The sequence below is a fragment of the Oncorhynchus nerka genome, linkage group LG5 (assembly GCF_034236695.1).
Source record: "Oncorhynchus nerka isolate Pitt River linkage group LG5, Oner_Uvic_2.0, whole genome shotgun sequence".
NCBI classification, from domain to species: Eukaryota; Metazoa; Chordata; class Actinopteri; order Salmoniformes; family Salmonidae; genus Oncorhynchus; species Oncorhynchus nerka.
Window position 1 is genome coordinate 40843492 of NC_088400.1, and position 70938 is coordinate 40914429.

The 70938-nt window shown below is 42.2% G+C and overlaps 5 protein-coding genes across 6 annotated transcripts; 2 read left to right on the forward strand and 3 right to left on the reverse strand.

The window, feature by feature from the left end:
• Nucleotides 1–470: 470 nt before the first annotated feature.
• Nucleotides 471–3770, forward strand: hopx (HOP homeobox). The gene is made up of 2 exons (XM_029659926.2): nucleotides 471–913; nucleotides 3473–3770. The coding sequence occupies exons 1-2, from the start codon at nucleotides 764–766 to the stop codon at nucleotides 3548–3550; spliced, it is 228 nt and encodes a 75-aa protein (XP_029515786.1). The 5' UTR covers nucleotides 471–763; the 3' UTR covers nucleotides 3551–3770.
• A 121-nt stretch (nucleotides 3771–3891) lies between these two features.
• LOC115129511 (sperm microtubule associated protein 2) lies at nucleotides 3892–10089 on the reverse strand. Its single transcript, XM_029659927.2, has 8 exons — nucleotides 10002–10089; nucleotides 9814–9844; nucleotides 9604–9660; nucleotides 9287–9421; nucleotides 8112–8234; nucleotides 7470–7611; nucleotides 7092–7226; nucleotides 3892–6859 (listed from the first exon to the last, which is right to left on the reverse strand). Exons 1-8 carry the CDS (start codon nucleotides 10039–10041, stop codon nucleotides 6749–6751), a joined length of 774 nt encoding a protein of 257 aa, XP_029515787.1. The 5' UTR covers nucleotides 10042–10089; the 3' UTR covers nucleotides 3892–6748.
• A 297-nt stretch (nucleotides 10090–10386) lies between these two features.
• arl9 (ADP-ribosylation factor-like 9) lies at nucleotides 10387–16137 on the reverse strand. Its single transcript, XM_029659928.2, has 4 exons — nucleotides 15634–16137; nucleotides 12204–12372; nucleotides 11830–12005; nucleotides 10387–11506 (listed from the first exon to the last, which is right to left on the reverse strand). Exons 1-4 carry the CDS (start codon nucleotides 15829–15831, stop codon nucleotides 11327–11329), a joined length of 723 nt encoding a protein of 240 aa, XP_029515788.1. The 5' UTR covers nucleotides 15832–16137; the 3' UTR covers nucleotides 10387–11326.
• A 2119-nt stretch (nucleotides 16138–18256) lies between these two features.
• Nucleotides 18257–28289, reverse strand: srp72 (signal recognition particle 72). Of its 2 annotated transcripts, XM_029659929.2 has the most exons (19): nucleotides 28153–28289; nucleotides 27307–27427; nucleotides 27028–27151; nucleotides 25039–25182; nucleotides 24807–24918; nucleotides 24660–24691; nucleotides 24413–24537; nucleotides 24231–24288; nucleotides 23947–24078; nucleotides 23695–23823; nucleotides 23067–23139; nucleotides 22759–22823; nucleotides 22556–22651; nucleotides 21795–21898; nucleotides 21611–21688; nucleotides 21272–21409; nucleotides 21138–21178; nucleotides 20847–21006; nucleotides 18257–19049 (listed from the first exon to the last, which is right to left on the reverse strand). In XM_029659929.2, exons 1-19 carry the CDS (start codon nucleotides 28262–28264, stop codon nucleotides 18857–18859), a joined length of 2037 nt encoding a protein of 678 aa, XP_029515789.2. In that variant the 5' UTR covers nucleotides 28265–28289; the 3' UTR covers nucleotides 18257–18856. The 2 variants fall into 2 exon arrangements, with proteins under 2 accessions (XP_029515789.2, XP_029515792.2); XM_029659932.2 differs by lacking the exons at nucleotides 27028–27151; nucleotides 27307–27427 and having other exon boundaries at nucleotides 28153–28287.
• A 344-nt stretch (nucleotides 28290–28633) lies between these two features.
• LOC115129514 (leptin receptor overlapping transcript-like 1) lies at nucleotides 28634–33970 on the forward strand. The gene is made up of 4 exons (XM_029659933.2): nucleotides 28634–28751; nucleotides 29549–29624; nucleotides 29741–29927; nucleotides 30262–33970. Exons 1-4 carry the CDS (start codon nucleotides 28736–28738, stop codon nucleotides 30376–30378), a joined length of 396 nt encoding a protein of 131 aa, XP_029515793.1. The 5' UTR covers nucleotides 28634–28735; the 3' UTR covers nucleotides 30379–33970.
• Nucleotides 33971–70938: the final 36968 nt, after the last annotated feature.

Sequence of the window (70938 nt, forward strand, 5' to 3'; positions counted from 1 at the left end):
GGGACCATCGGGTTCCTGGTCACCTCGCTGACCATGGCCCTTCTCCCCCGATTGCGAAGTTAGGCTGTGCGGCCAGCTCTAGGAAGGGTCTTGGTGGTTCCAAACTTCTTCCATTTAAGATTGATGGAGGCCACTGTGTTCTTTTGTTGTTTATGTATTTTTTGTCTCTTGGGCCCCCCACGGGCCTGGGCACAGTGGCTTCAGCCCCGGTAAGCCCATGCATTAAGCAGGCCCTTTAGATAGGTTACAGGTGCAGCTGGGGCAGCAGCTCCAGCGCACAGCATCATGTATTCCTGACAACATCAAGCATATGTTGCATATAATGAGGAGAGACAAGGCTTATCAGCAGTTGAGTTGAGAGAAATAAGCTAAAGGAAGCACTGTGGAAATATCTAAACTTCTGTATGTGTATTCATATATGAGTATGTCACTTTTAAACTTGTTCAAACTTTCATTGAATTTCACATAGAAGGGGAGTGTTCTGTTAAACGCTCTGAGAGAGCCACTGTTGACAGTAGTAGAGCTTTCACACGGTCGACATTCAGTCAGTGTGACATGCGTTTTTGTTGTTAGTTTTTCAGGGGCTGTAATTGCTAAGCGATTGCTGTTGGTCGTTATCTCCAGCATTATTTCCTAGTTGCCACTGGTATTTACTGGCAAACGGACGTCATTTGGATTGGAGCTTATACCACGAAGTGCTATAATTTTGAGCCTATATCATAAAAACGACTTCTGTGGCTGAGAGCTCTTTTGGAGAGGGAACATGGCTTCAAATGGAATGGAAAGTATGCAGTTAGCGGAGGACCAGATAAAAATTCTGGAGGAGAATTTCAACAGAGTCAGCAAGCATCCCGACGAGTCCACGCTCATGTTGATCGCAGCTGAAAGCGGACTAACCGAGGAAGAGACAGCGGTGAGTGTTCAATTATGTTCTCGATGTTGTTTCAACAATGAAAATGTTACGCTCTATGGAGAGATTCGTTTTGTATGATGAAAACAATGTTGCGAGGAAATAAACTTTGCTGAGGATGGGGTGAATTGGCTAGAAACGGCCTAAAATGATCCACACGCATTTATTGTCAAAACTCAAATGAGGTTAATGTGTAATGTGTCTGTCTTTTCAACGTGTAATATAATGTCAACAATCAAACGAATACCTTGTTTATCTTGAACATGAGCATAATTTAGAGAGTTACACATCTTTGGGAACCTATAGGCTATTGGCTACAATGTTGTTGTACATATAACTTAGTATTGATACATATCTGCGCTGGCGCAGGCTACCCCAGTGTACTTTTTTTCTCATTTTTCTCACGCACCATTGAACAAATACTATGTAGAAATGTCCAAAGAGAGGCAATTTGTATTTCACTGAATAGGCGTAATGGCGCGCAGATGAGATAATGGCGTTGTTTTGATGAGATATTATCGACCTCTATTAGGCTACGCAAATGTGTAGCCTAACTATATTTTGTGTTCAGTGGCAACGATGTCAAAAGAGAATAGCGTGATTCTGACAGTCTGACAGCGCGCGCGTCCAGTGACGGCTCTTTGGTTCGCATGCCATGTCACTGTCCCCAAAATAACGCGAGGACAGTTTTAAAGAGATCATTTACTCATTCCAGAAATTCAAAACATTCTAATAATACATCTGAACACCAATGACCCTTACATAACAACGTTGCCAGGTTGTCAGTTTTGGATACAGTCACAACATACATTTAATTGAGTCAACGTTTGTTGTTGAACATGACTCTTGACTATGCAATAACCAAGCCATTGAGTAACCATATAGTATGACATAAACATATGCAAAGTTTCGGGGTAGGGCCTATCCTTTGCTTGAAGGCTGGGTCAGTGATACTCCAAGGTGTTGAGAACATGGTGAAGTTATGCAGACCCCTCTATCTGATAGCATTCCACTTATGCAGAGGCTAGTTCTTCTAATTCCGTATTTAGGATGCTTGTTGCAATGCACTCTGTTGTTTGTTTCTCCGTCGACTATGCTAAAAGGACAATAATGTTCAGTTTCAGGGTTCACGATCAGTTTCAGGCTTCACATACATTCATTTGTTGTTGTTTTGGAGGAAGACGTGAGCTGGGATCATTTTTATACGCACGTTTCAGATACAGTGGTGTGTGTGACAGAGAAGAACGTAACCAAACCATTGCCTTGAGCAGATTTTGTCCGGCACATTATTTGCATGATCAAATGGAGGATCATCAACAACTACATGTACAGATTATCTCTCCTCTGCAAACCGGTTTGGCCTGCTCACTCCGCTGGTGACTGAGTATTTCCATTGTATTTCCATTGAGTGCACTAAGTTGGAAGAAGCCCAGCCAACTTGACTAGGCAAATGCGGTTCTGGGTGAGGTTGAGTACTTGGCCCTCTGACTTCATTGACAGCGGATGTTTCGAACCACCTACTGTTGTCTCATTCAGTTTGAACAAAGCACTGGGATGTTTGATAGGTCTTACAGTACACCTAAGGGAAAGGGCACACCCTGTTACCACTCCCTCTCGTGCATAAAGAGCATTTGCAACATGTTTCTACCTCTTTACAAGGTGTTTCATACAGTACCTCATTATTAGACCGTATGTGCTTTCTAAAGCCCACAGAGGCAATGGGGTCATGTGGAGTTTCTTGCAGTGATTTCTCTGTGTAATCCATCTGGGAGAACAAAAATGAAGCACAATTTAGCTATACAGTGTCAATTAATACTTCTAGCTATCTGTGAATAAACACCCATGACAGGTTTGATATAGGCTATTCTGACCACTTTAGGGCATGGACATTTCAAATGAGAATCATATGTAGGTTTTCATTTGGATACCAATTATTCTCAACTGGGGTATTGCTGGGGTATTGGCCCACAATAACAATTTTCACCATCCACAATTTTGCTTAATGATTTGACCATCCATGAAATTCTGTCATTGTTTGTAATTCCAAGTTGTCAAGAGAATCCACAGCAATGATGGCATCATTCAGATAGAGTGGGGAAATCACAGTTGAGAACGCATTTCACAGTCGATGGCACAGCCAAACCCTGTTTCCAGACACAACTAATTGTCCACAACGTTGTCTGCGTGTAGTTGACTTCTCCCCCAATTGCCGAGCTGGAAAAATACTGCTACAGAAATTCCCTCCTAAATATCAGAGTTTATTTGTTTCAGTTGAACATTTAGATGTAAGCAGCCCTGGGTGTTGCTTTAGGAACCTCATCGCCCTGCATAAGGAAAAACACCTAGGGGAAGAATGTCATTTCTCAGGAATATTCATGTCACAATGACTTAATTGAGTTTGTAACCCGCCATTACCTCACCCAGGTCAGTTCAGGTTTTAAACAAATTGACCAATAATAAATGGTATTTGGAACTAATCCCCGGTTGAACAATAGTAACAATGCCGTGGTGTGCCGTCATCTGTCTCTGACACTCCCTTTGGGCTCTTTTTGTTTGTTTCAGAAATGGTTTAGGCTACGCAACGCACAGTGGAGACAGGCCGAGGGCCTTCCAGCTCAGCTGGGATCAGTGAAAGACTGAGATTGGAATGGCGTAGGAAACCTCCCCCTCATCCCGTTGCTCCTCCTCCGACCCACCCACCACGCCCTTACTGACCAATCCCCACTTCCTTGAATCACTCTCTCTCTTTTGTATCTAAGCTATTTTCATTTACTGAATGTAAAGTGAGTCATTGTTTTTTTGCCAATATAACCGCCATGTTTACATATAATAATAATAAATAAACATATATTATATTATATGTTATGGTAGCCTGGTTTCATACTTCATGTCATCTGTATAAGGGGGCTGCTGAATGCAATGAGGAAGTAGGGTACAATGACGGGAAGAGTTGGCGGGGGGGGGGGGGGGGGGGGGACTTGGTTGTGAGGCTTTGTTTTGTGTGTCTCTCAGCAGGGAGCGGGATAACATTAAGCTTTCATGGGACTATAAAAGATGTGAGGCAGCACTCATTTTACGACAGATTCTACAGAATCGGCTAGCCATGTAACAGGGAAGATGGCAAATTTGGAGGGAAAGTCTTTAGACAAGTAAGCTGAGGTTAAGAGCAAACAACCACCAGCAGGTGATGCCACCTACTTGTCGGTTCAGTTGTCCCAGTTTCTAAATATCTGTCTAGGGGAAATAACGTGAAGTAAAGAGAGAAGGGAGTGATATCCTGCCAACAAACTAATGTTGGTAATGATGGACTGATTGTGGGAACCGCCTACAACAAAAATATATACTAACTCAGGTACTTCTGGTCCTAATAAAACTCTCTTCTCTGTTTTACAGTGTGTTATAAGAGATAGCTGTGTGGCCTGGCTACACATGCTGCACACACACGGTGGTATATACTGTTCTTCCTGTCCCGGTCTGTTTTGTTTCCCCTGTTCAGCTGACTGTGTAAAAAAAGAGTCACACCCAAAGAGGGAAAAACAAGTGTGTTTGTTGAGAGTTGAGCAGCTAACTCACCAATTGCTGAACATTCATCAAGCTCCAGCTGAACGCATATTGTCCCACTCTTAAACCATTGCATGCCATCTTATGACTTGTGTTGCAGCTGCAAAACAACTAAAAATAAGTAAACAAACCAATAAAGAAATGGATAATTGAAGATCAGAGGGAAAAAAAGTATACCCCACCTGTATTGATATGTGCTGATAGCTGGCAAAGTATATCAGGAAGATAATGCCTGGCAAAAGTATATCAGGAAGATAATGCCTGGCAAAAGTATATCAGGAAGATAATGCCTGGCAAAAGTATATCAGGAAGATAATGCCATACTGCTTGTTATGTCATTTCCGAACCACAATTCAGTGGAATGAAAGGCCGTTAGTGCTCTATAAGAGGCCAATGTGGTGTGTATGGAATTTGAATGGGCCCTGCATTGTCTGTTGCTAAGAGGACTTAGCAGGCTTGTGTGGAATCTGTCACCCCAAGACTGGTGAGCGTCAGAGCCTGGTCCAGCTGGCCCCAGGAACTGACTCCAGAAGTGTCCAAACTGCACTCTGTCCAAGACGCACTTTCCAGGACTCAAGAAGCTGCTAGACTAAGAGGATTCACATGTGCTTCGATGTATGAGCGACAACAGTTCTCACAAGGATGACATTTTCTTGTCGATTTTAACTTTATTTAAAATTCATCCAAAAGGGGCAAGTGAGGATGTCTTGGTTTGTTGTTATCCCTGCATTAGGAGGAAGTGCATGTGTGTGGGGGTTGAAGATGTAGGCCGACCACATATTTGAGATTTTATTTGATCAAAGGGTATTTGAGTGCAGCCTTGACTAGTCAAGGATAATATGAGAAGATCAATCAAGGCCGATAAGACACAAAATGGACCATGACATTTGTTTGCATACTTAACCATTGAGGCAGTGAAGAGTTGATAGGAAATAGATGTGTGCAGACAGCTCTTCATAGGGTTTAAGAGGCTAAATGTGAAAGTAGCTAGTTTCACCCAGTAGTTAAAAATGTGATCTTCATTCAGGTGTTTAAAGAGGGGATATATTTACACACACAGTTTATTACCAATTACTACATCCATAATGAACTGTCTATAAAGTAATTACGGACCGTTTAGAAGCCCTTTATAAAAAGTGTAGTTTAATATAGCGTTGCAGTTCTCTGCCAAATCCAGATCAGTCTCACTAATACTCTGCAAGCGTCAACATCTCATGTAACTGGCGGGATCCAGACAGTGAGACAGCCACCCCACTCAGAGCCTATCAGTGTCAGCTGGAGCTTGATGAACGTGTCAGAGCTGGCTGCCACACACAGACAGATAACCAGCAACATAGATCAGAGCTCCTCTGTAGGAACAGGTGCCCCATGGGAAGTGAGTCAACCAGCGGGAGGCACCAACGGTCATGACACTCCTCGCCCTCCTCCACCTTCCACTCTATCCCTCTTTATCCTGCAGTCCAAGGTCGCGATCATTGCTGGCTTATCCAAGATTAGGTCCCAGTTGGACGCTTGGATCTGATTTGAAGTCCAGCCTCCGAGGTCTGTTCACCTCTCCGCTCGGGCCCTACACTCATGGCGGCTCCACCAAACCTCCCGCACCGCTCTAAATCCACATAGCCCCATTGAAAGCTATTGTGTCCACTTTTAGGTAATGCTCACATGTGCCTGTAGTGTAACCGGGATTACGGTTTATTTCAAACAGAGGTCACGGTGCCTTTTGTAAATTAAACAGTGGTCATATAGACTGGGAGGCTGACATTTAAAGCTCCTGGGGCGAGAATATGGTTTTTGAATCAATCTATGAGATTTCACTATCTCCAGGAAAACACGCGAGGAATCTTTACAACAGGTGGTTTTGATATAAACAGAGAACCCAGAATGATTGAAATGTCGAAACACATGTGGATCCTTTTATCATACCGTTGCTCTCATTTCAAAAGATGAAAACACATTCTTCTGGAAAGAGAGCCTACTGGAGCAAAGCAACCGTTTGGTTTGGCTGTTTGCTAAAGACAAATGTAATGTATTGCTTCGATGTCGTCAAAAAGAGCTCCAAGCAACACATCTCAATGCAGATGATTGCAAAACCAGTGGGGGACAAAAGCGCCCGGTTTTCCCATCTCGGCTCTGGCGCCAAACAGATTTTTTTTAAAGCACAAGACGTTGTTTTATTAGAGACCCCCTGAGTACTCTGTACCCATTTATTTTGCTTTTCTCAGTGGCCATTTTCCTAGTACATTGTGCACCAACATGGACCTTGACGGAGAAGCAAGCTCATAAAGGTGGCAGGTCTCTCAGAGGGATGTAGTCCTTATTAAGTCCCTTAGGAGCTGATAGAGTTTGAAGTCGTGAAGTTGCTGTGGCCTGACGGGCTCTCCTTGACACCTGTTGAGAACGCATGTTTCAGTGAGTTCTCTCCAAGGATCTAAAAAACTTATTTGAAAGCATACTCTTTCTCACGTCGCATCTTTCTTCAAATTATAGAAAGAAAAAAAAAGTGCACATCACAACAACATTGAGACAATGTTACACATTGGTGCAGAGCATTATTCTAGGTCTATGAATTTAACTGTTTTCCAGCGTGTTGTGTGGGTGACAGTAAAGGCGATGAGCTCACTGGCCAAATGGAGTCCTCTGGATGTCCTCGCTCAAAGAACATTTTACTGTCCCTAAACTTGGGCAGCGAGAGCTGGTCCAGCCTGGGAGTGGTCTGGGCTGTTTTGGCAGCATAGGAAATGTATGTTTCCACTTTCTTCAAAAAAAGAAAAAGAAGTCAAAGATGAATCACTGACTTATGTATGGTTTCCCAATCAAACATGCAATTGTGAAAATGACCTGAAGCCTTGAAGGCAACCCCCCCCCTCCAGTTCTGAATAAGTTATCCAAATGTTATCCAAAAGGTACAGCAACAGTAAACCTTTGATATACACCTTTGGCAACACTTTCAATTACACTGAACTGAATGAATAACTTACCTTTCTTTCTAGGCACTTACCTCCCTGTTGCTTTTGAAGTTGAGGTGGTTCGCTTTGGGATTGGCTAGCTGTAGTAGCCGTGGAGTGGTCTCAGCAGTTCTCACTCTGGGGTCTATGTGCCAGATGGGGCAGCTGTACTCACAACACGACGTGTGAGGAGGACTGTGGAACCACAGAGATTCTAATAGTTCTATATGCAAGATCACCATAAAACAAACACAAACACCCCAACATAGCCCTCTGCCCTGAACTAAAACCTCTCATCTTTTCAGACCATTCCCAAGGGAGTGTACTCCACAGAGGCATGAATACAAAGAGGCATATTGTTTTTTATATTCGCCCCAGTGTGCAGGCCTGAGAGTCCTTTCTAGAAGGCTTGAGGCCAAATGTGCGCTGCTGCGCTTTAAGATTTATAAAAAGACTTCCGTGGCCGTCTCTGAATGTCCCAGGGGCCTGACCTTTGGACAATAACCCCTATTATCTCATCATTGTCTCCCCTCTCTCCCAGAGCCACAACTCGCAACTGAAATAACACATGTCAAAATATCGGCTTCTTAGGCCAAGGAGGATCTGGGCCAAGTGGCATGCTTGCGTATACTCTAGTATTTAACAATGTGGACTGGGCACATTTTGTTATAGTCACGTTTTCTTGGGGATTTTACCCCATTTCTTGGGAGCTTCGGGACCTGGTCTTGGGTGTTGACAGGCGGACAACGAGCTCGTACTGGGCTGTCTTGGAGGAAGAACGTAATGTCTTCCTGGAGGAGATCACCTCCTCGTCTTTCCTGCAGGAAAATACAAGCAATTACCGTCCATTTCTTTGGACTAAAAGAAGTCTCATCATACCAGACGGTAAGAAACTTAACCTCCTGTCTCAATGGACAATTGAAAGGATTAAATGCATCACTAATGATGCAACGTTTTAGAGGGGTGAATAGACAGATCGGACTGTGTTGAACCTGAACAATTTAATTTCACATTTATGCGAGATATAGATCATGACACATTGTGTGGGTGACATACCACCTCTGTTGCCTGCAGGCAGCACCCAGGCAGCTAAATTCACTTTTCCGTAATCTCATTAGACTTAATGGTTTAGTCATAAACTGAACATTTGAAGAATGCCAAATATCTGTCTCCTATTTCTAGTAGGTTGGTGAGGTTATGTGGTCAAACTACAACCACTTGGAACACTTGGGCATTGTTTCTCTGTCAAAACCACACAAAAAACGAACTGCAGCACATTAAAACATAAATTCAATGAGCACAGAAACAATGATGGCAGCTTGCCTGTGGCCAAACTGGCCATTCATTCTCACTTACTGGCAAATGCTGCCTTCTTCAATTCAACAAATAGCTTACAAGGCAGGGCTTCCTGAGAAGAATTTTGATTGAATGATTTGTCTCATGTTGCTTGCACGTTTAGCTTGGCAGCTGAATGATAACCTACTTTCTTTTTTTTGTATTATCTAATACAGGTCTGTCTAAATCTGACGAACAGACATTTCTCGATTTCGAATTGACATCTCTGTAGCAGTCACCTCCAATGAGGATGCAGGAAATTGGCAAGTAGCCTTAACATCCCTTTTCACTCTGGAGGACCATTTCCTGTGCTTGAGCTCAGAGCCAAATGTACTGTATATTACGCAAGCTTATGGAGCAGACCAATATAAGACTTAGCAAACATTTTCACTGTTTTGTGGTGACACTGCACAATAAAATGGTAATGTATCGAGTATACCTACTTACAGTGCTTTTTTAAAAAACTGTTGGCTCATACTTTTTTGAGAGTCATCAATAATGTTCAGCCTGGGTGTAATTAGCTTACATACATTACCTCAGGTGGTACTCCCATGCTGAGAAGTCTCTTTTGTGCTTAGCTAGGTATTGAATTCTCTCTGTTGGAACTGCACCCAGCGCTGAGTAAGACAGAGGCCATATTGACTCCTGATTGCCCCAGGTAAGCTTTGGACTAGATCAATGAGGAAATCAAATAAACATCTCCACTATGAATGCTAACATATAAACAAAAAAAGTACTTGCTTTAATGTTTTTTTCTTTCTTCCCACTGATAGACTTGTCATAGAAACATGTCAAATGTAATGAGCATATAATTATTTGCAAATACCAATACTCAAAAAGTAGCCTACTTACCAAGGTGTTGTGACCCACACCGTTTTGTTTTCTTTGTGTTGTGCAAGTTCCAGAATCCTACAAGAATGTTTCATTGCATTATTCCCTGTTAAAATGTATCTTGACAATACAAAGACAACCAACAACTGGACAGTAGTTGTAGTACCTTACTTTTTTTTCGCACATCAGTTTGATCTGAAAGCAAGGAATTCATAAAGAAAAGATGTGCACCTGTTTGATGGACATGATCTGGATTCAAGTCCTACAAAAGAGAGGATTGTTCAGAGAATAATACGCAATTGGATTTAGCCCCTTATGATAAAAATGGAAATTCTATTTTTTTTAAAAGACCAAAATTTAAGGATAACATTAAAACATCAACATAAACATTCGGACAACATGGTCCCCACCATACGTACCTTTTTTCCCAGATACCATATCTGCCTGATGGAAAGTCATTATAAATGTACCCAGTTGAATTCACCTGCTGGGTCACAATGGTCTGTGTTGTTGCTATGGCATTGGGAGTCCCTAGCAACTTATCACATGACAGGACTGGACTACTTGAGTGTGGCGGGTTGAAACCGGAGTGTACAAGCCCCTTTTGGGAGTGCGTCCATCTTCTTTCTTAAGAGTTCCGATACAGGATTTCAAATGAAAAGTGATATCGGAGGTCAACAATGACATAAATATTTACGGTTGGCTGTATTTTAACTCCAAAAATAAACATATAGATATTTATATTGGAGGAGTGAGAACTAAATGTCAGCATAAGCCTATAGAGAACAATTTGAGCCACGCAGGTATTTATAACCAGGTTTTTATTTACATCACCAGGTGAAACAAAACAGAAAAAAGAGTGGGGGAAAAATGAGGTATTTTATGCATAAGTGACAGAAACAGTTTGGAGGTCTGTTATAGTCATGCCATACAAATAATTGTTCCATTGGTTTTTGAAATTCTGTAGTGCACTTCATACCGGCTTATTACTCAAGATTATACCGGTAGTTTTACAAGTGATGAACATGAAAATGAGTAGCACATGTTGTGCTCACATGTAGATTTATTCCTTAGTGCATGTAAACGCTTCAACCTACTCCAAGGCAAAACATTGTTAGCCAAATGCCCAGACACAAGTGAAAAATGATACTTTGGAATTGTTCAGTTTGCTTTGTTTAATTAAATATCACATCGGTTTTAAGAAAATATAACTATGTAGCAAGGTCCCTTTAAGACAATATAGTCAATACATCACGATCCTATGCAATATAAACAAAAATAATCCTATGTACAACAAAAGGGTCTTCAACATACTACCTAACAGCCATTTGTCTAAAATGAACCTGCATTATGCTCTGCAAGTTGTACATAACTCTACGAGAATAATATTTGATAACAACAAAGCATTATCAATTCAATCCCTATAGGTAAGGATGTTGAGACCATCCTTGAATTATTGTGTCTGAAAGTGAAAAACTACAGAGGCAAGTAAATGATAAAACTCCGTGCTATTGTTCATTTGTGCTAATACAATTGCCAGTGAATGAGTTTGACCAAAAGAACCTTGTCAGCTTATGGCTTCTTTGGATGTGAATGAGGCCTTTCACTATCATGCAGTCTGTCAGTAGAGATTGTAGCTAGTGCTATCAAAACAAATGAAGGCAAGCCAGGACGGGGTGAAACTAAACTAACCTATCACCTCTCAGCCAGTGGGACATTCATAGCTGATGACTAGATGGTGAGTCTATCTACCATCCTGCACCATTTGAATGATCAGGTCCCGTGCGTCCTGCACAGCAGAATTCACCCCGGTGTCCCACTTCCTTACATGGGTGCCGATGAGGAAGAGCTTGCGCTGGTCCCCCACCTCCTCCAGGGACAGGGCTTCATGGAGTGTTGTGATACTGCAGGCCCCCTGGTTATCCTGGAGGTAAGGGGAATAACGGGAACAAACCCAAGGTGAGACACTGGAGCAGGTGCAGTATCTCACAAGGATGAAAAAGAGACGACGAGGAAAGGAAACGCCACAAGACTAATGAAATGCAACTCTTGGCTCGTTCTCACGTCTGTCCTGGGTTCCTCACGTCCTTCCTCATCTCATTCTTAAAATTCTTGAAAAAGATCCAAGGTTACTCCCCTCTGACACTCCCCTTCAACGCGTTTTGAGAAGGAGGCGAGGAGAGAAGACGTGAGGAATCAAGGAAAGACAATTGAGATGCAAGCCCTAAATCAGTATGTCAGTCTCACCTGCTTGTTGGCTAGTACCACTAAGGGAAGGTAGAGGTCGGTTTCGAGCAGCTCGTGGAGATGCTTCTTAGCCAAAGGGAACTGGGCGGCGTTGGAAGAGTCCACCACAAATACGAGCACCATAGCCTTGCACATGTACCTCTTCCAATAGGGCTGCAGATTCTCTGTGCCACCAACTGCAAAAGATGGCATGTTTTTAGTTAATTTCTTCACCATAAGGTATCAGAGCAGTAAGTCATTTTTTAACATTTATTAAACACAAGAAAATACTATGAATGCATATCGAGTGATGAACTCATGTTGGTCCTTCATATCATGGTCATCCAGATAATCAGTAACTGTACTCAATATTTTCATGTGCAAGTTGCATTTACTTTCTAGGAACTCAATCTGCAGGTCCTCTCTATTGATGGAGACGGCATTGAACCCCTGTGTTGGGGTCACATCCTGCTCCAGACTCCCCGAGGCAAAGCAGTGAAGCAAGCTGGTCTTCCCTGCCCCTTCGAGGCCAAGCACCAGGACTTGCTTTCCCGTGGCCTTTGTCTAAGATGGCACATAATAATAAAAGCACATCCAGATACACAAGTTAACACAACCCGGATAATAATATATTTAAACATTGCATATTAATACTTTTCTGTAATTGCTGATCCGGAATCATGTGTTATGTGAACATTTATAAAGCTTGGGCCATGGTACTGGTCATTGCAAATAGTGAACCATCGATTTAAGCCCACAATGAACTTTTATTGCTTCATCTTTACTTCAGCCTTAGTTTTCTATCACATAGAAGTCAAAGAGACTGAAGGGGGCGTAATTGAACTGTCACATTACAACAGCATGTGGTCAGTTCGAGCTAACCAATGCCTGAGTAAGAATAGACTAGTGCATGATAAAACAGTGCGGCAAGATTATAATGTCAAGTAAAGACTTGGACCTAGCTACAGTTTGTACACCAGATGTGTGATAATTATGTTTCCTTTACTGGGTGTTACAGGTTAGCTTATACAAAACGCCATTAATTATCCTGCTGGCTAGAACAGCACAGGAGAGTTGAGAATGGTTCAGTGTGTATGTATGTGTTGCGCTAGTTCACCGAGTTGTAAAGGTAAGCAGAGCAGAAACGGGATACTCTTTAGTTGACCGATGTGGCTGGCAAGGTAACTGCGGTTGAACTTTTAACAGGAAAAAAAACGAGTGTTTTTTTGCAGTGCTGAGCTAGTATTGTAACTGACATGTAACGTTTCATCCCCTCTCAACTGACGTGAATGTAATGTTTTTATTAGTCATTATGGCAATGTAATGTTATTGATCTGTCAGTTCCCGAGCTAATTCCCTACTTTTCACACTTACACAGTAATAAACCGCTATAAGGTTAAAGGATTCACTGTCATGGTGCACAGTAGAGGTCTGCGCAGGACCGATTTCTTCATTCCGCTCCCGCCCCCATCCGCAGCTTTTCATACCGGAATCCGCGTCAGCTGTTGGCTTTCTGTCTGACTCCCACCCGCTACCCCAAGAACTGGTCCCAAACCCAACTGCAGTCCCGCAATGTTATTTTAGGCGTATGTGACGCAGCTCACATGCCAGCCATGGTCCCATTAATGTTGCGCCCTATAGGGAATATCAAATGCAAAAATTACTTAAGAAATTGTTTAAATTCCTAGAGATTCTTATATTAGACTATCTGTATTACTGGGCTAGATCGGCCAATATGCTAGATGTAGTTTGAAGAGAGCAGAGTACGAAAGACTTCCACATTCTCTTGAGTTATTTTCATAGTTCCCTTTTAGGAGTGGGAAGATTTTCAGACTGAGAAATATGGGTGACCAATATTTAGGCCTATTTCGAGGCAACATAGTAAGCTATTTAGGAAGTACATTTCCTTGGAAAGATAACTGCCCGTGCTTCTCCGCCCATGTATAGGTTATAGCCTACTCTATTTAATTGAGACCACACCTGATCTCACAGGTATGTCTACTGAACTGGATGCAGCAAGAATGATGACAGCAACACGTACTACATTTTTCATAGGCCTATAGGATATAGCCTAGCTTTTAGGAGGACACTTTGCAGGCAGAGACAAATAAATGGTTAATAAATCATTATTGAAAATGAAAAGGTGCAACGCTCGCTCACCATTGTAGCCTAACTAATGTGCGAGTTGTGCCTTTTCTTTTCCAATGATGATTCCATTTTTTGATTGCACGTCGTCTCACATTGGTTGAGCACCCTCCTTTACTCCATTATCAAGCCTATTTATTTACAGACAATTTAGTAAACTACAGTCTAATCATATTTAAGTTAAATTAAAGTTAAACATCATATTTAAGTTAAACATATTTAAATTAACTGCCACGTAATTCCCCACGTATGCAGCTTACTCTATTTCAATGAGACCACACATACTAAGCGTACTTGAACTCTCATTATCAACTAGGAGAGGTAGGCCACTTAAGAATGGCAGGACCTTGAAGCAGCGAATTCTGTGTGTGTGAATAATGTGAAAAGTGTGATTTTAATACAATAGCTAGGCTAACGCATACAAAGCAGAAAGAGGACCGTTTCCAAATAATCGGATGGATACAAAAATGCTTTCATCCAAAAGTCATCCTGTCTGACCGCCCACAGAATGAAAAATGCAGACCGTGCCGCAATGATCTCTGTCGGGGCCCGCAGGTCCCGTGGGATGGCAGACCTTGAGTGCACAGTCAGTACACAACACTGCTCGCCATGTCTTAGTAGGATCAGATGGTGACAGGGGTCCCAGCAGGGTCACACAGCCAGGGTAGAACAGTCTACAGAGCTCAGGTGAATTCCGCAGTATATTAACAATATCAGTGAATGATACAAAGTTCCATCTTATATTGATGGGCATAGCTACAAAACAGCAGTTTAAGCTTAAAGCTAGAGTCTAGGATCTGGGAATAATGGTAATTTCCATTATTGGATCATTTATTCTATTCTTGGATAATATACTGTATAAATGTACACTAAGGTAATTATTTGTCATGCTTCATCTTTTATTGATTTATTTTTACCTTTATTTAACTAGGCAAGTCAGTTAATAGCACGGATCAGATGGTGACAGGGGTCTCAGCAGGGTCAAACAGCCAGGGAAGACCAGTTTGTGATGGAGCGGAGGTGAATTTTAAACCAATAGTCTAACAACCAATACAGACTTTTGATTGTTTTTATTAAAGACATCCCCAATATCAAATTTCAGCCAGACCGACCAGCCAGCCCAAGCAGCCTGCACACCCGACCCACACCAGTCTAATTCAACTCTCTCCCAACACAATTACCTTCCCAGTTCCCACCATTCATTTTTTTCAATTCCCAAGGAAAATGTTTGAAAATAAAATATAAAATATTGACCTAGTTCAGTCTTATCACTTAAACATATTTAATAATGACCTCTCACCTAGCTTGATAACTGTGGGCATTTTTTTTATTACTTTTTGTTCAAATAGAGAAAGCATATTCGATTATGTAAAAATGCAGGAAATTAGCTTTAGATGCCCCAAAAAGTTCCGCCAGGTTATGCCCCCCACACTTCTAAAACCAAAGTGGCGCCCTTGTATATAGATATATTGCCTATCTGTGGACCCTATTTGTTATAAACTGCACAGGATATTTGCCTCTAGTTTACAAGTCTCTAGTTTGAAAAGTCTAACTTGTTTAATATCTTCACAAGTACTTTTCTGTGGCGGTGAGGTAATTTCCAATAGCAACCACAAACATCCGTCAAGTAGGCGTGCCTCAAAATAGACATTTTGTAAGCATAATACGAACAAAAAGTACCTCTGTTACGATTGTTGGTGTTTGCTGTGCGGGTTCTGGTGCTTTTTGTGCAGTTTTTTTCCTAGTCTGCTTTCCTATTTTCTCTGGTTCTTGCTTTGGCTTTTCCCCCGAAGACGCATAAGTCCAGATGACATACGCAAGTCCTCCAGTTACTGCAAGAGCAAGACCCACGACCGCAGCTTCTCTGACAACAGGCATGTTTCGAAACAATGTTAGGAAATCTCGGAGAACTGTTTCACATGTCTTTATACATCGTGATAATCGTTACGTATCAATAAGTTTGCATCCCCCCAGTTACAACAAGTAGATTAAGCTCTCAATGCGATCGATAGGGGATATCCGGGGGCTTAGAGCACACAGGAAGTAACGTTAAAGCGCATACAGAAAATAATGTTTGCAGGAGCTAGAATAGATGAATATATAGAGATACAATATAATACATTTTCTAAATAAAAAAACATCAAACGCAAGACATGAACGTTCTACAATGCAGCCAGTCACTGCTACATTACACTCGAACTGCCGAGAAGACTTAATCTTCTCGAGAGTTGTTTCGGCTCATCAGTTTGATTGACATGTAGAGACTTTATACAAGTACCTTCAAGGGGTTGTATGGCTGCGTTTACACAGGCAGCCCAATTCTGATATTTTTACATAAGATCTTCTTCAGAGCTGATCTGATTGGTCCAATTGGTGAAACAATAACCGAATTGAGCTGCCTGTCTAAACGCAGTAGTAGCATCACAATTTAAAAGGTAGGACTGAAAAATAACATAGAAAATCAGCAACATGAATGATGCAGCTAAATTATTTTTTCTTGTTTGCATTTCCATAGTAAGTCCACCAGGCAGCGCTTGATATCAAAGAGGGAACACTGCGTACAATGCTGATGAACAATGCTGATGAGATGCTCAATGATAAAAAAACAGGGTAAAAACTAATGACAAATATACACTAGTCTGACAGGGAGGGTTGTGTTGAAGCCACCCTGCTTCCATCTTAGCACTAAATTGGTAAAAAAAATATGTCATAAGCTTTAGAAATGCATTTATTAATCTCTACATTTGTTTTTGACATGTTTATTTTAGTACAGACACCTTTAATGCATATTTATATTACATTGTGAGCTAAACATAAAAATATATTTTTAAATCCTTTATGGCAATTTTTTTTTTTAGATTACTAATGTTACTGTACCCACTACAACAATACATGTATGTTTGTCCTTAAAACATTGAATTGAAATACTGTAGAATTCCATTTAATTCCTTTGAAGGACTGCTTCTTCTGAGAGTGCCAATATGTCTGACCGGTGGCTTCAAAGCCTCTCATTGGCCAATAAATACAATAGAAATCCAGGATTTACAGTGCATTCAGAAAGTATTGAGACCCCTGGACCCTTTCCACATTTTGTTACGTTACAGCCTTATTCTAAAATTAATTAAATAGTTTTTTTCCATTATGAATCTACACACAATACCCCTTAATGACATAGCTAAAACAGGTTTAGACATTTTTGCCAAAAACTGAAATATCACATTTACATAAGTATTCAGACCCTTTACTCAGTACTTTGTTGAAGCACCTTTGCAAGTGATTACAGCCGAGTCTACTTGGGTATGATGCTACAAGCTTGGCACACCTGTATTTGGAGAGTTTCTCCTATTCTTCTCTGCAGATCCTCTCAAGCCCTGTCAGGTTGGATGTGGAGTGTCGCTGCACAGCCATTTTCAGGTCTCTCCAGAGATGTTAAATCACATTCAAGTCCGGGCTCTGGCTGGGCCACTCAAGGACATTCAGAGACTTGGCCCGAAGCCACTCCTGCATTGTCCTGTTGGAAGGTGAACCATCGCCCTAGTCTGCTGTCCTGAACAGGTTTTCATCAAGGATTTCTCTGTACTTTGCGCCGTTCATCTTTCCCTCGATCCTGACTAGTCTCCCAGTCCCTGCCACTGAAAAACATCCCCACAGCATGATGCTGCCACCACCATTCTTCACCGTAGAGATACTGCCAGGTTTCCTCCAGACGTGACACTTGGCATTCAGGTCAAAGAGTTCAATCTGGGTTTCATCCGATCAGAGAATCTTGTTTTTCATGGTCTGAGAGTCCTTTAGGTGCCTTTTGACAAACTCCAAGCGGGCTGTCATATGCCTTTTTTTTTACTAAGGAGTGGCTTCCGTCTGGCTATTCTACAATAAAGGCCTGATTGGTGGAGTGCTGCAGAGATGGGTTGTCTTTCTGGAAGGTTCTCCTCTGGAGCTCTGTCAGAGTGACGATCAGGTTCTTGGTCACCTCCCTGACCAAGGCCTTTCTCCCCCGATTGTGAAGTTTGGCCAGGCAGCTAGCTCTAGGAAGAGTCTTGGTGGTTCCAATAAAATGTTGAAAGTCATGGGGTCTGAATACTTTCCATTAGCACTGTATATACACATCATTGATGGGTCGGCAGGTAGCCTAGTGGTTAGAGTGTTGGACTAGTAACAGAGGTTGCAAGATCAAATCCCTGAGCTGACAAGGTAAAAATCTGTCGAATAACAATTTGTTCTTACCTGACTTGGTTAGTTAAATAAAGGTAAAATAAAAATTGAGAAAACTTTCCAAAGACAAAATTAACACAAAGATCCGTTTCAGTTAAGGAAGCCTATTTATTAAGACATAACAATGGGACACACATTTTGGCCAAAATCGTTTGCTTTCATCATTTTCCTTAAAACAATACGCAAATGACTGCTACCCAATAATAATTAAAAAATTGTCTTTTTACTTTAAACCAATGCAGGAAAGAAATATATACTAACTTTTGCATACAAAGCTTGCCTCTTCAGTGGGCAACTCAAGGAAATTAGTTTACGGTCAAAGAACATTTTTCAAAAACTCAGGCTCAGAAACAACAGTAAATTTCCTCTGCACAGAAGATACAAATTATGACTAGAGAACCCACTTGCCTACAACAAACAAATAAGGTCTCTGGCCATTTAAATTAGTTCTCTGACAATTGTTTCTGTGTAAAAAATCTAAGCGTGAAAGAACCAGGCAGGGAATTGATGCCCATTACTCAATTCATCGCATCCTATTCAACAACTACAAATTGGACAATGTTTGTGGTCAAAAAAAAAAAAGAACAGGCTAATCAACTTAAATGACAAAGCACATGATTCTGTGAGTTCCGGGCCGTGTGGTGGTGGTTGCCTATGTGTTGCTCCATATCTGTAGCGTTCTTCCAGTCTACCAGCCACTCTTGCTTCCTTTTTTCTTCTTCTGAGGGGCCTTCTTGCGGGCCCCTGGCCCTGCGGTAGCGGGCTTCTGCTGTCGTGGAGGGACCACGTTGCTGGCAGCGGGGGCCGAGGTGGAGGCAGAGGCTTGGGCTGACCCTGGCCGGGGGGAGGTGGGGGGGCTGCTGGCAGTCTTACTGGCATCCCTGGAAACACAGAAGAATGTGTTACCGACCAAATGCAACAGTACAGGTAAAAAGTAAAGCTGTGACAATACCAGTATTACATTTTTTTTTCCATTGAAGAAAATGAAAACACGAAGCAGCCCAACTCTTTGGTCCTTTAAAAACCTGCTGTAAGTAAAATTGTGTGCCATAGCTAGGAACATAATGACTCTGGATGACAACATAATAATTATGTTTGTTTCCAACATTAGGGCGGTTTAACTATACAGTCGTGGCCTGTCATTGAGAATGACACAAATATTAATTTTCACAAAGTCTGCTGCCTCAGTTTGTATGATGGCAATTTGCATATACTCCAGAATGTTTGAATGATTCTCTCGTTAACACAGGTGTGAGTGTTGACGAGGACAAGGCTGGAGATCACGCTGTCATGCAGATTGAGTTTGAATAACAGACTGGAAGCTTCAAAAGGAGGGTGGTGCTTGGAATCATTGTTCTTCCTCTGTCAACCATGGTTACCTGCGAGGAAACACGTGCCGTCATCATTGCTTTGCACAAAAAGGGCTTCGCAGGAAAGGATATTGCTGCCAGTAAGATTGTACCTAAATCAACCATTTATCGGATCATCAAGAACTTCAAGGATAGCAGTTCAAATGTTGTGAAGAAGGTTTCAGGGCGCCCAAGAAAGTCCAGCAAGCTCCAGGACCGTCTCCTAAAGTTGATTTAGCTGTGGGATCGGGGCACCACCAGTACAGAGCTTGCTCAGGAATGGTAGCAGGCAGGTGTGAGTGCATCTGCACGCACAGTGAGGCAAACTCTTTTGGAGGATGGCCTGGTGTCAAGAAGAGAAGCAAAGAAGCCACTTCTCTCCAGGAAAAACATCAGGGACAGACTGATATTCTGCAAAAGGTTAAATAAATAAATAAATAAAAAGTCATTTTCTCTGATGAATCCCCTTTCCGATTGTTTGGGGCATCCGGAAAAAAGCTTGTTCGGAGAAGACAGGGTGAGTGCTACCATCAGTCCTGTGTCATGCCAACAGTAAAGCATCATGAGACCATTCATGTGTGGGGTTGCTTCTCAGCCAAGGGAGTGGGCTCACTCACAATTTTGCCTAAGAACACAGCCATGAATAAAGAACGGTACCAACACATCCTCCGAGAGCAACTTCTCCCAACCATGGTTTGGTAACCAACAATGCCTTTTCCAGCATGATGGAGCACCTTGCCATAAGGCAAAAGTGCTAACTAAGTGGCTCGGGGAACAAAAAATATATTTTGGGTCCATCGCCAGGAAACTCCCCAGACCTTAATCCCATTGAGAACTTGTGGTAATCCTCAAGAGGCGGGTGGACAAACAAAAACCCACAAAGTCGGATAAACTCCAAGCATTGATTATGCAAGAATGGGCTGCCATCAGTCAGGATGTGGCCCAGAAGTTCATTGACAGCATGCCAGGGCAGATTGCAGAGGTCTTGAAAAGAAGGGTCAACACTGCAAATATTGACTCTCTGAACCAACTTCATGTAATTGTCAATAAAACATTTGACACTTATGAAATGCTTGTAATTATACTTGAGTATTCCATTGTAACATCTGACAAAAATATCTAAAGACACTGAAGCAGAAAATGTTGAAAATTAATATGTGTGTCATTCTCAAAACTTTTGGCCACGACTGTATATAAAAAGGTCCCACATGAACAAATCGGGAATCAGACAGGTCTGTGTTGATTTTTCCTGAATTAAACTATTAGACTCATATATATTAAGTGTTAGTGGAAGTGACCAACAATAAGAGACACGGATGCATTACTCACAGGTCGGATGCAGCTCCTGACGTGGCCCCCTGCGTGCCTTTTCCCACTTGTTCCTTCTTCTTGCCCTTCTTCCTGCCCCGGTAGTAGGTGCGCTCTCTCATGGGCAGCCATCTCTCCGGGTCAGGGTTCGCTGTTGGGTCGTAGTTCTTGGGCAGTTTGCCTAAACAGAGGCAGGAGAAAAAAAGTGATTCCCCATCCCATTCAGAGATGCTGACTTTATTTAAATCAGATAAAACAATTATTTGGGTTACACAGCATGCAGATATTCACATACAACACAACTTGCAATACCCTTCTTTTTCTTCTTCTTCTTCTTTTTAACATCCCCCTGGCTGTGGAGAGAGATAATAATGATAGTGAGAGAAAGCCAGAACAGGTAGTATGCAGCTTAATTAAGTGTTTTAAAAAGCTTCAAGTCTCCTCACCCTTGTTCTTTGGGTGGGTTCTCCCCTGTTACTTTAGCAGCCTTCTTTCTGACATAGTTGGCTCCGTGAGAGTTCTCCAGCTCATCTACGTCCACGTTGAACGACATGCTTTCAGGGGAGGGGAGGTGCTTGCTGAGGCTGGGACAAATGGCTAAGGATATAACATGCCTTTCCATTTACTACCCAGTTCTATGTACTTTAATGATAACAATGGGTATAAAAATATTTAGAAAATGCCTTGACTGTGAATTTAAAACTGCACTAATCAGCGATAGTCATTCAAATATTCAGATTCATACTTATGTGTAGTTTAAAATACTGAGAGCAAAGAAAGGATACGACTTGGCTTTATCTTGATCCACCAAAGAATAAGCCGAGATAAGTTGTGCCAAAGTGTGGATGTCATTGGTGTTTTGCCTGTGGAGCGAGAGGGGGACTAGTTATTACATTGAATATCAAGCCTAGAGCAAGCAAAACATTCACCAGCATCACCCCCGCACAACAGAAACAGAACATTGCTCACTTCCACAGTTGTTCCAGGTCACTGATGGCTTCCTTTTTCCGTCCGTACTTCAGCTTGAAATCAGCGGCCTCTCGTACGAGCGCCAGGTGAACAGATGAACCAGGCTGGGATGGCAGAAGACAACAGTTGACAAGTAAGTGCGCTACTATGGCATCACATTTTCAAAGTTACATCGACTTCATAATGAATCTAAAAAGGTGCCCGCCTACTTATACCCCTTTCATACATAGGAAGCTGCTAGTAACGGGTCGATAGCGACAGTTGATAACCTTTCAGACATTTTTTAAAAAGGGCATCATCAGAAGCATCTGACTTTTCCAAGCAGAATTCTGCTCCTGCATAGGATGTTCAGTATTGTTCCCCTGACAACAATAAACGTTGCTGATTGATGTGTTTTTATGTTAGGGTACATAGATGTGTTTTCTTTCTACTAAATGTATTGTTAAGTCATTGTATTTAACGAACGTCAAAGTACTTTTCTTAGGAGCGAGTGGTCTGCGTGCAGGCAGCAGGGTGGGCACAGGCAGCACGAGATCATTTGATTGACAGTTCTGGTAGCCTAATGATGGACGTTAGTCCTGCTTCAGAAGTGGAATTCCTTTACTGACAAGTTAAATGTCCGTTCAGTGGCACTTCAAAACTATCTGCAGAGGTTTCGTGGTGGCATTTAAAAAGCCATAGTGTACCCTTTCAGACAAACGAACATGCCATAGCAGAGGTGCTTTCAAGCCGTCACATTCCATGTCAAATGGGTATAATACCTGTTCAGATTGGTAGTACTGAATAGCTTGGCTGAAGACATCAATTGCGCTGTCGATGTCCTCTTCGTGGCTGTACATTGATACCAGAGCTGAGATCTGTGAAACAATGTCAATTTCTTAGTCTTATGATCCTTGTAATGTTTGTTCAGAAAATGTTACATCTATGATTAGATTAAGAGCAATAGAAGAGTATAAAAACTAACCATCCCTTGTTTGTGCTTGAAATCTTCGATCGACCTCAAGATGTCACATGCTTTTGTAACGTGACCTTTGCAGAAGACACCGATACATTTATTTATTATGAGGTTAACTTGTAGTCTGTCATATGCGCAAACAGAATTAAATGCTGCCAAAACAAATTTATTAAATGCTGCCAAAACAAATGAAAAGATAACAGTACCAGGCATCAGTAAAGGCAATGTTTAGCACTAATCTAATCCAATTTATCTTCAATAGGCTTATTTTTGGGGGGTTTTACCCAGTGACAAAAGGGATTTGGAAAGAAGTTTACCTTGAGTCAAATAGAGTTGTGCCATCGTCAATTTGATACCAGATGCACTGTCTGGGTGCTGGTCTGAGAAACGCTTTAAAAACAAAATCACACAGTTAGCATTATACTTGCAGGATAAGGAAGATATTTAGTTTTTGTGTGCACACTTTTTACCCCCCTTTATGCCTAATTTTGTGATATCCAAATGATTAGTTACAGTCTTGTCCCATCACTGCAACTCCCGCACAGACATCGGGTGAGGCGATGGGGTGAGACGATGGTCGAGAGCCATGCGTCCTCCGAAACATGACCCTGCAAAGCTGCACTGCTTCTTGACACACTGCTCGCTTAACCCGGAAGCAAGAAGCACCACTGTATCTGAGGAAACACCGTCCAACATGGCCAAACCCTCCCCTGACCCAGACGATGCTGGGCCAATTGTGCACCGCCTCATGGGTCTCCCGTTCGCAGCCAGCTGCGACACAGCCCCGGATCAAACCCGGATCTGTAGTGATGCCTCTAGCACTGCGATGCAGTGCCTTAGATCACTGCGCCACTCCGAAAGCTTTTCCTTTGCCTCCCATGTCTTATTTATATTCATACATCAACTACACTTATCTCAAGTTAGGATTTGGCCCACAGTGAGTACCTGAAGCAGCTCTATGGCCTTCGAGTGTTGCTTCTCTCTGCACAGCTGAGCCACCTGGATCAAAACTGGCCGCGGGTGGCCTGGGTTCTGGGACTGGAGGCCTGACGTCAGCTTTCTGCACTGGTCCGCCTGTGGGGTATAATGTAACGCACGTCATCAATGACTGTTTGGAATACCAATCTAACCTATTCAGACTGTGTATAACTACGTGTAAAAATACAACTGAAGAGTTAATGAACTCAAATCCGATACCTGGTTAGTGTACATAGCCAACAGGGCTTTGTTGAATTCAATGGCCTGCAGCTGCTTCTTGGCCAGCTTGTACTCAACGCCATCGGCATTTGTCAGTTTCACCTTCTTCTTAGAGTCAAACACGTTTTGGTCCTGTGGGAGAAAAAAGGGATATGAGCAACAGCTCTGGCCCAGGATCAAAACCATGGGTTCAAACAATAGGAGAACATGGTCAATAACAGCAAAGCCTGTTTCAATGTTTAGTCGTTCCTAGCAGTACAGGGAATGTTCATGCACGTACCCACCTTGTTAATCGTAATGATGTTGTTAGCAGTCACAGCTAGAAGTCCCACATCTGACGGCCTAGGATTCAACAAAAAAATTAATGAGACACCTCTTCCGCTATTCTCTTCCTGTGCCTACAATTACACATCAGCTACAATGGAATGTAATGGCTCAATTGATTCCACTTTGGAGGAACACTCACTTGAGCTTGATGACTTGGTTATAGAGCTGCAGCGCCTCCTCTGTCCGACCCTGTAACTGCATAATGTAGGCCATCTGGGAGTGGATGACAGCCAGCTCCGACTCAACGTCCTCCTCAGTTATATCCTGCACGAACCAGACAAGCCAATTACGATTCAAAACATGAAAAAAAAGTTGGTGACATTTCTGTATGTACGCTCAGACATGACATTGTGGGCATATTTATTTCACAGGCATAGAGCACTCACCGAATCCTCTGAGAAGAAAACCCGACAAAGCTCTGGAAAAAAAAAAGAAGTTTTTTATTGTCAACATTAACCACAAAATGGCTGGACAAAAACCTTAAGTGCTACATTATGTAGCAGGATGAATTGCAATATGTCTGTGGCCCTGACCTTCTGCTTCCTGTAGTTTGTTCAGAGCCTCCGTGAGCTGGCCTCGACCAATTAGAGTGCAGGCAGCGTTGTAGCTCAGCTCATATGTAGTCTCAGACAGGCCAAGATCATCCTGCAAAAACAGGGTGGAATGACATTTGGGAAGATTAAGGATGCCAGGGCTTCAATAACCAAGTGTCTCAGAGGACCATTATAAATAGAAGTCTGTTCTAATTGTGTGCAGAAGACCCACCGGAGAAGCCTTCTCCCATGTGCTCATAGCAGCCACCACTGCTGATAGGTTGGTCTTCCTCTCCTCTTCGTATTCATCCTGGGAGTTCCTGATCAGGTCCGTGTAGACAGCCTTGCACTCATCATAGCGCTCCATACGGTACAGCTAAGGTGAGAACAAAAGGGGAGGCCAGGGTTGTCACCAGTTACCACAATTGATTTAATAAGTCTCACGCTAAGGATATACTGCTTTCCAGAGAACAGGTTCAAATACCTGTCATTCGCGTGAAGAAAAGGAGGAGAGACCGAGGGAGAAGGTTGGGATGCTTTTTTAGGATTCGTAGGAGAGTAAGTAAATCACCACTACCATCAGGTCTATTGGCAAACGTGCAATCACTGGAAAACAAACTCAAAACCCGGGGCGTGTACTCAGAGCATGCGAAGACCAACTAGCAAGTGTCTTCACTGACATTTTCAACCTCGCTGTGACCGAGTCTGCAATACCCACGTTTCAAGCAGACCACCATAGTCCCTGTGCCCAAGAATGCGAAGGTAACCTGCCTAAATGACTAACACACCGTAGCACTCACATCGGTAGCCATGAAACCCTAGACGCACTCCAACTCACATACCATCCCAACAGATCCACAGATGACGCAATCTCAATCCATACTGCCCTTTCCCACCTGGACAAAAGGAACACCCATGTGAGAATGCTGTTCAGTTCCAACACCATCGTGCCCACAAAGCTCAACACTAAGCGAAGAACCCTTGGACTAAACACCTCCCACTGCAACTGGATCCTGAACTTCCTGACGGGCTGCCCCCAGGTGGTAAGGGTAGGCAACAACACATCTGTCACACTGATCCTCAACACCAGTTCCCTCAGGGGTGTGTGCTTAGTCCACTCCTGTACTCCTTGTTCACCCACAACTGCGTGGAAAAGCACAACACCAACACCATCATTAAGTTCTGATGACAACAGTGGTAGGCCCGATCATTGACAACTATGAGACAGCCTATAGGGAAGAGGTCAAAGACCTGTCAGTGTGGTGCCAGGACAACAACCTCTCCCTCAATGTGAGCAAGACAAAGGAGATGACCGTGGACTACACAAAAAGGAGTGCCAAACAGCACCCCATTTACATAAATGAGATTCAAGTGGAGCGGGTGGAGAGTTTCAAGTTCCTTGGTGTCCACATCAACAAACTATCAAGGTCCAAACACACCAAGACAGTTGTGAAGAGGGCATGACAACACCTTTTCCCCCTCGGGAGACAAATTATTTGGCATCGGTCCACAGATCCTCAAAATGTTCTGCACCATCAAGAGCATTATGACCAGTTGCATCACCGCCTGGTATGGCAAATGCTCTGTGTCTGACCATAAAGCGCTAGAGGGTAGTGCGTACAGCCCAATACATCACTGGGGCCAAGCTTCTTGCCATCCAGGACCATTATACCAGGCGGTGTCAGAGGAAGACCCCAAAAAGGGTCAAACCCTCAGTCACACAAGTCAGCTTCTACACCCAAGCCACAAGACTGCTAAACAATTAATCAAATGGCCACCCAGACCATCCCCTTGTTTTACACTGCTGCTACTCTCTGTTTATCATCTATGCATTGTCACTTTACCTCTAACTACATGTACAAATTACCTCGACTAACCTGTACCCCCGCACATCTACTCGGTACCGGGCCCCCTGTATATATAGCCTTATTATTGTTATGTAATTCTACTGTGTTACTTTTTATTTTTACTTTATTTTAGTAAATATTTTCTTAACTCTATTTCTTGAACTGCATTGTTGGTTAGGGGCTTGTGAGTGAGCATTTCACAGTGACAAATACAATTTGATAATTATTACTTTGTGGCTGAGGTAACTAGTGATGACCTGAGGCCAGTACATTGGGCCAGTTTACAGTGGCTGGCAGGATTATCCACTGAAGGGTAGACAGCCAAGCAGCGTTAACAACAACTCATGTAATGTCTTATTTTCAAAAAGTCTTACCACTTGGCCATAGAGTTCCTTGAGCTTGTCTGTTTGTTCTGAAACACTTTCAATTGTCTTCAGGGCACTTTCAACTCTGTTCAATCGGTACTCACAGTAGGCCTTTTCAAACACAATAAGCTCACTGAGAAAGAACAAAAAAACAAGTGTTCAACATTGTAAAAGGGTACAACCAGGAATTTCTCTGACCAAGTCAAGTACTTATACATTTTGATAATCTTGTAGCAATGCAAAATCTAACAATATGTCATTTATAGTCATTTGTCATATTCAACATACCTGCCAAGTACTTTTGAATAAGTGTTCATGACATTCAGTGCCTCTTTGAAACTGCAATTCTGCACTAGGCAAACTATTTTACAGTGAAGGGCTGTCACGTCTTCCTTGACTTCATGCAAAACTGTGGAAGAAATTCACTTCGGGATTACAATTTACATTAAAATGTATACCTTTTCTTCAGGTCAACCCTAGCAAACTAGTTATCTACAACGTAATAACATCTCAATTTGAAGTGCACATGGAAAAAATATTTTTTGCTCAAATCTAGTAATCACAGTTTCCTGGTAGATACGGTATGATGGGGCGGCAGGTAGCCTAACGTTAATGGTCAGAGCGCTGGGACAGCCCGAGCTGGTAAAAATCTGTCGTTCTGCCCCTGAACAACGCAGTTAAGCCACTGTTCCCCGGTAGGCCGTCATTGTAAATAAGATGCATTTCTTAACTGACTTGCCTAGTTAAATAAAGGTTAAATAAAATAAAGTGATAACTAAGCGTCTAGCACGGTAGTTGCTATAGTGTGGCTAAGCTAGTAGTTAGCTAATTGGGACACGTCACAGTGTTGAATAATTCATATTGGTCAAAATGTGATATTACTGTCCTCAACAACATCTACGCTCGACTCCGACTCGTCAGTTGGCAAAATTACTCAAATATAAACAGAAACTAGTTAGCAATTGGCTTGAGTAACGTATAGTTGCATATTTCTGCTATTTCTGTTATCGCTTTAGCTAAGTGCTAACAGCTGTAGCTAGCTGTGTTAGCCAACTGCCTAACAAACTAGTCAGCCCTTAAACAATAGCTCATAGCTTGACAGTTACAAACATGTGAACAAGAGCAAAATCCTACTTTTGTTGACAGCTTTGAGGCCCCGAGTGAAGTCTCCATTCTGTCCACAGCGATTCACTTCAGTCCACAGCGAAGCAACGGAGCCTCCTCCACTCGACATGTTTCGCTGCATGCGAAACTGTAGCCGGAAGCAAAATGTGCTTCTTCCGGGTTGATAGAATCACAACTGTACCTAAAGAAAACAAAACAAGTGAGGAATCCCCATGCATTTACAAAGACAAACATCACAATACAGCATAATACACTAGCTTATAAAATCTTTGTCAATACAAATGGCATTGATATTAACAGAGTATTAAGAATAAACTCTCTCATCAACACAAGGATAATGAGCTAATGTATAGATACTGATACAGGGTGGGGTTTAAGCATACAAATGCATAAGTCAGATGATTTTGTCTGCGATAAATTGATTATTGTCTGTTTATTCAAAGACACATTTCTTGTTTTGGGTGACGGGTTTCGCGCATGCGCGATGCTAGCTACAGACAAGCTCTTTGAAATCGTTTGCACGGACTGTTTGATCCAGTAGCAAGGGTGTGTTGTTGTCGTGGACTGGGTGACAACTTTATGTCTTACAGAAATGGCCGGAATTAAAGGTGAGGAAGTTACTATCATACTTTAAGATAATACATAAACTGGATTGCAACAAAAGTAATAAATCACACACACACATATATAAACGCTGAAAGGATGCATGTGCTGCTAGCTATTAAGCTAACAACTGAGTACTAGCTAGTTAGCCGGCTAAGCTAACGTCTACTAGCTTTGACAGGCCGACAAATAGTGGTGTAGCTAGCTGTCTAAATAAATATTTTAACGCTTAGCTAGCTACATATCAACGAGAGATGAAGCAGTATAGCTATTGTTAGCTAGCTTGGCACCAGGCTAGTTCTGGTAGCGTAGTTTCGAATGGTCAACTAAGCTAGCTAGCTAATGATTGCCATTCTGAATCAATAAAATCCACGTTAGAAACGATTTGTGTTCCGGCCAAATCTGTGTTGTTATTAATTGGTTGTTATGTCAAGCTAGGCAATGAGGATAGCGCTAACTAAGAATGCTATCAAGCTATGCAACGATGACTTCAAGCTAAGATTAGCTATACTTCGACAGCAATTGCATTGTCTCTCCTCACCAACTAGCTAGCTATAGCATTGTCTCAATCCTCACCAGCTAGCTAGCTATTAGCTAAATAACATGACATCCTGCATGTTTACAAATCAAACGATAATAATAGCACCTAGTCACCAATTCACATAATAAATGGAAGCTGAAAATAATCAGCATCCCCTCGCCCAAGCATTAGGCCAACGGTCAAATGATCAATTATGACCAAAGGATTTAGTCTTACACACACACACACAGCTGCTTAGTTTCTTTTACCACTCCTTTCCAGCTCTGATCAGCCTGTCCTTTGGTGGGGCCATTGGACTCATGTTCCTGATGCTAGGATGTGCCCTTCCAGTGTATGAGTAAGTATCTCCCATCATATTCAACCTGACTGTCATGATGCAGGCCTTTGTAATATGATGCCGCCCAGATTTAGTATTCTTCCAGTCATAATTGCTGGGAACTTCTCTCTTCACAGTAAATACTGGCCCTTGTTCCTCCTCTTCTTCTACATCCTCGCCCCAATCCCTTACGGCATCTCCCGGAGAATTGTTGACGACACAGACTCGGCAAGCAACGCCTGCAAAGAGCTGGCTTTATTTCTCACAACAGGCATAGTGGTTTCAGCTTTCGGCCTGCCAATAATTTTCGCCAGAGCCGATGTTGTAAGTACACATTTTTGGGATTTTTGCATGTGTAGGCTAAGTGGTGTTTGGCAACACTTTGCACTTATACCTGTGCAGTTACAACATTGCGTTAGCTTCGCTGTTAAAGTAATTGCTTTCTATTTGCGTGCATTTTTCTTGTTACACAAATGGAATAAGGACCATTCCTTTTAAATCTTATAGGCTACCATTTGTGTAATAACAATACATGCTCCATTACTAAATAACAGTTTAAAAAGGACTTTGTTTTGCTCAGTCCAAACTACAGATTGAAAGTGTGCAATGCAGAATTTTGTAACGTGCGGACTGAATTATTAATGTTTGTTGTTTACAGATTGCCTGGGGAGCATGTGCGCTTGTGTTAACAGGCAATGTAGTGATCTTCGCAACCATTCTGGGATTCTTCTTGGTCTTCGGATCAAACGACGACTTTAGTTGGCAGCAGTGGTAAAATTGGGAGCGTGAGGTGGGGGACTAAGTCTGAACTGTTTATATTACTAGAATTGTTATTATTATTGTCATTATGATTACTATTATTGTTGTTTGTTGTATATTTATGACCGCCCATCCACAGACACATTAAACCAGTGCAATAATTTGATTTAACTGTCATGCGGAACGTCAGACTGACTTCAGGTGGATGTGCTGACTTTCATATGTACTTTTTGTTTGCTCCATATTTGAGTCTTCTCCATTCATGTACTGTACAGGCGTATCTTTTGAGAATCAAAATCTTTATAATGTTGAAATCTAAAAGTCCATCTTATCTGTAAAAATGTCAAACTTAATGTAAACCTGGACTCAGATTGACCTATGGGAGGGATTGTGATTGTCTGAAAGGTGGAAGCTTTTCCTGTGACAAAGATATCTAACTGACAAATGTTGTTACTCCTTTGGGATTGACGGTGTACAATAGCGTGCTGGTCAGTCTTGAGGAAAGTTTCTCCCTCCAAGTGCAGACAGCACAGGATATTTTGTATGGAGTATGTGTTGTTTTTGAAGAGCATATTGAAAGCTGTGAGCTTTAGTCTCTCAGATTGAAACCTTTCAATACTAACGTACATACAGCGTACATTGATATAATACATTATACAATGCACTGTCACCTATTGCAGTGATCAATTCTAATGACTCAGCTATTCAAATACGTTCATTTGATACTGGCCTCTTGTGCTTTGTTGTTTGGCCTAGTGTAGCATATTCTGTTCCTTTTGAAAAATGTCTAGAAATCATTGTAACCCAGTGTCGTCTTTTCTCTCTAAAACAAAGTCGGCATCGATTTGTTGGAGCAAGGTTTAGAAATCATCAAAAACCAGGATTAGGGCTAGCCGGTTGAATCATGGCCAATTTAAGATCTAGGCTACTTATAACCATGGGTAATACTGCTAGGCCTGGATTTACCAGGTATTCTATTGGTTTCTATACCTGGAGTAGGAAACAAAGGCTGCACTGTAATTATGTTTCAAAGATAAATGTGGACGAACCCCAGTGTTTACCGAGTCACATCCTGTCTTGGCCTATATTTTGTATAGCTGCACTAAAATGCAACCTCGTCCTCTTGTTGAAGGAAATGAGCTCGCCGTATAGACCAAAACTAGTTTTTAATGTGTTTTTTGTATGCCTGCATTGGGTGTGCTGATACCATACATTCTCCCAGTGTAGTTTGTCATTAGTTAAAGGTCTCAGTGAACAGTGTGTTGCAGCTTTGGAGTTTGTTACATTTAACTGCATTAGTCATAGCTAACCAAGGTATTAAGCAGCTGTCACCCCATCTGCACTGGTTTGTTCATCTGGGTGGAAGGATTGAGTGTTTATGATCTCTTTTCTTTTGCGGGAGGAGCAGTTATCTTTGTGAAAAGTGGTCTCTGGAGAGAAGCGCTCATGAATCTGTTATCTCTTTGTGTCACTCAGTTTGTCCTTCTTATTTCCAGTCTTCCAGAGACCACAACCTCAGTGAAGATAGTGATTGTATTAATTGTATCATAATGAAAACAACTTTTGCACCTTTTTGAGTTTAGCTGAACTTTTAAATAATATTTATTACCTTAATTAACAAAGGTAATGTCACAGCAAATGGCATTTGGTGTTTTTATATTTTTATGTAAGTCAAATTGGAACATACATCAAAACAAATAATCAGATATACAGTACAAGTCAAACGTTTGGACACACCTACTCATTCAAGGGTTTTTCTTTAATTTGTACTGTTTTCTACATTGTAGAATAATAGTGAAGACATCAAAACTATGAAATAACACATGTAATCATGTAGTAACCAAAAAAGTTTTATATTTACTTGTTTATTTGAGATTCTTCAAAGTATCCACCCTTTGCATTGATGACAGCTTTGCACACTTGGCATTCTCTCAACCAGCTTTATGAGGTAGTCACCTGGAATGCATTTCAATTAACAGGTGTGCCTTATTTGTGGAATTTCTTTCCTTCTTAATGTGTTTGAGCCAATCAGTTGTGTTGTGAAAAGGTAGGGTTGGTATACAGAAGATAGACCTATTTGGTAAAAGACCCAAGTCCATATTATGGCAAGACCAGCTCGAATAGGCAAAGAGAAATGACAGTCCGTCATTACTTTGACTGCCCTTCATGTCAATCTGAAAAATTTAAAGAACTTTGAATGTTTCTTCAATTGCAGTTGCAAAAACCATCAAGTGCTACAATGAAACTGGAAAGGTAGAATCAGCTACCTCTGCTGTAGAGGATAAGTTCATTCAAGTGACCAGTCTTAGAAATTGCAGCCCAAATACATTCTGTACATGGTTCAAATAACAGACATATCAAAACATCGACTGTTCAGAGGAGACTGGGTGAATCAGGCCTTCATGGTCGATTTGCTGCAAATAAACCACTACTAAAGGACACCAATAAGAAGATGAGATTTGCTTGGCCCAAGAAACATGAGTAATGGACATTAGACCGGTGGAAATCTGTCCATTGGCCTGATGAGTCCAATTTTTAGATTTTTGGTTCCAACTGTGTCTTTGTGAGACACGAGTAGGTGAACGGGTGATCTCCGCATGTGTGGTCCCCGCCGTTAAGCACAGTGGAGGAGCGATGGTGTGGGGTTGCTTTGCTGGTGACATTGTCAGTCATTTATTTAGAATTCAAGGTACACTTAACCAGCATTTCTACCACAGCATTCTGCAGCGATACACCATCCCATCTGTTTTGCCCTTTGTGGGACAATCGTTTGTTTTTTTCAGCAGGACAATGACCCAAAACACACCTCCAGACTGTGAAAGGGCTATTTGACCAAGAAGGAGAGTGATTTAGTGCTGCATCAGATGACCTGGCCTCCACGATCACCCGACCTCAACCCAATTGAGATGGTTTGGGATGAGTTGGACCAGAGAGTGAAGGAAAAGCAGCCAACAAGTGCTCAGCATATGTGGGAATTCCATCAAGACTGTTGGAAAAGCATTCCTCATGAAGCTGGATGAGAGAATGCAAGAGTTTGCAAACCTGTCATCAAGGCAAAGGGTGGCTACTTTGAAGAATCTCAAAGAAACAATTTTTTTGGTTACTTCATTATTCCATGTGTTATTTCGTAGTTGTGATGTCTTCACTATTATTCTACAGTGTAGAAAATTGTCAAAAAATTAAGAAAACCCTTGAATGAGTAGGTGTGTCCAAACCTTTGACTGATACTGTACATCTATGCCTACAGCAATGTACTGATGGTATATCTACAGTTTTTGGACATCCAAGGTAATCCATACGGTTTTAAACCACAAAATGATTGTAAAAGACCAAGTACTGCATAGTGAAAGTCTGAGAAATGTCCAACAAATTCCAATATAATTCAAAACAAACAAACTGCTGAATCAGGTCATTCTAATCATGGGATGGGTTTGTCACTGATTTCTTTTATGAAAGATATGTTGTTTCACAGACCTGAAATATTTTATTTATTCGTTTTAGCAGACACTGTGTAGATGTCCAATTGCCATTTTCTATCTACGAGTTTTGTGTTCGGAGGCAGAAGTCAGCATGGTGGTTTTCTTTTCTAAATAAATGCAATTTTTGAACATCTTGTCATTGAATTAATTGTTCATCAAACTCCAATATCAACACGTCCTAGTTGCATTCGGTATGAGACTTTTGAAGAGCCTCAGTTATTTAATGGTTCTTCCTTGACTACTGAACCTTCCAATGTCACAAGGATCCAACCATTGACTCTAAACAGTTTATTTGATACGTTCCACACGTGTGTGATGTAAGGTAGTGATTGACGTGTTTATTAACCTCACATGGAAGCAGGTAATCAAGTACTAACAAATGAGGAATAGCTGTGCTTTGTCTCCCCCACCTGGCAAGGAACTGACACATGAAACAAAGCAATACATAAACTGATTCATAGATAAAGTCAGCATAAAATAAACTTCCTCTCACTGTTAACTGCGTTTATTTAAAGCAAACTTAACATGTGTAAATATTTGTATGAACATAAGATTCAACAACTGAGACATAAACTGAACAGGTTCCACAGACATGTGACTAACAGAAATGGAATAATGTGTCCCTGAACAAAGGGGGGGGGGTCAGAATCAAAAGTAACAGTCAGTATCTCTTGTGCCACCAGCTGCATTAAGTACTGCAGTGCATCTCTTCCTTATGGACTGCACCAGATTTGCCAGTTCTTTCTGTGAGATGTTACCCCACTCTTCCACCAAGGCACCTGCAAGTTCCCAGACATATCTGGGGGGAATGGCCCTAGCCCTCACCCTCCGATCCAACAGGTTCCAGACATGCAAAATGGGATTGAGATCCGGGCTCTTCGCTGGCCATGGTAGAATACTGACATTCCTGTCTTACAGGAAATCACGCACAGAACTAGCAGTATGGCTGGTGGCATTGTCATGCTGGAGGGTCATGTCAGGATGAGCCTGCAGGAAGGGTACCACATGAGGGAGGAGGATGTCTTCCCTGTAACACACAGCGTTGAGATTTCCTGCAATGATAACAAGCTCAGTCCGATGATGCTGTGACACACCGCCCCAGACCATGACAAACCCTCCACCTCCAAATCATCCCGCTCCAGAGTGCAGGCCTCGGTGTAACGCTCATTCCTTCGACGATAAATGCGAATCCGACCATCTCCCCTGGTGAGACAAAACCGCGACTCGTCAGTAAAGAGCACTTTTTGCCAGGCCTGTCTGGCCCAGTGACTGCGGGTTTTTGCCCATAGGCAACGTTGTTGCCGGTGATGTCTGGTGAGGACCTGCTTTACAACAGGCCTACAAGCCCTCAGTCCAGCCTCTCAGCCTATTGCTGACAGCCTGAGCACTGATGGGATTGTGCGTTCCTGGTGTACCTCGGGCAGTTGTTGTTGCCATCCTGTACCTGTCCCGCAGGTGTGATGTTCGGATGAACCGATCCTGTATATCCTATCACATTTTACAGTGTTAAAATTCCAAACCTACTGTACAGTGACTGAGAGAATAATTTGAATACGTAAGAGAAAGTTGTCCTCTGATGTGGAGGGATGGTGGTTAAGGGGGAGACAAGATTTCCATTCACAGGGTCATCTTCTTTTTGTACGGCAGTGCTGGAGGGGGAATGCCTGGTGGCCAGTGAGAGAGAGGAGCCTGCAGAATGAGCCGGAGGCTCTGTCCGGACAGCTCTGCCAACAGGAGCAGATCAACATAGCTAATGTTCAAACATGACCAGCTGCTCTACAAGATTTATCATGAACAGGTTCGACATTGTGTACAATTGACGAATAAAGTGATCTTAATTGCATGGATTAGGAATCATTTACTTTTGTATATCTTTCTAAGGGTCTATCTTCATTTCGCAAAACGTAGAAACTCAATGCAAAAATCAATACATTCCGATGCAATCGAAGCTATACAAAATGTCTTGACACATACCTGTCAAATCTGAGTTATTTTCAACTATCAAGTATGGGCTCGCTAGCCACCTTTATCTATAGGTGTTTATGGAAAATACTGGTAACATCTCCAGAATCTGTCTAGTGGATAACGTGAATACTAATGGTGCAATAAAGGGAAATGTCATGAACATTCCTCCCATTTCTGAAAGAGTCTTTACCATAGCATGTGTGGAATACATATCTTTTGTGTTCTTGTCTTTCTGTCTGCGTGGTTTATGTGGCCCTCACCAAGGATCTGGTTGTGTTCTTGCAGCAACGGGTGCATCTTGTGGTGTAAGAGAGCTCCAGAGACGCTGCACTGCTGGGCCTACAGCTGGAACAGGTCCACTCGGAGCTATGGCACTGGCAGAGCTTGAAGGTGCACCTGGAAGGCCTGGTGGAGGAGCTGCATACTGAGGCCCTGCAGAGGGCTGCACTTACGAAGGGGCCTTCAAGCGCAGCTGTACAGGTAGGCCTACACGGCTCTGCACTGTGGGAAATGGCAGGTAAACTGTCTGTGTGTGTGTACCCAACCCCCCTGAATGTTTAACACATAAGACATACTATTTTTTTTTAAATGGCAGCAGTATTAAGCCAGCTGTACAAATGGACATAATGTAGTAAAGCCAGTCTCAGCAAAGACACATAAAAATGTATGAAACTCCTAACTTTTGATTACCATCTCCTGCAAACACAAAGTGAAGCCGTACCCCACTGTTTTAAAAACATGTCGAACATATCTCCAGCTAGTCATATTGTCACACGTCAAAGAAAAACATTTGAGTTTGAATTTGTGATTCTAAGTCAGCGAAAACACACACGCCCTTAAGCATGCTGTGCCGTAATTCGCTGACTTTGAATCCCCCGTTTGGAAAGTTGGCTGGCGGTCAGAATACGTTATCACGTCGTGACTCCAGCGGTACTCTGGCACTATGGGGATGATGGAGAGAGGGGAGTGTCACATGAGCTCAGCTCAAAACCCTTCCTAGAGCTGAAATTCATTGTTTACCCGTGAAAGATAAACTGGGGAATCATAGTCTTCCTAAAAAATAATGTTTTCATGATTGATAGTGCAAGAAAATCACGTCAGCAGGGAGGTAACATGTTGGTTGGATATATTGGCTGTTCCTGCAACATTCAGGAAGGATGCTGCAAAATGAAAATTTTTTTAACACCACATATTAGAAACATCTCTAAATGCAAGTAGCACCGTAATAAATTCACGTTTAACACTTAGAACCACATGCTAATCACTTTAGCCTACGTTAGCTCAACTGTCCGGGGGGGGGCACACCGATCCCATAGAGGTTTTAATAAGTTCACTTTTCAAATCAAATCAAATCAAATTTTATTTGTCACATACACATGGTTAGCAGATGTTAATGCGAGTGTAGCGAAATGCTTGTGCTTCTAGTTCCGACAATGCAGTGATAACCAACAAGTAATCTAACTAACAATTCCAAAACTACTGTCTTATACACAGTGTAAGGGGATAAGGAATATGTACATAAGGATATATGAATGAGTGATGGTACAGAGCAGCATACAGTAGATGGTATCGAGTACAGTATATACATATGAGATGAGTATGTAGACAAAGTAAACAAAGTGGCATAGTTAAAGTGGCTAGTGATACATGTATTACATAAGGATGCAGTCGATGATGTAGAGTACAGTATATACGTATGCATATGAGATGAATAATGTAGGGTAAGTAACATTATATAAGGTAGCATTGTTTAAAGTGGCTAGTGATATATTTACATCATTTCCCATCAATTCCCATTATTAAAGTGGCTGGAGTTGGGTCAGTGTCAATGACAGTGTGTTGGCAGCAGCCACTCAATGTTAGTGGTGGCTGTTTAACAGTCTGATGGCCTTGAGATAGAAGCTGTTTTTCAGTCTCTCGGTCCCAGCTTTGATGCACCTGTACTGACCTCGCCTTCTGGATGATAGCGGGGTGAACAGGCAGTGGTTTGGGTGGTTGATGTCCTTGATGATCTTTATGGCCTTCCTGTAACATCGGGTGGTGTAGGTGTCCTGGAGGGCAGGTAGTTTGCCCCCGGTGATGCGTTGTGCAGACCTCACTACCCTCTGGAGAGCCTTACGGTTGAGGGCGGAGCAGTTGCCGTACCAGGCAGCCCGCCAGGATGCTCTCGATTGTGCATCTGTAGAAGTTTGTGAGTGCTTTTGGTGACAAGCCGAATTTCTTCAGCCTCCTGAGGTTGAAGAGGCGCTGCTGCGCCTTCTTCATGACGCTGTCAGTGTGAGTGGACCAATTCAGTTTGTCTGTGATGTGTATGCCGAGGAACTTAAAACTTGCCTCTCCACTACTGTTCCATCGATGTGGATAGGGGGGTGTTCCCTCTGCTGTTTCCTGAAGTCCACAATCATCTCCTTAGTTTTGTTGACGTTGAGTGTGAGGTTATTTTCCTGACACCACACTCCGAGGGCCCTCACCTCCTCCCTGTAGGCCGTCTCGTCGTTTCGTTGTTGGTAATCAAGCCTACCACTGTTGTGTCGTCCGAAAACTTGATGATTGAGTTGGAGGCGTGCGTGGCCACGCAGTCGTGGGTGAACAGGGAGTACAGGAGAGGGCTCAGAACGCACCCTTGTGGGGCCCCCGTGTTGAGGATCAGTGGGGAGGAGATGTTGTTGCCTACCCTCACCACCTGGGGGCGGCCCGTCAGGAAGTCCAGTACCCAGTTGCACAGGGCGGGGTCGAGACCCAGGGTCTCGAGCTTGATGACGAGCTTGGAGGGTACTATGGTGTTGAATGACGAGCTGTAGTCGATGAACAGCATTCTCACATAGGTATTCCTCTTGTCCAGGTGGGTTAGGGCAGTGTGCAGTGTGGTTGAGATTGCATCGTCTGTGGACCTATTTGGGCGGTAAGCAAATTGGAGTGGGTCTAGGGTGTCAGGTAGGGTGGAGGTGATATGGTCCTTGACTAGTCTCTCAAAGCACTTCATGATGACGGAAGTGAGTGTTACGGGGCGGTAGTCGTTTAGCTCAGTTACCTTAGCTTTCTTGGGAACAGGAACAATGGTGGCCCTCTTGAAGCATGTGGGAACAGCAGACTGGTATAGGGATTGATTGAATATGTCCGTAAACACACCGGCCAGCTGGTCTGCGCATGCTCTGAGGGCGCGGCTGGGGATGCCGTCTGGGCCTGCAGCCTTGCGAGGGTTAACACGTTTAAAAAGTTCACTTTTAACACTCTTAATGTGTTTTTGTCCGATAGTAAGATATGGGAGCTGAAAGCGCTTCAGTGCTGCTACGGCGCCTGCACTCAGGAGATGGAGGAGTTGCGCAGCACCCATTAGAGGAAATGTCAGGAACTGCAGCGCGACAATGACAAATTGTGCAGCGCCAACCAGAGGAAGGTGCAGGAACTGCAGCGGGAAATCGAGGGTAGCCTGAGGAAGCTCCAGGAGGCGGCTGAGCAGTTTGAGTGGCCGTGAACAGCAGCGCTACTGGATGTGCTGCGTCAAGAGGTAGCTATGCTCTACCCATCACTCTGTTGTCATTGGTTATGTAGCACAGACAGACAGATGGACGGACACAGTAAGTACATAACCCCAGATTTGATATCTGAATAAAACCTCCAGACTCCAAGACTGCCTGTCAAAGGAGAAGACGGCTCTGTTTCAGCAGGTGAACCGGCTCAGAGAGCCACACCCAGATCATGTGCTGCCCCCTAGTGGACACTGACAGCCAGCACTGTGACAGGTAACAGCAATTTGTCCTCAATGAGCTCGGGCCTCCTTTAACAACTTATCTTTGATCAGTTTTTCTTCCTCAGTCATACCATTGACAGTCAGTTCAGTTATGTGACAGCAAAATAGTGCCCATAACAGTTATCTTAGACATAGCTAATGTAATTGGGAACAGCGGTTATAGACACAGGATGTTCTCAGTCAGACATGTCCATGTGAACTTGTTTCCTTCCCTTTCCAATTCTGCAGAATTCCCCAATGGGAATCAGATGAGATGGCTGACCTGCAAACCCAGGTCGACAAATGGAGAGGGCTGTATATGAGGACTTCCCCAGCCAGTTCACAACCCACCAAGTAAGCATAGCCTACACTGCCTTTGTCCAAACCATGGGCCACGGGTTGCACATTTCTAGTCTTCAGGGGCTGTAGAGAGTTGCGTCTTGCTGTGTATTACTAATTGATGAGGTTGACTGCTAGTTCGCTGGCAAGGTTTAGAATGAATGAGAAGGTACTACTAATATACCCTGACTACAGACAGGAGTTGTGCAGCACTGGTCTAAATGGACATGGCATGAGTAATATGACTGCCTAGGATCTAGGGAATCTTATGTTAAGTGAATTTTGATATTTCTTGGGCATGGATCTCTCTGGTGTTCTCTGGCAGTCTGTGCTCTGTATGGCTGTGTCCCAGGCAACGGGCTGCACTTCTAAACCAATGGAAAGTGATGACTAATGACTGGAGTAGGTATTTGCTAGTGGTCTCATTGCTTTGTTCCCTTCTGACTGGCCCTAAACTTGACTTATCCAGTTGTGGCCCACTTTTTGGAAGCAAACCACTCTATTTCGTCCCTACGTTATATCGGCATCGAACACGTCACCCTCCCTAGGAGAGGGGATGACCTCGACATTTTATTGTTAAAATGAGAGGTTGCCTAGATCTTTAATTTAAAGACCCTTGCTCCTATATGCAGACTTTGAACTATAGCCATTCTTGTGATTATTGTGATTTTGCTATCCATTGTAAATAATGTTTGTAGGCTTATGTAGCCAAATTGTATCTATGATCGTATGTTATCATTCATGTTTTTGGTATGTTATTTTTATATCTGAGAATTAACCAATGATATCAGGCCACACCCGGCCATGATTACAGACACTTGTGTGTGTCCTTTGACACCATATAAACTAGTCACCCCGCAGTGTTTGTCATTATACCCTGATGAAGACATCTTCTCTGTCGAAACGTTGGTTATTAGGTTATTTCAATTATTGCATCTGAGCTCCTAGAGTGTGTCGCTCTCCTTTAGTTTTTCAAGTGTTCTACTCCGCTAGCCAGCGCCTCGCCTAAATAGGTGTGTGTTTCTTTCGCCTCTAGTGTAGTCTCTAGTGAGCCTGAGAGAAAAGGAAGTTAGCCGAGCCGCTGGAGATATAGGAAGCGAGACAAGCGACCATGCTAAAATCTATTACCATTTTACATGATTTATACGGTCGATTCACACACGGGAGACCGGACTCATGTTGTGACTCTTAAATTTGAGGGAGATAAAAAAATATCATACCGTTACTTATATGAACGTTTGCAGAGAAAGCAGATGTAGAATTTTCCAGAATGCTTTTTCTTCTCACTGTAAATTGTGTAGGTGTGTGTATGTGGTTTATGTTCATTGCCTTTGGCTGGGCTCACCTATAGTTTATTTTGCATTCTCAGAGGGGGCACGCTGTCGACGGATACCAAAAACCTCCACGAGGTTAGAAAACCATGAAATCTTTTTTTTCCTCTCTTCAACCCAGCGTAGGCACTCCTCAGTTTTGGTTTGTTGTTTGCTATCCAACTGTTGCGAAGAACCATATAACCTCACCGTTCTATTGTTTTTGTCATTGTTTGTTTACCTGTCTTACATTTGACATTTACGTCATTTAGCAGATGATCTTATCCAGAGCAACTTTCAGGAGCAATTGAGGTTAAGTGCCTTGTTCAGGGGCACATTGACTGATTATTCTCCTAGTCGTCTCTGGGATTCGAACCAACAACCTTCTGGTTACTGTCCAAACGCTCTTAACCGGTGGGCTTCCTGTCTTGAAAGCACTCCATGACCATGACTGTACTGGAGAGTGATATGCAGCTGTGTCACAGTCTAAAGTCTTTTGCACAGTGCTTTCCTGTTTGGCCAGACGTTCCGGTCATTGTCTAGTTCCAGACACACTGGTGGAACATAGTAATCAACAAGGAAAAACATATAAAAACACCTGAGATTGTCTTGTCACTCTACCAATCCTGATGATGACTCGAGCTGCCGAAGACAACACGCGCCGATGCACGTTCACTCCTCTCATTCACCAATTCGCCAGGGGTTTGTTTTCGAAGACGTGGCCTAGTTCCTTTCTATGTCACCCACAAGAGGATTCCGTGTCACCGCCAGGTGTAAAGTCACATGACCTTAAGGTGTTCTGGAAGGCAAAGGTGTAGCCAAGGATTAACTATGTGTGGCAGCTGGAAACTCGTTGAATTTGCACACAATAAAAAGTTATAAACCCGTCCATGCAGAACCCAACCTCTAAGAGCACTCTTTATAGGGTTTATTAATGGCACCATTATAAGTATGACAAGAATAGCATTTTTATGTTTAACCTTAGTCGCAGCCAGGGAAAACACATGTACGTTTACACCAGGATAAATCCCCCCCCCCCCAAAAAAAGTGAGACCCAGAGACTTGTATTTTGCTGTGTGTGTGTAATGTGCGTTTGTCTATTCGGCTGCTTTGTCTAAGCGTGAAGTCCACACCTAGCGGTTGTAAAATAGAAGTGGCTGGGAGTTGTTCGATTGTTTGTAAATGTTCCACTTTATGGGGGACACAGGGTTCATGTTAAGGAATGCCTCTACGTGTCTCCTCAGAAAACACTTCACTTCTCAACTCGTTCCTGACCTCTGGTTCTAACAAGCGACAGACATATGGCTTCTGGCAGAGGTTCCTTGCTCATTAAAGATAAAATATCGCCAGAACGTTGAGACCTGTCTGGTTCCTCACGATCTCACAGATGAGGTTTCACCCTAAACGAGGTGAAAGTTGTTTACTGAAAGGTCTCACTTTTGGGTTAGACCAGATTCATTATTGTGGATGTTTTGGGGGGCTTTTTCTGTCTCTCGGAGGAAAAGACAAAGTCGTCGTCTGTATGTTAATGCGCAACAGAGTGGGATGATGTGGTTGTTTGACACCGTGTTTAGAGGGATATATAAATGTTTAACCCTGGAGTGCGTAAACACACACAAGGGGTTAGGCGTTGGGATTTGGAGAGGGGCTGCACGGCCAAACTGTGACACCCACGCGGCGCTATGCTTCCACATGAACATCCCTGTGGCACCAACACTACCGAAAGCAAGATGTTATTCTTAGTCTTAAACTCACAATGACATCACCCGCAGAACAGTTGCTCCGTAAAAACAAGTGAGTGGCGCTGTCAAGTGAGGATAGTAGTGGCGTTGATATCCAGTGTAAGCTAGTAAGCACCCACAGCCCCTCCACCTCAGCGGCTCCCTTTTGTCCAGCTTCAATGAGCGCTCTCCAAACAAAGAGGATAGGGGCTCCTTCAGAGCTCGGGGTGCAAACAGAGAAGGGGTTGGTGAGGACTCATGGCTCGACGGAGAATTGTTGACACACCGTTTACCCCCCACTGTTGGCGAGCGGGAGTAGCTTATTTTACAGCTGGCGGGGTGAACGGGGTTGACTGGGGGGTGACTAGGTGGGTTTGGGGGGGGGGGGGGGGGGGTGACGGGACGCCCACCACGGGCCTGCTATACAGGCAGCCAGGCTAAAGGGTGAAGTGACGTAGGCTGGGTCATTACAACCTTCAGCTGGTGGGGAGAAACCACTCAGTTTACTGCTGTATAAGACGTATGTCAGCGCACCTCCAACTCTTAGTGTGTCTAGAAGACAGATGGACTTTTTACGTGTTATGCAGAGGACCGTAGGCCTAGTTTTAGCAAAATGGGCTATTTATCCTGGCAAGAAGTAGTGCTTGATTTTACACCTTACATGTTTCATTGTTAATTAAGTTGTAAAAATCGCCAATATTCTTGCAAATGGTCGGTAAATCACAAGAGAATGACCCCAACAAAAATCTCAGAGGTTAAAGTATAAAGTATATGACCCTCAGGAATGTATGATACATTCCCTTACTTTTGAATTTCTAGTCCTCTCATTTTGGCTTGTTATAATCCTCTTGGATTTGCTATGGAATTGTGTGCAATAGAGTTGTACCCATCCCTCCATATGTCATTCCAGGTGTTGAGTATATATATATATATACCTCTGAGTCACTTTTGGAACCCTGTCTACTACAATGACTTGCTATGAGTTTGAACGTGAAAACAGCAAGGTATCATTCCATCTGGCTGGCACCCATAAGGGATACAAGGTGCACCAGACTGGAGATATTTTGCCCTGCAACTTTAGGAGCCATCTGTAATCTATTTTCTCACAGGGTCTAAATACTTTAGTGCCAGGCAGGTTCTGAAGCATCATTTCTGCTCAGCGGTGTTTCTTTTCTTTTCATCTTCCCGAGCCTCCCACTCCTGATACCCAACTGGAATTTTTTTCAACAATAAAAGAAGAAATGAGGGAAGAGCCTGCTAAGTATCCTGGGGGGAAGAAATCTGGAGGTTCTGTCAGCCATCACTAAAGGGGGGGGGATGTCTTATAGCTCTTGTCCTTTCCCTTTTTTCCCCTCCCTCTCCCTCCTCCTGTCCATTAAAAATGAGCTCCCGCCCTTACTGCCCCCTCCACTCTTTGGGGAAATCTATCATGGTGCATAGTAAGGCCTCTTCCCAGGCCAGTTGACGTTTTATTCTCATGAATCTTGCCCAAGAGGCAGAATTTAGCGATTTCCGCTAGATGGACCAGCTGCAAAGCTCTTCTCAGGACCCCTTAAATCACGATGATAGTCCACCAACTTGTAGAGTGTTGATAAAAGCAGGAGGATTCTGGGTATCAGGATACTGGGTATCAACGCTTCATAAGCATTGCAGAACCTTTTTTTAACCCTGCTTTGTTACACACAACAAATGTAATGTTGACATAAGTTGTGCCGTCGTAAACAAGATTGCAAATGTTGGCATGTTTAGTTACTTAAAACCTCTTGAACGTTATGTCAAAATTTAGATTTCCCGCTAAATAGACGTAATTATTTTTCACGTGATGGCCATAAAGAACAACTAGTAAGGGAGCGGTCGAAATTTACACAATTGTTACCCAGAGGAAAATGGGGGAAGGTTATGCTTTTTCAATTTCGGTGAGTATTTAAAAAAAAAAATAGTCCAGGGGTGGGTCATGTAATTTGTAATTGATTTAAATGTCATATTGCTCAGTGTTTGAGAATTAGTTGCTTATTATATCTCTGTGTGCCCGATGCTGCCGCTCATCCCTGATTCTCTGATAGGCTTGCAATATGGGGTGCGCCGAGTGTGGTCTCAATCAAATGACCCATAGCATATTCCCTCAAACTCAACTCTGGACCTCGTTTTTTTTCATTGCTTCCCTCTAATCAGGGACTGATTTTAGACCTGGGACACTAGGTGGGTGCAATTAATAATCATGGAAGAAGAGAAAACCAGCAGGCTCCGGACGTCATAGGGTACGAGTTGAGTAGCCCTGGCCTATACTCTAGGCCTAGCCTTATAAGGGTATGCTCGGAGAAGCACATGGCAAAGTTATATTTCTAAGAAAATGTAATTCCTGAGTTTTTGCGCTGCTGGGATGGATATAAAACTACACTGCATTACACACGGCAATGGATAGGCTAGCCCAATGATGAGCCCCGGCCTGCCCTGCTCTTGCTGATGTGAACCCTTTTGTGCTGCCTAACCAATGGCTGTGCTGTGTACAGTGACACTTCAGCGGGGGAGTCAAAGGCTTCTTCTGAAAATATTTGTTTATTTGTCCAAAGAATTCAATATCTGTGTGCGCGGACTAGGCCTACAGATGTCCTGATCAGTTCGAGAGAGAGCACAAAGATGAGGAGGAGGACCGGAGGTAAGCTTGCTACTGCTATAGTTGACAGATGGATGAAGCTATTTATCCAAGTTATTGACCTCACAATAAGCCATATTCAATTAATATGCATAACTTACATTACTCTGAAGTGGCAGCTGCGAAGATGGACAGTGCACGGGTGATGAAAGTAGGATCATTCGAGAAGGCCTAATTCATTTAAACAGTCTTTCGTTTTTATTTTGACTTTAGGCTACTTACAGCGAGAAAGGCTTTGTGTTGGAACCTATTTCTTCCTATCCAAGAAAGAACAGGTAGGTCTACCTGTTTGACAGATGAAATCATAGTTTTAATGTCCGTAGATTTTGTCAGCCAAGTCCTCCAGACACCATGGACTCCTTAAATATCTCAGTGTCAGTGAAAAAAAAATGTATGGACCTGATTATATAAAGCGATCTATAACCAGTTAACAATGCTTTAGTCATCAATGCTTTATGCTAAAAAACAAGCTGTAAAACCCCGGGGAAAGACGTGCCTCCGGTGCATATGGAATTTGTCTTTATGACATTTGGAGGCTGCACTTCATCCTATTAAAAAAAAAACGACTTTGCTCGGGAAGTAATGTGTGATTCAGTCACTTTCAATTGACCATCAACTTTTAAACAGGCTATTAAACTACATGCTAACTCTAAATCAGTTGGGAGCAACTAAGAAGGAACGAAAATGAATTATTTAGGATATATTATTATTATTATTTCAAGGCGATAGCCTGCCATTTAAGAAAGCAATTGTGAAGCATTTGTGACACGTTACAGGCTGGCAGAAGCGCCCAGCATTTCAAAAACACATCAACAACAGCACTTCAACAACATGCCTGTAAATCTCATATTTAGGCTGTGTAAAGTTTTATGTAAAAAATGTTTGTTTTTTTACTTACAATTAAATAATAATTCAAGAAAAATGCCTTGTTAGGCTATGAAGTCATTCTACAGTGCATTTGAATTCACTTTTAGAAACACGAGTTTGGCAAGTCTTTGATTTGAGGATCATGCTGTGAGCTATGCATGCCTAGTTTGTTAATTTAGTCTAGCAGATGTTCTTACTGTATATTCCCATGCCCTAATCACAGTCAACACATGTTTTGTAACGACAATATCATCGAATAAAATAGAATAAGTTAGAAAATGCTAGTTTCCCAAATGAAAAAAAGTCAAGTGCATATAGACCCACCTAATTATATGCGGCTGCTATGTTAAAAACAAATGGCTTTTTTTTTCTCGAATTGATTGATGATCAGATACTTCAGTTATAACTGTTTCTGTTCCGCTCAATTGTTACACTTGATAGACAACTTTAGCACTTGTCCAAACTTAGACTGTCCTCTTTTTTAACAATGACCTGTATAGAAATCAAACGCCGTTGGTACTGCAACATGCGCTCATTTATTGTAAAATGAGGTAGAATTGCATGAAATGTGTTTATAAAAGCAATTTTTTTTCTTCCGGACCGCAAATAAGATGCTCGATTCATGCAGTGCTTTTATGATGATGGAGATATTTTTACCCTTTATCCTACCCTGCGAATCCACAACCTTCTGGCTACTTTGCCATGTAATCCTTACAAAACGAAGAACAGTTTCTAGAACTGCATATCTAATGCTCTGGTCTGTCCTAGGAGTGAGGGTAGTAAACAGTAGGCATGTTCTCTGCTATCCAGTTTATGTTTTCATTATTATTTGGCGTTTAGGATAGGGTCACTTTTTTTTAAAGCATTCAGGGTCGGGTAAAAATATTTATTTTACTATTATTTCAGAGAGGTCCAATATTCTTGCTGAGATGTACTCACTTTTGAGGACACAAGCTCAAGTACATGGTACAAATATGTAAATACAGGGGACTTTTAAAGCCTCTGTCTGCCATAGGGCATAAGCCCTCACGTATGTGTTACTAACTGTAGAAGAGAGCCATGACAATAGTTGTCACAATGAGAATATGGTCAGCCAGGTCGTAAACCTTTAAATGGGTTCCTTTGATTGGCATGTATCTGGCATCAACTCAATCTCGCTATCAGGTTCAATCGGCACAGAAACAACATGAGGGTCTGTACAACAAAAAAAGAATAAAAGGCTCAAGCCAGTAGAGGTCCCTCTTTCACCAGGGTTGCTGTCTGTGGAGCCCTTTGGCAGCTGTTGAGGCGTCTCTCAAATGTGTCTTCAGTTATAGAGCTCCACTCCACACCGTCCACTGAATCAGAATATCAGTTGAATTCAAGATAACCCCCCTCTTTTTTTCCCCCCTTCTCCCTCATAAAAATCCAACAGGCGCATTTTCTATTTGGACATCTTGACGTATTTTGTAAAGCAGATTCAAACCTATAGATAAAGGCACTTAAAAACACTTTTCACTTCAGCGTGCTGAAGTAAAACATACGAGTTATTTCCTATACATAAATATGCTTTGACAGAATAGAGAACCTTCTCTTCCCTGTGCACAGCTGCCTGATAACCTCTTAATGACGCTGAAGAGAAAATGAACTCAGTACTTTGAGTGAGATTCTTCAGCAGCAGGGAGCTCAGATGAAAGAAGGGTATGCCAGAACACACAAACAGGGAAGTGTGCACGCCCACATGCACACGCGGACACACACACACACACACACACACACACACAAACATGGAAGTGTGCACGCTCCCACACGTGCGCACACACAAATGGACACACACACCTCAAACCCCCATCTCCGATGTTATTACAATGTTTCCCACCTGTCTACCCCTGTCAGCAGGGTTTTCTCTCTATGGATACCTTGTCTGTCTGCTCTGCTGCTCTGCTCAACACACAGTAGTCTACTCCCCAGCAGAAGAGTGGGCCTTGACTATTCCCGATGACCGTCTCCTCCACCACAGGAATGCAGCCTCCCCTTTCACCCAAAATTAGGTATGACAACAAACTCTAAAACATTTGCAAAACAATCTGGAAAACTTGAGCCTCCCCGAGTCCCTGCATACTAACACGACACAGCCCATCCTCTCCCAGAAAGGCCTTCAAGGGAAGGCAAGGGAGCCCATTGCTTTTTTTGGTCTCCAAAAAACATGATTGAGAAAACCTCACTCCCATGCCTTCACACGGTTTTCAAGAAGTATGTTTTGAATAACGCAAATTAGGGGCGCAAAATATGGTGCATGGCACAGTGATCGTAGTAGCAATGTGAAAAAATATCCATGGCATTACAGGGGCAGAGAAGTGGGGGCGGTAGGAACGAATGGTTTTCCTGTTGCCCCTGTGTCTCTGCCACGCAGACGGGTGACATGAGAATTGAACCGTCTGCATCTACTGGTCTGTCTGTCGGCCTGTGGTCAAGCAGTCTGTAACCCAGCCCAGCTGTCTGGGATGGAAAAGATGCTCCAAGCAAATGGCAAGAGAGGTACAAAAGAAGAAAGATAAGTAAGGGGAAAAAAATGAATGAGTCAAGATGCAGATGTTACTTTCTTTAAGCTACCATCTTAACTCTGGCTGGTTCTTTTCCGTCATCTCTTCCGTCCGTTGTTGTCTTTGACGTGTTGACACCTAATTGTTGACACCTATCAGGTCGTCAATAGCTGAAGAACATAAAAGAACATAAACCCCTCTTGCTTCTTAATAGTTTTTATGTATCAGGGAGTTGGCTAGCTAATGTGTCCATACGTTGAGGGCCTAGATTCCTAAAAATAGCATTTGAGAAATGATTGAATTGGTGTCAGCGAAGTAACTGATGGATAGGCAACTGGTGCCAGTTTGTGGAGGGATGGGGGTGGGGTTTCAGAAACACCGATCTACGATATAAAAATGTGTCAGACACTGAAAACACATTGAATAAATGGACACTAAAAAGGGACTACGTTGCTACTGTAAATCCTATATGGTTCTGTCACAGAGCTAAGGCCCAACTCGACAAAGCCCACACGCTTCCCAAAGAGAAACAGCAATTATAGAACTGTGTATAAAGAATATCCATTCATCTAAAGGCCTGTGTATTTTCTTTGTGGCATACCCTGATTTTTAAATCCTCCCTGTTTAGGCTTACAATTTTATTTATGAAAGGGTATTTTCTTTTCAGGTATTTTCATTATCAATGAACCTTTATGGATTGGAGTCATGGGGTAGCGGTTGACGTTTGCCACCCCCTGAGTAACAGACATTGCGGAGACTTTTTGGCAGTAAAAAGCGGGAAGAGTCCACTGGATGTTGAACAGAGGGATGTAGTTGGCTCTGGACTCTGGGGTAGAACAACATATATTATTCCAAGGTCCAACCATGATGACTTCAAACCTTCTGCTTCTATACACAGACAGAGAAATTGGGCATGCTGCTGGGGAGGGTCAACACTAGGAAATCTGTCAGAACAAGACCCTTTCCACGAGAAGACTAGTGAGTCGTTCCATGACATTTCAGCAAGCTATAACACCCATCATCTCAGATTGTTCTGAAGTTGTAGTTAGAAACAGGTACGATTGGCATTCCCGGAACATTATTTTGTATACATAAAATGTTATCTCTGAGAAATGAAGTTAATTTATTGCACCCAAATTGGCCATTTTAATTTACAGGATGTAGATTATTTCAATAAATATAGTACCCAACATCCAATTTGGACCAAACGTTTTCCTACCAATGAGTAAGACATGGGGAATCCAAAGAAATTGTCCAAAGCCATCCACGGACCTCCCACACCCCATGCCAATCCCAAGCCAATAACCAACAAACAGTAGCAATTTTCTATGTTTTTGTAGAATGAAGCTGTGACTTGGAGTATTGCTTCTCCATATTATGTCATGTATTCCCTGTGAATCTGGTTAGGTTTTTTTCACCGTGTTCAGAGAAATTAGTAATTGAAGTCGCTTGCATTATTTACCAGAAAGGAGTGTGAAAGTACCAAGTTTTGACCACTAGATGCCGCTGTTCCTGCTATACCTCCACACTCTTTTCGATTTTGCTGGTCTATTGTGTTTATTAAATAGATCACAGCATTTTCTTTGCAGCTTTGGGTAGAAAACCAATAGATTTGGCTCATGAGGAAATTAATTGTGTGGTCTTCCTCACAATTCAAGCTAGTCCTCCATAAAAGCAAATCAGTTTACTAATTTCTCTTAACAGGGGAAAAACATCACCAGATTCACAGGGGTATACATTACATAGTATGGAGCAGCAATACTCCCAAGCCACAGCTTCATACTACTTGTCAAACCAAGATAACTTATACTGTATACTGGTTGTTGGGGTGGGATTGGCATGGGGGTCTGTGGGTGGATTTTGACAATTGGTATGTTTGGTCCAAATTGGATGTTGGGTATTATAGTTATTCAATATTATCTGAATCCTATAAATACAATTACACATTTGAGTGCAATCAATTAGCTAAATATCTCAGAGACCAAATTATAGTTAAACAAAATAATGTTTCTGCAATGCTAATCATATCTGTTACTAACTACAAAAAATAATTTCAGAACAATCTGAGACAGTGGATGTCGAACACCTCTTTCTGGTGCTTGTTCAGGTGGAAAGACCCTGGTGTAACAGATTGGAGGTGATTAGGGTTGCAGGTAGCCTAGCGCGTAAGAGTTTTGTGTCAGTAACCAAAAGGTCGCTGGTTCGAATCCCCAAACCGACTAGGTGAAAAATCTGCCGGTGTGCAGTTAGCTCAACTATAATTGCTCTTGTAAAGGACAAAACGGAGTTCTGTTTCAAATCAAATCACATTGTATTTGTCAGAGACCTCCCGAGTGGCGCATTGGTCTAAGGCACTGCATCTCAGTGCTAGAGATGTCACTACAGACCCTGGTTTGAGTCCAGGCTGTATAACAACCGGCCATGATTGGGAGTCACATAGGGCGGCGCACAATTAGCCCAGCGTCGTCCGGGTTAGAGTTTGGCTGGGTTAGGCCGTCATTGTAAATAAGAATTTGTTCTTAACTGACTGGCCTAGTTAAATTTAAAAAATGAAAAATGCTTTGTAAACAACAGTGTCTGCTAAATGACTAACAATGAAAAAAATTACGTTAACGATGTCTCTGCTGCATAGCTATTGTATGTGAATCTGTGGTTGTTAACTGAAGCCTTTATGGTGTTAAAGTGGCAATATGTATGTTTTTGTGCGAACCAATCAAATTCATATCGAAATGTGAGTTATAGATATGTAATTCTCATTGAAAGCCAGTCTAAGAAGTGGCATATGTTCTCTATTCTAAGAAGCGTTCTCAGTCTAAGAAGTGGCATATGTGCTCTATTTCTATGCTTCCAGTTCTTAACTTTCGTTTTTGCGTCTTTTACTTTAGTTTTTGTACACCAGCCTCAAACGGCTGAAAATACAATATTTTTGGTTATGGAAAATATATTTCACAGCGGTTTAGATGATACATTGATTCTCTACACTATACTAGCTTGTTTTGTCACGTAAACTAAAATTAGATGAAGTATTCAAATTTTTTAGCAACCAGGAAATGGCAGAGCGATTTCTGCATAGTGCAACTTTAACTAAGTAGTAGATTATTGTTAACTTGGTTAACATGGATAAAATATGATTCATTTCTAATAGACTGCAATAATGTGACAGTATCCAGGTTGCATAGAAACCTGTATGGAGTCACGCCGTTCCAAATCTGAGCACTCTTATCCCATTTAGTGAAAACAGTAACTCCTTTATTTTATTGTCATTATTGTCATGCACATCGAAATAGTTACCAAAGAAACAAGTGTTTTCCCCAAAAACAATCACACTCCCCCAAATCTAATTCTTGACTATGGAAGCAATCACGATTTGAGTGAGGGCCAGAATGTAACATATTGAGAGCTGCTGAAGGATGGAGGACATAGCCCCGAGGAGGCTTTGAAGTTGCATGTATTGGAATCGGACTAAGGTGGCTGCGTTCCCACTGTAAGCTGTGACCTCTGTGAAGGTGGAAGGTTCAGGCGGATCCAGAGTTCTCACAGCGGTCCACTGTCTGTCCTTCCAGCGTCTGTCTGTCCTCCATTTGGGAGGCAGTGGACCCCTCACTCACATGAACCCAACCTCACTCCCCCCCCCCCCCCCCCATCAGCTGTCAATTGTCCTGCCGAGAATGTGTTTGACATGACAGGACGATTATCTCGCATATAGGCATGCATGCACGTACACACACACACACACACACATGCTCTGACAACTCACAATGCTCCATCATAATTACATACGCACTTGGCCGGCGAAACATCTCTGGACATTCTGGAGTGTGCAATTCAAAATCCTCTCATTGACGTAACCAAAAAGCCTGTTAATAAAAGTCTCCCTGGACAAAGGCCTGAGTGTGGAAACAATGAAATTATCACACAGAAGACTGTAATGAGAAAAACTGCCTCATACCCAATAATAACACTAATTGAGATCTGCTGTAAACGTGTAATCAGCATGACGGCTGTGGTTTTGGGCGCCAGGTGAAAGTGAGAGGTGCGTTTGCAAATCCTGGGTGGGCCTTTCCCCTCTTCAACTTTTCCATCGGAGACAACGTGTGAATCCAAGGGAAAAGTCTCACATGTGTGTGACACTGGGATCTCTGAGAACATATATGAATTTCAGTGTTATTATAGTATAGACTGGAGGTTGGAAGATCTGGAATGACCCAACGGATATATCGGGCCATAAGTTCTGAAGAAAGAAAGACAAACAACACCCCATCTTTCAGAAACCTTTGAAATGGACTGCCGCGTGCATTTTCCGCCCTCCTCCTTGGAGGCAAATGGCTTGATTTGTCCATTGGAACGGACTGATGCTGGAAACCAAAATTGGGTCTTGGGATTCTTGGCGGACTCTTGCTTCGGGAAGACTGCAGAGTTGCAGTCCTAATGTGAGGGCAAACACCATTGGCTGTGCTAATGCTGGCTTAGACATGGCAGTTGAAGGGGAAAGAACAACATGGCCATAATAATGAGCATACATTGTCCCCACACAACCTGTGTTTATCTGACATAAACCTGCACTCGCCCTTATAGTCCTAAATTATTTATGGCAGCAGAATCTGGATTTGAACCAACAGCTGCTGTTTTCTTACCAGGAAACATTTTCTTGAGCTTCTAAGATAATAAACAACACAGCTCAATATTAACAATATTAACCAGAAGAACCAAGAATATGGAAACAATTATTGCGGAGGAAAGATGTCTATACTCTCAATGCAATATTGGCCTGAAGTGTGAGCAATAAGAGTATAAAATCCTATATAACACAATACCCAAAGCCAATAGGCTCGGCCCAGTCCATGTATTTCAAACAAGCACAGATGTGTCTGATCGTTGTTCTGTGCTGCAGAATATCCAAGATAGATTGATGTCACACCTTGAAGCCTTTGTCAAACACTGTACAGCATATTAGAATCAGGCCTCTTCGAGTTCAAACTCAGACACTTGGTCATTGAGGAACGGACACATTAAGAGAAGTAAAAAGTGAATGGCCTCTCCTGTTTCATACATGTGGCATTGCTCTGGACTGCGAAACATCAAATTCAATGTCCATCTTCAAGATCGGCTTTCAGCCATTTATCAGTACTTCAAAACGGGGAAAAAGTCCAATCAAAACCTTTCATTTTGGAGAACACGTGTGAGGCATGAGAACTGGAAGAATAAGGAAGAATAGGCACTCTCTCATCCAACATGTAATTTTGTAGGTAGACCATTCAGAGAAAAAAAGTTGCCAGAGGATTTGGGCTTGGAAAAGCGTTTGGGATATGCCTACCATGCATAGTTTATGATGTGTATTTGTTTAATGGATGATTTGGGATTCTGTATGGTAGAGGCCACCTAAGATAACATAAACAGTAGTGCAATAAAAAGGCCTCTGTTTTCCTGTCAAAATTGGCATTGGTGGTTGAATAAAAAACACCATTGTCTTGTTCTGTTAATGTTTTATTTTGACCACCAACAACCATCATTACTCCTTGCACCTATTATTAAGCATAAACGCTCCCTTTAGAAATCGGTTGTGTGTGCAAATATTCACATTAGCTGGAAAGCAAGATAATTTCCCTATATTGTGTCTATGGCAACAGACAACAGTGACCTTTGAACCCGGGCAGGAAAAGGGCCATGGCTGAGATATAGCTTTGGAAACTCAGCAGGTCCTGTTCAGCAAAGCCTCCCAAAACAAATAGCTCAAGACCCATGTTCTTTGAACCGGACTGCTCCCCAGACCTCCAAGGTTAACTCCGCTCTTATTGTGGATCGTGATCTATAGTTTCACATCTGTCGTTTTTGTAGAGCCTTTTGCTCTAGGGGTTACGAGGGGTCATTTCAGAGGGGGACAACATGAAACATACAGTGTCATTTAGCCTATTTTGTTCTCAATTACATTTACTTTTACGGTAATTTGTTCATTTGAAAGTGTCATTATCCATGGACTCTTGCCTATTATGGTCTTCCACTTGAGACGAAAAGCACTACCTACACACGTTTTTACATAGTACTTCTGTACTAAATACAAACATTTTTAGACCAATTTCAGTCAGAATTCCTGAAATATGGTGGACTTGAATGACGGTGTATTTACTTATTACTAGTTTGTTACAGGGTAATTATGTCACAGGCTTACAGGTGTGACTAATTACTTTGTTAATGCAGGAAGCAATCTGATTGATTCATTTTATGTTCCCCTATTTAAACCCCCTTGTGGTTGTGTTCCAGGCAGCCGCCCACAGGAAGGGATCCAGTCCAGAGGCACAGTGGAGCCCTGTTTTGCAGAGAGCAATGTGGCAAGCGTTTGGTGGCTACTGATGGTTGTGACACAGATAGAACCATGAGACAGATATTTCACTGGATGTATAAATGTGAAGCATCCGGTTGGAGTTTTCACTCACTACCAGATATGGTAGTGAGAGGAAGCCTACTGCCGGGCAGTTGGAGAAGATGATATGTGAGAGATTTTTGACGACATTCTGCACATTTTCTCATCAATTAAACATTTGATCTCAATACAGTTTTTTTGTTCCCAAAACTATAATCTGTTATGAACAGAGTGGACTAAGTTTTGTAGACTTCACCCTTTGTAAAGGTTTTTAAAAATTGTGCTGTTTAGAAGGAGTGCAAAGGCGAATTGAGTTATTGCATACGCGCACTTCACAGAGTAAGCGTTCCCTAACGGAAATATGTAAACATATACTAGAACGCGCCAATAGGATATCACTAGCACGTGCTTGGCTTTGCCCACTATGACCAATTTGTTCCTATTGGAAACGACAAGCTGTGGTTTATCTTGTTTAGTTATAAAAATCTTTGGGCTGTTTGAAGAAAATGGCCTCCTGGGCTACACCTCTGTTGGTTTGTTTGTGTATTCATTTTCTAATGTATTCTTTTTCTAATGTGTTCTTCAGTCAGAGAATGGCCAGTAACTGACATGAGCAAAAGTACATTTTGAAACTGTTGGAAACCGTGCCTTATATGTATTTATTAAATCTTTGAAAATGGCTTTTGTTGTCTGCCTCCTCACTCTGCCTGCTCGACCCAGACCCAAACGAACCTGTCACTTTTCCACCTCGTGACAATTACACTGGTTATTACACTGGTATAAGACCTATATTATGTTAAGTGTGGCCCTATTCCATGACATGTCGTAACCCAGGCAAACACAGTCCTCATTTACGACATCATTAATGCCATAGTGTACAGACTATGGCAAAAGGCCCCTGTAATGTGTGTGGGAGAGCAGCAGTAGTCCATGGAAAAGTGTGAGTCATGAATTTATGTGAAATGTTTAGAGGAGGAGTTGAACCACAGCGTCGTGTTAAGAGGATGCAAGGAAATAAATGCTCTGAGGAGGCTTCCTAATAGTGATTGGTGATGTCATTACTCCGCTGCTTGCTATCAACACTGATGTACTACACTTGGATTGGAAAGTTATTGGGGAGACATCTTGGCTTTCTCAAAACACGAGATAGCATAGCACAGCATGGGGAGTTTTTGGTGGGAAGGTGCTCTTAGATATAACAAATAGCTCAATAACTTTGAACATGTACTTATGGTGAAGTAGTGCTGCTGCAGTCAGGGAGCTTGGGGTTATTACCGCGGGGCCTATTGACGGCCACTCAATCTTGCCATTGTTATGCTATGAGGATGCAACGCAGGTGCTCTTCAGTACAATAAAGAATCTATCCGGACTTGAACCAACTCGAGGTCCGGCGGGAGAGAGAACTAGACTGCAGCTGCAATTGATGGTCATTTTCAAACTACGGTACATGTGTATATACCTGCATCCTGTCTGAATAGAGATAGAAAATGATTGATAATAGCGGTAACAATAATAAACACAATGATGATGTACACTAGGATTATGAAAGAGACCTTTTTTTTTTTTTACACATTTTGGCCTCAAAATGATCCTTGCTGCCAAATCAGGGCCTCTGCTCCTGTTGTGTGGGCAAAAAAAACTTGGAAAGAGGCTGATTTCTCTGTGCCTGGTTCAGGATGAGAGCGGAGCTGCTGTCATAGCTCAATGCATCCCATATGGCAAAGACGTGAGGGCTGGGGAATGAGTTTAATGACTGCGGGGCTGAGACTGTATCCATCCATTCGGGTTACAAGGAAGTGTAGTGCACTTTGCATGATGCTACCAGAAGGTTATCACAAGTCATCCTGTGAGGTCCTTTGACTGCCAGAACAATTGGTATTTGGCATTTAATACACCCTTTTAGTCTTGTCCAAAAGGCTCGAGAGTTAGGTTATTCTCTGTCGAGTGATGGCATACATTGCCAGGGATCTTCTTTCTGTTTCTCTGGTTCATGTCCCATTTGAATGGAGGCAAGCAAGGAATCCCGCAAGCCGTTTGTATAGGCAAACGTTTCTGAGGCAATAAATCAAAAAGAATAAGGGGTTTCTTATAGCAGTGAGGAGGGGAACTCTGATCCGTTGCAGCTGGTGTTATCCGATGTTTTTCCTCCCCCTCCGCTCACTGCACAGAGAAGCACAAACTTCCCAGATTCTTTGGGGAGAATTCCTCTCCAACTATACATTTTGCCTGGGAATTGTTTGTAGGAAGAGCTAAATGAGCCATAGCATTATCATAGGGCAGGTATTGGTGTAATTACCTCATTCACACATGGAATCCACAGCTCCGTTGAGATTGACTGTACTGTGCGTTTGTGATGTGTGCAGCTGTTAATGACTCTGCCTCCAGGCCTGATTTCCACAAGCGGAGAGGCTTTTGGCACTGCAACAAGTTGGTCTGGGGCGGAAGAGAAAATGAATCCACATACGATGATCATCCAGTAAGTCCCGAGGTCATCTCTCTGGCTTCAAGTATTGCTCTCCAGATTTCTCCTTTGGAATAATATTTGGATATTGTTGCGTCTATTGATAGTAAAGACCAGATTGAATTAAAATATTGGACCGTGAGATACAGTATTTGCCATAACTTCCATTGTGCGAACTTCCCGTTTCCCTTAGTTCACGAATAAGGTACTTACACGTTATTAGCGTACAGGGTTGGGTAGGTCACTTTCAAAATGTAATCTGTTAGTTGTCCAAAATTGTAATCAGTAATGTAACTTTTGGATTACGAGGCATTAGAAGAAGACAAAAATGATCCATCAAATGCATTTGGTGTGTCATGATAATGACTTGTGGTCAGACTCGCTCAGGTTGAACAAACTTAAACTTGGACCTATTTTCAATGCTGAATTTAATGAATTTAAACAAAAATTTAAAAGTAATCCAAGAAGTAATCTAGTTTTTCAAAAGTATCTGTAATCTGATTACAATATATTAGCTGGTAACGTACTGACTACAGTTACAGTTTTTTTGCAATCAGATTACATGTAACCGATTACATGCAATCAGTTACTCCCCAACCCTGTGAGCGTACCAGCTAACGCCTAGGCTGGAACAGAAAAGCCCTTTCCTCAGAACTGGCTGTGGATCAGTTGGACTGAGGGTGAAATCCCTTGTCTGCAAACACGACATAGTCCAACCCGCCCTCCACCCTTAAAGGACAACCCCTTTTAATATCCTCTCTCACAGTCTGGTCTGGCCCTCTGACTGCAATTACATCCCAAAAACCCAACTTCCTTGCACCTTTCTGGAATCATCAGATGTCCAAAACATGTTCATAATAAAGTCCTGGCTGGATGATGGATGTTGGCCGAGGCCAAAATCTTGGCATGGTGTCTGTTTGATTTGGACTGGCTCTCTAAGCATCTATACAGGTTTCATTTTCCTCTCTGCAGTCTGTGCACACAGATTCTACCTCTTAGCATGTTAGCTTTCTTTGATACTTTTCATCTATGGCCCCAAATCTATTGGTACAAAGAAAAGGCAGTGGTTGAAAGTACTAAATCCGAGAAATCTTGTGGGGATAATTGTTTGCATCAAGGTAACACGAAACTGGTGTATTCTATAGATTTGTGGTTTCGGATATGACAAGGCTTGACAGTTAAACCACAAGATAAATGAAAACCTCACACGGAAGGTTTCATGTATGAACCTCATCAATTTTAATACATTGTTATTGTGGTAAAAGTGGGAAAGTGAGAGTTATAGAGAACCAATGATTATGAGAATCAATCAAGAAAGCTTAACTTTGATATTGGATATTTAAATAACCTTTGTGGTGTTGATACTGTGAGTAGCTTAACCCGATGACTGAAATCAAGCTGTCATCATCACTGCCATTCGCTAAATCATAAATACCTTCTCAGTGGCTTCTAATCTTACCCGCAAAGAGACAATGTTTTTCCTGGCTTTCCGTCCAACCAAGATATTATAGTTTTGTGTTTATATGATAGTTTATATTTCTATTTGTTTTTCGATGTTTATTAGAAATTCAGTTTAGTTTCAGTTAGTTTTCAGACCCGATGTGCACATTTTTTGTTAGTTGAAGGTGTATAAACATATTTCCATTTAGTTTTTATATTATTTCAATTCAGTTTTTGTTTTAGTGTTAGGAGCTACAGTCGGAAGTTTACATACACCTTAGCCAAATACATTTAACCTCAGTTTTTCACAATTCCTGACATTTAATCCTAGTAAAAAGTCCCTGTCTTAGGTCAGTTAGGATCACCACTTTATTTTAAGAATGTGAAATAATAGTAGAGAGAATGATTTATTTCAGCTTTTATTTCTTTCATCACATTCCCAGTGGATCAGAAGTTTACATACACTCAATTAGTATTTGGTAGCCTTGTCTAACTTGGGTCAAATGTATTGGGTAGCCTTCCCCAAGCTTCCCACAATAAGTTGGGTGAATTTTGGCCCATTCCTCCTGACAGAGCTGGTGTAACTGAGTCAGGTTTGTAGGCCTCCTTGCTCGCACACGCTTTTTCAGTTCTACTCACAAATTTTCTAGAGGATTGAGGTCAGGGCTTTGTGATGGCCACTCCAATACCTTGACTTTGTTTTCCTTAAGCCATTTTGCCACAACTTTGGAAGAATGCTTGGGGTCATTGTCCATTTGGAAAACCCATTTACGACCAAGCTTGAACTTCCTGACTGATGTCTTGAGATGTTGCTTCAATATATCCACATAATTTTCCATCCTCATGATGACTTCTATTTTGTGAAGCGCACCAGGCCCTCCTGCAGCAAAGCACCCTCACAACATGATGCTGCCACCTTGTGTTTCACGGTTGGGATGGTGTTCTTCGGCTTGCAAGCCCCCCCCCCTTTTCCTCCAAACATAATGATGGTCATTATGGCCAAACAGTTCTATTTTTGTTTCATCAAACCAGAGGACATTTCTCCAGAAAGTACGATCTTTGTCCCCATGCAGTTGCAAACCATAGTCTGGCTTTTTTATGGCGGTTTATGACCATCGGCTTCTTCCTTGCTGAGCGTCATATCAGATTATGTCGATATAGGACTTGTTTTTACTGTGAATATAGATACTTTTGTACCTGTTTCCTCCAGCATCTTCACAAGGTCCTTTGCTGTTGCTCTGGGATTGATTTGAACTTCTCGCACCAATGTACAGTGGGGAGAACAAGTATTTGATACACTGCCGATTTTGCAGGTTTTCCCACTTACAAAGCATGTAGAGGTCTGTAATTCTTTTAATCATAGGTACACTTCAACTGTGAGAGAATCTAAAACAAAAATCCTGAAAATCACAATGTATGATTTTTAAGCAATTAATTTGCATTTTATTGCATGACATAAGTGTTTGATACATCAGAAAAGCAGGACTTAATATTTGGTACAGAAGCCTTTGTTTGCAATTACAGAGATCATACGTTTCCTGTAGTTCTTGACCAGGTTTGCACACACTGCAGCAGGGATTTTGGCCCACTCCTCCATACAGACCTTCTCCAGATCCTTCAGGTTTCGGGGCTGTCGCTGGGCATTACGGACTTTCAGCTCCCTCCAAAGATTTTCTATTGGGTTCAGGTCTGGAGACTGGCTAGGCCACTCCAGGACCTTGAGATGCTTCTTACAGAGCCACTCCTTAGTTGCCCTGGCTGTGTGTTTCGGGTCGTTGTCATGCTGGAAGACCCAGTCACGACCCATCTTCAATGCTCTTACTGAGGGAAGGGGGTTGTTGACCAAGATCTCGCGATACATGGCCCCATCCATCCTCCCCTCAATACGGTACAGTCGTCCTGTCCCCTTTGCAGAAAAGTTTCCATCTCCATGCTTCACGGTGGGGATGGTGTTCTTGGGGTTGTACTCATCCTTCTTCTTCCTCCAAACACTGCGAGTGGAGTTTAGACCAACACTGCGAGTGGAGTTTAGACCTATTTTTGTCTTATCAGACCACATGACCTTCTCCCATTCCTCATCTGAATCATCCAGATGGTCATTGGCAAACTTCAGTCGGGCCTGGACATGTGCTGGTTGAGCAGGAGGACCTTGCGTGCGCTGCAGGATTTTAATCCATGGCGGCGTAGTGTGTTACCAATGGTTTTCTTTGAGACTGTGATCCCAGCTCTCTTCAGGTCATTGATCAGGTCCTGCCATGTAGTTCTGGGCTGTTCCCTCACCTTCCTCATGATCATTGATGCCCCACGAGGTGAGATCTTGCATGGAGCCCCAGACCGAGGGTGATTGACTGTCATCTTGAACTTCTTCCATTTTCGAATAATTGCGCCAGCAGTACACCCCCAATTGACTCAAATGATGTAAATTAGCCTATCAGAAGCTTCTAAAGCCATGACATCATTTTCTGTAATTTTCCAAGCTGTTTAAAGGCACAGTATGTAAACTTCTGACCCACTGGAATTGTGATACAGTGAATTATAAGTGAAATAATCTGTCTGTAAAAAATTGTTGGAAAAATGACTTGTGTCATGCACAAAGTAGATGTCCTAACCGACTTGCCAAAACTATAGTTTGTTAACAAGACATTTGTGGAGTGGTTGAAAAAGTAGTTTTCTTGACTCCAGACGAAGTGTATGTAAACTTACGACTTCAACTGTAGGTTTCCATCCAACTGGCGACAGCGTTAAATGCAAATATTCTAAAATGCGCATTAAGAAATATGGGCGTTTTCCCACCAGACGTGTGTTTCCATCAAACTGACATGTTGAGTATAAAATCTGTGCGTGATTACGTAGTGCACATAAAAAGCACTTTTGCACATTAGTTTTTTGGTTAGGGACAGAAAGCATGAGTGGGAGGCTAGGAGCCATTTGTGTTGTATAGTTTGTTTTTTGCTTTTTGGGATGTCACTTGCAACTTGGGGCCAGTAATGCATAAGGTAATGGGTTAGGTTAGGTTACATTTATAAAGTCAATCTCAATGTGACTCAAAGGAATAGCGCTTTTGAATCGTAATCAAAATATGATGGAAGGAAGAATCACGTTAGCTACCTAGCCATTTTTTCTGTGTTAGCCAGTGAAAGCTAGTGTTACTGATGCACAAGCTAGGCCTATTTGAAACATCACCTTCTCCTGGCCGGGTTCAGTAGCTTGAAAACCCTCCAAAGGTTTGAAAAACCCATTTAAAACGGCATAATTTTTTTTCTCACAAAGTTTTGAAAAAAACAACAAATGATCATAATGGAGTTTATTTTATTTTGGTTACTTTTGGAGTCAGAAATAATAGTTTCAGTACAGTTTTAGTTTTTAAAAGGGGTTTGTTAATTATTTTATTTCAGTTTGACTAAATAGTTTTTTTCATTATTAGTTGTCATTTCAGTTTTCGTTTACTATAACAGCCTTGCTTCCAACCACACAGTCATTCATGATTCTAACAATTTGAATAGAAATGTATTTAGGTCTAAGGTGTCAGGTCAAAGCAGTTGAAGACGAGCTGCCATCTAATGGACAATTTAAATATTCAGGCTTTTCACAGTCAATCACTTAGTATTTTCCCTATTGGCTCAACGAGTCACAGGAGTTAAGGTTCTCAGGTGCTCCATTTTCAAATGTTCTTGTTCAAATTGTTCCCATCCACTCTGTTTGTGCCGTGGAAAGCATTGTTTGTAAGTTAATATTCTTATTTTAAAGCTTGAAACTGTGGTTGGATGCATATCTATTTACTGTTAGAAAATTGAGATCGACATTTTTGCAACTGTGGAACAAAATCAACTATTCATGAAAAAAATGCTAGCTAGGCTAGTGTTATATGCTGTAGGCCTACATCCTAGCTGCCCTATTCTTCTCAAGATCATTTTGAATGGAAGAAATTAGCTACATTTATTACTTTAACTGTATTTCACAGGCACGTGTTTAAATCAAATCAATTTATTTGTCACATGCTTTGTAAACAACAGGTGTTAACTAACGGTGAAATGATTACTTACGGGCCCTTCCCAATGATGCAGAGAGAGAGAAAAAAGAAATGTAGTAACACATAATAATAAATGTAATGATAACAACACAATGAGTAACAATAACTAAACACTGAGTGTACAAAACATTAGGAACACCTGCTCTTTCCATGACATAGACTGACCAAGTGAATCCAGGTGAAAGCTATGATCCCTTATTTATGTCAACTGCTAAATCCACTTCAATACATGTAGATGAAGGGGAGGAAACAGGTTAAAGAAGGATTTTTAAGCCTTGAGACAATTGAGACATGGATTCTGTATGTGGGCCGTTCAGAGGGTGAATGGGCAAGACAACATATTTAAGTGCCTTTGAACATGGTATGGCAGTGGGGGCCAGGCGCACCAGTCTGTGTCAAGAATTGCATCGCTTTTGTGTTTGTCGCGCTCAACAGTTTCCAATGTGTATCAAGAATGGTCCACCACCCAAAAACATCCAGCCAACTTGACACAATTGTGGGAAGCATTGGAGTCAATATGGGCCAGAACCTTGTAGAGTCCACGGACCAATGAATTGAGGCTGTTGTGAGGGCGCAACTCAATATTGGGAAGGTGTTCCTAATATTTTGTACACACGGGGTACCAGTACAGTGTCGATGTCGATGTGTGTATGAGGTAATTATGTACATATAACTAGGAATAAAGTGAATAGGCAACAGGATAGATTATTTTTTAAACCTTTATTTAACTAGGCAAGTCAGTTAAGAACAAATTCTTATTTTCAATGACGGCTTAGGAACAGTGGGTTAACTGCCTGGTTCAGGGGCAGAACGGCAGATTTTTACTTTGTCCGCTCGGGGATGCGATCTTGCAACCTTTTGGTTACTAGTCCAACCCTCTAACCAATAGTGGTTAGGCAGGTAGCCTAGTGGTTAGTTCCTAGTGGAACAATAGCAGTAGCGTATGTGATGAGTGAAAATAGTTAGTGCAAAAAGGGTCAATGCCTATAGTCCAGGTAGCTATTTGGTTAACTATTTAACTAACTATTTAGCAGTCTTATGGGTTGGGGGTAGAAACTGTTCAGGGTCCTGTTGGTTCCAGACTTGGTGCATCAGTACCGCTTGCCGTACGGTAGCAGAGAGAACAGTCTAACGACTTGGGTGACTGGAGTCTTTGAAAATGTTTAGGGCCTTCCTTTGACATCGCCTGGTATAGAGGTCCTGGATGGCATGGAGCTCGGGCCTCAGTGAAGTACTGGGCCGTATGCAGCACCCTCTGTAGCGAGTTGCGGTCCGATGTCAAGCAGATGCGTACCAAGTGGTGATGCAGCCAGTCAAGATGCCCTCAATGGATTGATTGCATCACTCTCGGTCTTTGTGTGAGGTGTTGATGCGTTGAATGTACCGAACTGTCTGTTCAAGCAGTTGGCACACAGTTTAGACACTCAAGGGTATCACACAAGACATGCAACCAGAGGTCTCTTCGCAGTCCCCAGGTCCAGAAGAGAGGCTGGGAAACACACAGTATTAAATAGAGCCATGACTAAATGGAACTCTTTGCCACCCCAGGTAACTCAAGCCAGCGATAAAACCAGGTTCAAAAACCAGATAAAAGAACGTTTTACTGCACGACGGGGACTGTGAAGAGACACACAGACATTTGTATGCATTTTGTATTGTATTTAGCATTGTATTATGTCTTGTATTATGTATGTGATATGTGGTTGGGATACGACTGTGATATGTGGTTGTCTAACCTGGCTATCTTAAAATTAAGGCACTAGCTGTGGGTCGCTCTGGGTGGGAAAGTCTGCTGAATTGCTAAATTGTAATATAAATATATTGCTATGCATATTTATGTATATTATGTATTTGATTTGTTATGTTGTTTCCTGTTTGGACCGCAGAAACAGTAACCGTTGCCTCGGCAGTAGCTAATTGGGGGTCCTAATAAGTAGTAAATACAAAAAATGGTGCAGCTATAGAACTTTTTGAGGCTCTGAGGGCCCATGCCAATATTTTTCAGCCTCCTGAGGGGAAAGAGGCTTTGTCGTGCCCTCTTTACGACTGTTGGTATGTGTGGACCATGATAGATCCTTAATGATGTGGACACCGAGAAACTTGAAGCTCTCGACCCACTCCACCACAGCCCCGTTGATGTGAATAGGGGGTCTTTGGCTCTCCGTTTCCTGTAGTCCACGATCAGCTCCTTTTGACTTGCTGACATTGAGGAACTGCTATGGGGCGATAGTCATTTAGACAGGTTACCTTGGCGTTCTTGGGCACAGGGACTATGGTGCTCAGCTTGAAACATGTAGATATTACAGACTTGGTCAGGGAGAGGTTGAAAATGTCAGTGAATACATTTGCTAGCAGGTCAGCGCGTGCTCTGAGTATTTTGTATGACCAAGTGGCCTTGCAAATGTTAAGACCTGTTTAAAGGTCTTACCCACATCGGCTACTGAGAGCGTGATCACACAGTCATCTGGAACAGCTGGTGCTCTCATTTTTGGATCAGTATTGCTTGCCTCGATGCGAGCATAAAAAACATGTAGCTTGTCTGGTAGGCTTGCATCACTGGGCAGCTCACGCCTGTTTTTCCCTTTTTAATCCGTGATAGTTTGCAAGCCCTGCCACATCCGACGAGCTTCCGAGCCGACGTAGTATGAGTCGATCATAGTCCTATATTGACACTTTGCCGGTTTGATTGTTTGTCGGAGGTCGTTGCGGGATTTCGTATAAGCGTCCGGATTAGTGTCCAGCTCCTTGAAAGCGGTAGCTCTAGCCTTTAGCTTAGTGTGGATGTTGCTTGTAATCCAAGCCCCCTGGTTGCGATATGTACGTACTGTCAATGTGGGGATGACGTCGTCAATGCACTTATTAATGAAGTTGGTGACTGATGTGGTAAACTCCTCAACGCAAGTGATTAAATCCTGGAACATATTCCATTCTTTGCTTGTGTTTAGAGCTGTAGCCTATTCAAGCACTTTCTTTCTCTTTTTATTTCAGTTTCACAAAATAGGTATGAGTAAATATGAAGACTACACAGTAAAGTTGGACACTTTCAACCTGATGCTGGTTCCTCATTGAAGCTCATGGTTATCTGATTACCTGAGAGCAGCTACGGCCAGTCAGGACATAATATAAGCAGAGAGGAAGAGGCGAAGCAAGATGGTTTACTCCATCCAAAATATGTCCACGAAAATAAGACCACTAAGTGAGGAATTTTTTAATGGAGGTCAATGAGAGTGTGGAATATGGTCAACAAAAAATTGAATTGATCATTTGCTATGTGAGGCTTATTTAATTGAATATAAGTTTCATAATGGTTAGGTTGTTACGAATTCACTGATATAAGTGGACACACGTGGCATTTCGACAACATGAAAAAAAGACAAATCGGATTTGGGCCTGTTGTTCACACACATATCTGCCCTCTCATTGGCTAGAATGGTCCCACCTGATCTCGCACGTGTATTTCCATTGTTAGAGGGTCACTTGACTATCTTGTCATTATAATAGATAAGGTAAGTGATCTACTACATCGACCAAACAACCGTGTGCTATACCAGGTAGGTACATTTCCTTTGTTTCTGTAACAACTGGTTTCCAGTGGACACACACTTTGGAAGGTAGAAACTGGCATTCGATCATTTTCAATCAAAAATGCTATTTGTGGAAAAATAAACAGTAGTAGGATGTAAACTCATGAGGATTTTGCATCAGATATTCATGTTAGGCGTAGGGATACGGTCTCCTTGAAGCAGGCTTTCTCAGCACAGCACGAGCCAATGTGTTCTTTATCCAGCCACAAGCCAAATCAAAGATCCTAAACTCCGGTGTGATCTGGCATTTATTTATGGCCCATCCACAGCCAGACCATTATCATCCTGCATTAACAATTTAAAAAGCATGGTCTAGTCACTCATTGCTATTTCATAGTCTCGAAAACCTGACCCTAGGAAACAGTGACTATGGCCTGGTTTCAGTGATGGACTCTTTTGGTATAGAGGAACTGCGTCACTAGTTTATCCTCTTGAATAAAACAGAATAGTAGCAAACAAGATGAAGATTACAGATGTTATGTTTAACGAGTGCATCTCACAAGTGGCTAATTTGCATCAACTACTTTCACTAAAACCACTGCAAAGGTTTAGCCTGAAAACTTTGTTTTTAAATTGCAACGTTCTGGCATGTCTGCCGTGATTTGTTGGGAGAGTTGTTTGTCTGAAAAAGACCAGCCCCGGATTTTTGTAAAAAAAAAAAATACAAAAAATATTGAAGTTGCCAAAAGCGTCCATCATTGAAACCAGACCCTATAACTGTTGCCTAGCGTTGGGTTTTTTCGAGACTAACTATTTCATGGCTACAATTATCCTGCAACTTTGGACACAACTTGAACATGTGAGGTCATCACCACTGTGGATCTAGTCACATATATTTTGATTGCATTGACTGGCTTGGAGCTCCATCGCCATGAAATAACCTTGTAAATGTCAAATACAGGCGCTAACACCATTGTCACGAGGGGATTTAGGGGTTATTGCCCATGTCTGATTTGTGAATCTGAAACTTTCAGTAATAAAGAAATGTTTAAACACGGTGAGCCCCGATACTCCCAAATTGCCTTTTTTTTTTATTTTAAACTTCAGTCTTATATATGATGATGGCATATATGATGTTATTAGTTTCATGGCTCTTCTAAAATCTACACCATTTGAACATAAACTTTACTACTATAATTGGCATTCATTGAATGTGTGGACCTTCACTCTTACATAATTCTAAGCTGTCCCTACAAAAAAAAATGTTCTGGAGATTCACATTGTTCATGAGATACTAGTTTAGGGGGGAATGAGTTTAGCTTGTTAGTTCAACAGCCTTGAAGTACATAAACATAATACCAAGCACACCCCCACATTCTGCCATGTTTCGTAGGATTGGCAAGGTTTTGATACCATAAAGGAAGTATTGCTGTAACAAGGCAAGTGGGCAATGAAAATGAAATGACTACCTCACACCTTGGCTTCATCACACTGCCTGCAAAGCAAAAACAAACCAGTCTGTTGTTGCTGTAGAGGTAATGTTTTTTTTCTCGATAAGGTTGTTTCAAACAATTGCTCCCACTCGGATAATGTCTAGACAAGTCTTATCAAGACATAGCTCCCTTTTGGATTTCCTGCTGTGGTTTTACCAGATTGGGCACAACTTTACTCCGGTTTCAATTCTCAGTCTGTATCAATATTCTATAACAGTACACATACACTCTTTAAAGAGTGTTAAAAATATACACATCAAAGCAATACATCCATTTTTTTTGCAGCTGAAGAAAGAGATGCCGAGTGGCACTCTCTGGTGAGAAAGGAATAAATGCTTGAATTAGGTGAAAATACCCAAGGATTTCTGACAAACCTCAGTTATTGTTAGAACGATTGAATTTATCAGAAGATGGGGCAAAAAACTTCTGCTTTTGGAAATGTTCCTATTTACCGTACACTCCTAGAAAAAAGGGTTACAAAAGGGTTCTTCGGCTGTCCCCATAGGAAACACCTTTTTGATTGCAGGTAGAACTCTTATGGATTCCATGTAGAACCCTCTGGGGAAAGGGTTCTACGTGGAAAATAGTAGGATCCTACCTGGAACCAAAAAGGGTTCTTCAAAGGGTTCTCCTATGGGGACAGCCGAAGAATGCTTCTAGGTTATAGAAAACACATTTTTTTCTTTAGTATATGATTCACCATTAGTAATACATCAAAAAGTAAAATGGAAAAATATATTAATTCTCAGACTGAAGTCTCACCCATGCTTGCCAGAATTTCCATATTAACTAGTCTTTAATGCTAAATTCAGCAGATTTGACCACTGAAATATAATACGGCATGAAACTCAGAACTTTTATTTTGTGAAATCTGTTAAAACATTTGTTGATTAATTACTAATTAATTGGCAGATGCAAAAATCTGCTCATTCTTAGTGCATGTAATATAATGTGACCCTCTTTGCTATACTGCCGTCCTCATCATATGTTTGTAACCTCAGCTTGCTTTTTCAATACCCCCAAGCTTATGTGCGTCCTGTAACTAATTAAGAATAATTTACTTTCGGACTTGATGTAAACCATATTGATATTCCACCCTTTCTCCTCCGGAGAAACGTATCGAGGAAAAACATGGACGTAAATGTTGTAAACATGAAGAGGAACCCATGAATAGATAATTACAATCATTATGATAATTCATCCATTGTGAAGTATGCAGATCGTATCCATGAACTCAACAACTAAATAGTCATACTGATTGAAGTGAAGGAATGTTGAGCCTCTTTAATTAATCATGTACAGTAAGCCTAAGTGTATCAAAGTATACTCTGTGGGAGCCGGAGGTAGCCAAGGTTCCAATGACGAAAAGGACACTTCCCCCTTTTACTTAAGTGGTGCCTACAAAGGCATGACCTCAATATCTCATCACTGAGGCACATTCATCTTATAATCTCAGGAGCATCATCCGGTCATTGATGTGACAGAGCGGTTTGGAACAACAAGATGGCTACTGTGCCATTGGAGTCTGAGATAGTGCGTCTGTCTGTAAAGGACTAGTGTCTCACCGCACCACATATGGTGACCTGCCTTCACTTCCCCGAATTGGGGCCCATATGCTGACGCAGGTCTGTGGCTTTAGGGGTTGTCATCCTCCCTTTGAAAACGTCATAATTTAGCCGGACATGTCTGTGCCGTGTCAGGACTTGGAGACCGTTTCCCATCCCGGGGGCCATCACTACTTGGTCCAGAGCTCCGGGCTCCCCTCCACAGCTCTAGCTGGGTTTCCAGCTAAGGCGGCTTTGTTCTTTCAAGGCCGCGTCGGGCCTGCTAATGCAATCACCGCAAAGCTGGACGTAAAATATAATAGGGAAAGGAGCAGGAAGAGTTATAGGGCTGGGATGAATAGTTTCCCCTTTGAGTTGGTTCCCTTTTCATTCAATTTATTGCCCTCAGCCAGCTCCTGACCAGAGAGCACTCTGTTTGTGTTTCTGCTCTGAGCCGAAGGGTCCACTGAGCTTGTATCACAGTGAACGCATCTGTTTAACCAGACCCACCCTCTGCCTGTCCCTGTCCCTGTCCCACAACCACAAATGTGACTTAGTATTTAATCACAAACACTACTGCATGTTGTCATTTAATGGCCTTAATGTAAATGAATGTAAGTTTAAAGGTCTTTCGCTCTATGTTTTGTCCTATATTTAATAACAAATGAATCAATTTGGGATTTCTTTAGTGTTTGGACACATTGTTCCAATTCATGGGGAAACCATTTATTGCAACTCAAGTCCAGTCGCCTGAAGCAATCCTTTAGATTGTAACAACATAGGCTGGTGCCATTGGTGCAATATTGCATTTTGGTACATATGGACTTCTGCTGTCCGAGCTATTCCTCATCCACAGATATATCATTCTATGTAATTCGTCAACAAATCCAAACAAACTGGAAACGTAGCTTGTTTATACCCAGTACCCAGCTCAATAATGTATATCCCACAGTTGTTATGACAGCGCTGCAATACTTTCACTTTTTTTTAACTGCTGAAGGGGGGGGGGGGGTAAGTGTAGCGACCCTGTGTTTACAAACGTGAATATCGACTGCTAATGCAGCATGTTTTCTTGACACGGTCAATGCCATGCAGGGCCATGGCCCAGAAGGTTGAGGGTTCGTCGACCACCATGGACCA

Excerpts from the sequence above, each read along its gene's own strand:
- hopx (XM_029659926.2), top strand. The coding sequence starts at position 764 with ATGGCTTCAAATGGAATGGAAAGTATGCAGTTAGCGGAGGACCAGATA. Across the intron at positions 914-3,472 it reads TAACCGAGGAAGAGACAGCG|AAATGGTTTAGGCTACGCAA; the intron begins GTGAGTGTTCAA and ends TGTTTGTTTCAG.
- LOC115129511 (XM_029659927.2), bottom strand. The coding sequence starts at position 10,041 with ATGACTTTCCATCAGGCAGATATGGTATCTGGGAAAAAAG. Across the intron at positions 9,661-9,813 it reads AGATCATGTCCATCAAACAG|GATTCTGGAACTTGCACAAC; the intron begins GTGCACATCTTT and ends ACATTCTTGTAG. Across the intron at positions 6,860-7,091 it reads CAGAGGACTCCATTTGGCCA|GTGTCAAGGAGAGCCCGTCA; the intron begins GTGAGCTCATCG and ends CGTTCTCAACAG.
- arl9 (XM_029659928.2), bottom strand. The coding sequence starts at position 15,831 with ATGCCTGTTGTCAGAGAAGCTGCGGTCGTGGGTCTTGCTCTTGCAGTA. Across the intron at positions 12,373-15,633 it reads CACCAACAATCGTAACAGAG|ACAAAGGCCACGGGAAAGCA; the intron begins GTACTTTTTGTT and ends GTGCCATCTTAG. Across the intron at positions 11,507-11,829 it reads TGGTACTAGCCAACAAGCAG|GATAACCAGGGGGCCTGCAG; the intron begins GTGAGACTGACA and ends CCTTACCTCCAG.
- srp72 (XM_029659929.2), bottom strand. The coding sequence starts at position 28,264 with ATGCAGCGAAACATGTCGAGTGGAGGAGGCTCCGTTGCTTCGCTGTGG. Across the intron at positions 23,824-23,946 it reads TGGCTATGTACACTAACCAG|GCGGACCAGTGCAGAAAGCT; the intron begins GTATCGGATTTG and ends TATACCCCACAG. Across the intron at positions 22,652-22,758 it reads TCAAGCACAAACAAGGGATG|ATCTCAGCTCTGGTATCAAT; the intron begins GTTAGTTTTTAT and ends ATTGTTTCACAG.
- LOC115129514 (XM_029659933.2), top strand. Across the intron at positions 29,625-29,740 it reads TGTGCCCTTCCAGTGTATGA|TAAATACTGGCCCTTGTTCC; the intron begins GTAAGTATCTCC and ends CTCTCTTCACAG. Across the intron at positions 29,928-30,261 it reads TTTTCGCCAGAGCCGATGTT|ATTGCCTGGGGAGCATGTGC; the intron begins GTAAGTACACAT and ends TGTTGTTTACAG.